The sequence below is a fragment of the Gossypium hirsutum genome, chromosome A09 (assembly GCF_007990345.1).
Source record: "Gossypium hirsutum isolate 1008001.06 chromosome A09, Gossypium_hirsutum_v2.1, whole genome shotgun sequence".
Lineage (NCBI taxonomy): Eukaryota > Viridiplantae > Streptophyta > Magnoliopsida > Malvales > Malvaceae > Gossypium > Gossypium hirsutum.
In genome coordinates this window covers 7,492,962-7,565,050 of record NC_053432.1, presented here as the reverse complement: position 1 = coordinate 7,565,050, position 72,089 = coordinate 7,492,962, and the positions used below count along the sequence as shown (strand labels likewise).

The 72,089-nt window shown below is 32.6% G+C and overlaps 3 protein-coding genes and 1 long non-coding RNA gene across 8 annotated transcripts; 1 reads left to right on the top strand and 3 right to left on the bottom strand.

Moving 5' to 3' along the window:
* The first annotated feature begins 31,592 nt into the window (after nucleotides 1-31,592).
* Nucleotides 31,593-32,472, top strand: LOC107892321 (uncharacterized). Its single transcript, XR_001682573.2, has 2 exons — nucleotides 31,593-31,820; nucleotides 32,255-32,472. It is a non-coding gene; the product is annotated as an uncharacterized lncRNA (long non-coding RNA).
* A 411-nt stretch (nucleotides 32,473-32,883) lies between these two features.
* Nucleotides 32,884-35,833, bottom strand: LOC107892320 (type IV inositol polyphosphate 5-phosphatase 7). Of its 4 annotated transcripts, none has more exons than XM_016817373.2 (7): nucleotides 35,237-35,833; nucleotides 35,089-35,164; nucleotides 34,895-35,005; nucleotides 34,167-34,790; nucleotides 33,669-33,935; nucleotides 33,389-33,578; nucleotides 32,884-33,293 (listed from the first exon to the last, which is right to left on the bottom strand). In XM_016817373.2, the coding sequence occupies exons 1-7, from the start codon at nucleotides 35,343-35,345 to the stop codon at nucleotides 33,198-33,200; spliced, it is 1,473 nt and encodes a 490-aa protein (XP_016672862.2). In that variant the 5' UTR covers nucleotides 35,346-35,833; the 3' UTR covers nucleotides 32,884-33,197. The 4 variants fall into 4 exon arrangements, with proteins under 4 accessions (XP_016672862.2, XP_016672861.2, XP_040933417.1 ...); XM_016817372.2 differs by having other exon boundaries at nucleotides 32,884-33,308; nucleotides 35,237-35,791; XM_041077483.1 differs by lacking the exon at nucleotides 35,089-35,164 and having other exon boundaries at nucleotides 32,884-33,308; nucleotides 34,895-34,994; nucleotides 35,237-35,725.
* Nucleotides 35,834-42,493: 6,660 nt separating this feature from the next.
* Nucleotides 42,494-43,302, bottom strand: LOC121206513 (uncharacterized). Its single transcript, XM_041077482.1, has one exon. It carries the CDS (start codon nucleotides 43,120-43,122, stop codon nucleotides 42,556-42,558), a length of 567 nt encoding a protein of 188 aa, XP_040933416.1. The 5' UTR covers nucleotides 43,123-43,302; the 3' UTR covers nucleotides 42,494-42,555.
* An 8,117-nt stretch (nucleotides 43,303-51,419) lies between these two features.
* On the bottom strand, nucleotides 51,420-55,562 carry LOC107889894 (uncharacterized). 2 transcript variants are annotated; one of them, XR_005901555.1, is made up of 5 exons: nucleotides 55,416-55,562; nucleotides 55,127-55,303; nucleotides 53,204-54,259; nucleotides 52,748-52,865; nucleotides 51,420-51,601 (listed from the first exon to the last, which is right to left on the bottom strand). XR_005901555.1 is itself a non-coding variant. In XM_041077481.1 (4 exons), exons 1-4 carry the CDS (start codon nucleotides 55,428-55,430, stop codon nucleotides 52,836-52,838), a joined length of 1,278 nt encoding a protein of 425 aa, XP_040933415.1. In that variant the 5' UTR covers nucleotides 55,431-55,562; the 3' UTR covers nucleotides 52,626-52,835. The 2 variants fall into 2 exon arrangements, 1 of the variants encoding a protein (XP_040933415.1); XM_041077481.1 differs by lacking the exon at nucleotides 51,420-51,601 and having other exon boundaries at nucleotides 52,626-52,865.
* Nucleotides 55,563-72,089: the final 16,527 nt, after the last annotated feature.

Sequence of the window (72,089 nt, the reverse complement as noted above, 5' to 3'; positions counted from 1 at the left end):
CCTCCCTCGCGCAGGGATTCGAACACAAGACTCCCAACACACCAACACCAACTCGAACCAGTAGGCTCATTCTGATATGGTTCTACAAATAATTTAATATAAGCCCACTAAACAAGTATAAGGCTTATACCAGATAAATACCAAAATTTACCAAAGGTAAGGCTTGAACCCAAGACCTCTCAGATACTCCTAGAACAGTTAACCACTGAATTAGATACATTTGTGTCAAGATCTCACAAAAATAAAAATAGAAATTTTGGGGTGTTACAGTATTATAGTTCTGGAGTAAAAAATCAATTGAGTGAGTGAAGAATAGCAAGGTACGGAAACACTAAGGAGGTCAGAAGAAGCATTCGTGAAAATAACTAGGAATGGGGGTTTATTAGGTTTATTTTGAAAACTTAGTTTAATTGCTTCATAAAGACTCACAGCTTTGACCTTTTTACAAATCAATCCCCTTTTTTAAAATTAAAGACATTTAAAAATCGTTTCCAAAAATTGACTTAACTTTACAAAATACATTGTCGAAAACATTATCAAGTACAAACCTTAGGAAATTTCGAGCTTATATAGGCCAAAATTCTTTCTTGATCATCTTATAGAAAACTCCAATGTTGTTTTCTCATGCAACTTCTTCAAAAATTGTATGCTTCAATACTGCTAAGTCACATCTGTGATAAGTTTCAACAATAGGCTTGATGCTTTTAATAGAAAGATCATCAAACCTTGATCTTTATTGTAACACCCCCACGCCCGAAACCGTCACTGGAGTCAAGCTTGAGGTGATACTAAACTTATCTTACCTTTTATACAACTCTAAACCACTTATTTTAATTTTCGGAATAAATTGTTTTTCTGCGTCATGGTTGTTTAAAAATTCATTTCTCGAGTTTCAAAACTCAAAATTAAGATCCATAAATTTTTCCTGAAACTACACTCATATATCTATCTAATAATTTTTTTCTAGAATTTTTGACTTGGCCAATTAGTACAGTTTATTAGTTAAAGTTTCCCCTGTTTCAAAACTCGACTGCACTGACCTCTTCTTACAACGAACCATGTTTGTTCCTGTAAAAAATTCATATGACTAAGCCGTTTATTTCTCTTAAAACTAGATTCAACAAGGATTCTAACCATATAAAGTACACCTTCTAATTAGTTTTTTACAATTTATGATGAGTTTCAAATTTGAAACAGGGGATCCATAAATCGCTCTGACCCTATTTCACTAAAACTCAGATATCTCATAAAATATAATACCTTTACTTGTTTTGATTATTCCATAAGAAAATATATATAATAAGATTTAATTTCATATATTATTCATCTTCAAACTATGTTTCTACAATTTTTAGTGATTTTTCAAAGTTACGTCATTTCTATTACTTGAATCTGTTTTTAGGTTACTTTCACATTTTTCATAATTTTCATGTGATAATCACCATTCAATCATACATATTAATAAACATGTATATCATCGGCTATTTTATTAGCTAATCACTAGCAAGTATTTACACATCCTTCATTGTTCATATTATACCAAAAGTAGCTAAGTTTCTATACATGCCATACCCAAAACAAAACGTCTAATTATACCGAGTTATTTCTTTGATAGTGTGATCGGCCTTCGACGTTTACTTCGATCCCCGAGTGACTAGATAACTACTATAAGAAGAAGAAAATAAAGAGATTAAGCACTAGGCTTAGTAAGCTTACAAGCAAATAAATCACAACATTCAACATAATGGATAATTATGCATAATATCATCTAACATCATAAATTTCTTTGCTTCTCAATTTCTATCTTCTTCTTTATTCCCTTACCTTCTTTCTTACCTGACCTTTCCTTTTTCATAAGTATAATCTACTTTTCATTTGTTGTTAATTCATTGTAATTTAACTCGTATCCTGACCCGTTGAACCACTCGGAATACTAAGGATACTAGGGTCGTTCCTGTCTATCAATATCCTGCCAATGCCATGTCTTTGACATAGACTTACATGAATTATTCCTGTCTCCAATGCCATATATAATATGGACTTACATAGCTAAATCCTTTCTCCAAAGCCATATTTCTAATATGGACTTACATGGCTCATTTCTGTTCTGTCCTGTCAACCCTAATATCCTAACATTCCTAGGGTTCAACCGGGCTTTCTAACACTTTTCCTCTGTCACTTCACCTTAAATTCGACTTTAAATATTTTCATAACATAAATATATAAATGCTGGAAATTGACAATAATAATGTAAAATAAAAGAATATTGCATTTATTTACTGTAACTTACCCTGATACAAAATGTGACTAAACTTTACAATTTAGTCCTTTACTTTTTCTTTTCCCCGATCTACTCCCGAATTTTGTTCTTCTTGATCTATAATAGCAAATTTAACTTATTTAATATTCACATTTATTAAAACATCCCTTGACCCAAACTTTGAAAAATTATATTTTTACCCCTAAACTTTCACATATTTGCACTTTTGCCCCAAGGCTCGTAAATTAAACTTCATCCTATTTTCTTATGTTTTATGACATGCTGATCATTTTTCCCTTCTATGGCAATATCAAAATCACACTCTAACATATACTTATGACTATTGGTATTTTTTCTAATTTAAGCCCTTTTACTCGTTTTCACTTAAAACCGAGTAGCATAAGTTGTTTAACATAATTTAAAACCTCATATTCTATCATAAAACACTAAAATACACAAATTTCAGCCATGGGTATTTTTCCAAATATGAACCCTAGGTTGAATTATTGCTAGAATAAGCTTAATCAAGTTACTGGGACTCCAAAAACGTAAAGATCATTAAAAACGGGGCTTGGAATCACTTACTACGAAGCTTGAAAGTTGAAGAAACCCCAGCTATGGAGGAGAGCAAAAATCGGCAGAAACTAATTGAGAAGATGACCAATTTTTGGTTTCCCTTTTTAATTCATTTAATATCCAAATGACCAAATTACCCCTCCTTACTAAACTTTCAAAAATTCCTTCCATGTCCTAATTTTTGTCCATGAACTTAAAATTGGTCAAATTGTTATTTAAACCCTCCTAATTAATATTCCAAAGTAATTTCATACTAAAAACTTCTAGAATGCAAGTTTTGCAAATTATTCGATTTAGTCCCTAACCTCAACTTAAGCACTTTATGCATAGAATTTCATCACGAAATTTTCACACAATCATGCAATCATACCATGAACCTCAAAATAATAATAAAATAATTTTTTATACCTTGAATTTGTGGTTTCGCAACCACTATTCCATTTAGGCCCTATTTCGGGATGTTACATTTATCTTCAACTTTAATCATATTCTCAATCGATTTAGATTTGCACACTTGACTAAGGGAATTATAGTTCACATGTCCGTGTCTTTTGTATCAACTATATGTTTTATCCACTGAACTGGTATAGTCTCTTAAAGCCTCTAAGTTCCAATTTAGCATAAAGCTTTTATTATTCATTGAGATTGTGACCACTTCTTGTCCCAATGAATCAAATATAGTGAAACATTTATCTTTGGAAACAAATATGTATTTCTTCTCCATCAATTGACTAATGCTAAAGAGATTATGATCTATTTCAGAAACTAAAAGCACATTTGTAATTACTTTAGTACTTATTGGAGTGTTGATCAGCATATCCCCTTTTCCCTTAACTTTTAAGAGTTTGCCATTACCAATCCTCACCTTAACATTGCATCTTCTGTCAATCTTTCTGAAGATGCTTTCATCTGATGTCATGTGGTTGGTACATCCACTATCGATAAACCAACCTTTAACGACTCTATTTTTTTATACAAAACTTGTGGCTGTGAACACCTGCTCCTTCTAAATGTGATCTCCTTTAGCTAACTGAGCCTGCACATTTTATTGAGGGGTTCATCCTTTGTTCCTGCGTACTTTCTCCATCTGGCCAAATTATTTACAGCTTCTGCATTGAATATCTGGCTTGAACTAGTAATTCCTTTCCCAGTGATTTGTCTTTTTGTAATGAGAGCATGGTGGCATCTCTCCATCTATACTCTTTCTTCTCTGTCCAACCTTTCTTACCATTATGTTTCTGGGGTTCGCATCATCAATACTCAGGGCTCGCAGTGCCTCTTCTTTTGTGCGCTCCCAATGCCTTGTTTCTTCTTCTGCGTGCTTCCAATGCCTTGATGCTCTTCTTTGCTCTTGAGCATACAGAGCATTTATTAATTCTAAAAGGCATATCGCCAAGAGGTCTCTTGAGTCTTCGAGTGAGGAAATATTAGATTCATACCTCTCAAGAAGTGTTGTTATGACCTTTTCAATGAACCTGCTATCTATGAACTATTCCCTAAGTTTCCTAATGTTATTCACTACCGCCATAATTCTATCTGCATATTGCTTTACTGTTTCAGCCTCCTTCATCTTTAAATTCTCAAAATCTCCTCTAAGATTAATGAGTTGTTGCTGTCTAGTCTTGTCTGAACCTTAAAACTCTTTCTTTAGCTTATCCCAAGCTTTTTTTGAGGTTTTACAGGCCATAATACGGTGAATATGACATCTAAGATGCCATTCTGAATATAGGATGTTGCCTTTTATGTTTTAGCTCACTCGTCACTATGGTGTTTGATTTGAGCAACTGTAGCATTGTCCCTCAATGGTGCTAGGTCGACAATAGTATTCACAACCTCCCATAAGTCATAAGCTTGTAGGTAGGTCTTCATCTTAACAACCCATATATGATAGTTTTCTCCATTGAAAACGAACGGTAGAGGTGGTAAGAAGCTTGCGGAAGCCACGCATAACTCAGAAAGAATAGTAATGACCTGTAAGAAGATAGCTTTGATAACAGTTGTTGGAATTTTGATATTAAGAAAGAAAGAATTGCAAAGAAAAAATAAAAAATTTAGCGACAAAATTGTCTGCTAAGTTTTTTATTATTTTTCACTCATCTATTTTGAACAATGTAACAAGGGTATTTATAACAAGAAAAACTCCTAAATATGGAAAGAAATAACAAATATTTTTATACTAATAAATGTCAAATATAAATGCTAAATATATTATACTAATAAATACTAAATCTTTTAGAAAGAAAATATATTTTGTTTAACTTGACTTGCAAGCATTCTCTTTAAATTATGTTCATATTTTTTAGTTCACTACAGTTTAAGTGTTCGCCAACTTTACACGAATGATCATATTGCAACAAAAGTCTTGTTTGATTCCTAAACCCCTTCCATTGCCCACAATAAAGTTTCCTTAAAAGAAATGTCCTTATTAGATGGTGGATCCAGGATAATATCCCTATCATCGTGTAGGTATGCTTCTCTTAAGTGAACTTTCTTTATCACCCTTCTAACCATGGACGATGATGTATTCCCTGGCCACTAGAGTAAGCATATAGTGAGATCATGATTTTAACCAATTCCAAGCTTTTAACCAAGCAATTTTTCTTAAAAGAAATAACCAAGGAATTAATGCAATGGAAAGGTGCTATAAAATTATATTTTATCTAATTTATTAATATAAAATGTTAGAGTAAAGTTCCTTCTATTTTACTTTTAATTTGACACCAAAAAAATTCTCGTTTTACTTTCAAGACGTCAATAATTAAAAAGAAAATAATTTCTCTAAACTTCCCTCATTATACAGTTAAATGAATTTATTAAGGTAGTATTTGGAAAGTTATCTAGTAATTGGATTTGAGTGTAAATTGTTTGTAATTGGACAAGTGTGGTATGGTTAGGTAACTATTGTAATTAGTGGGTCCCACTAAATTGGGTGTAGGCCTGACCATGGGTCGGGCTACTCGCTCAGGCCTGAAGACCTGCCTGAAAAGTGGGAGGATTTGGGCAAAAATATGTACTCGAGATATGAGTTTGGACAAAAAAAAGGTTCATTTTCTAGATGGGTCGTGCCTCAGATAAGATTTTTTTGCTTGGGTCTGGCCCAACCCGAATAAGTTGTTTTGCTACCATTTCGCTATTATATTGCTACTATTTTGTTGTTATTATTTGGATATTATATAACTCTTGCTCTATTATTAATTTTGCTACAATTTAAGAGGCATTTGTTGGGTGAATTTATGAAAAATGCCATTTTTTTTTAAAATTACTGGAGTAGATTTATTTTTGAAAAATTACGAGACTAGGTCGAAATAACAAAAACGCTTCTACCTGGAAGCATTTTCAATGTATTGACAGAAAAATGCTTTTAGCTGGAAGCACTTTCTACCACATCAACAGAAAATGCCTCCAACTGAAAGCTTTTTCAACTGATGTGGCAGAAAGAGCTTCCAAGTGGAAGCTTTTTCAGTTAATGTGGTAAAAGAGCTTCCAGCTGGAAATGTTTTTTGCTAATTTGCTAAAAATTCTTCCAAGTGGAAGTGTGTTCGTTATTTTGGCCTAGTCCCATAATTTTTAGAAAATACAGCCTAATCCAGTAATTTTTTTTCAAAAACAGCATTTTTGGGAAATTTGCTCGGCATTTTCTTGCTAAGTTACAACTATCTTAGTATTATTTAAGTATAAAGACATTTTTTTATGTATTTTTAATTTGTAGGGAAACATTTATTTTAATTTTTTTAATATATGACGTATTATATTTTTATTTTTATTTTTATATAAAATCTAAAAAAATTATTACAGGCGGGCCAAGTCAGGCTCGGGTTTAACATTTTTAATATTGGTCAGGTTTTGGCAAAATTTTAGACTCATTTTTTGGGTTGGGCCTCGGACCTAGAAAATGGGTTTAAAATTTTGTACCGTCCCTGCCCATGATCAGGTCTAAATGGGGTCAATTGAAGCACTCCAACTACACTTTCCAATTCTTAGGGGGAGAGTGAGAATTGAAGTAATTACGCAGGTAATTACATTCAAATCTAATTTTTTTAAAAATTATTTTTATACAAGTTATAAAATTAGATTATAAGCAAGAACACTCATGAGAAGAAATTTTTGTATTATAAATCCTAAAAAGTTAAGTTTTAAAAAGAAATTTTTTATTTTATAAAGCTATAAAAAAATAGATTATTTAAATATTAAAAAATTTCTAAAGTTATAGCCATAAAATTTATTAGAAAATCATTTGCATGTTATAAAAGTGTTATAATATATTTATTTATAAAAAGTTATGGCTAGGTATGAACATAATTTATATATGTGTCTATACTATATATTATAAAAATAATATACTTATTCATAAAAAAGTTATAGTTTTTTTTATCATAAGTTATTTATTAAAAATAATTTTTTAAAGTTATGACAAAAAATGTAATATTTATAAGAAATGTTATGAAAATTTTGGACAATTTACAAAACATTTTCTTATAAAGGTTATGTATTATAAATTTTATATTGATTTTGACTTAATTTAACTATTATTAAAAGGGATATAACCTAGTATAAATTTATTAATTTTTTTCCAAAATAAATTTATATAAGTTTTTATACTTAAAGTTATAGATTATTTGGACTGTGAACTCAAATATTAGAAAGTCGATACTAATTATGTAAATAGGAAATGTTTTCTTACACCATATCGTGGGGCATAATACCATTTGAGAGAATAGTGCCAAACACAAACACCGTAGCCAGCTTGTAGATTCTTTAATTTGAGACATTTAAGACTTCGAAATGTAGTTGAGAAGACATTTATTATTCTAAAAAAATATTTCTTATAATTAACAATATCACCTTAGTATAGCATAAGAAAAACAAGGTTGGATTGTACTAGCATGTTACCTATTTCATAACTTTAATCATAGATAGAATTGAGATGATCCATACTTCGTAGAGTACATGGAAGAAGGAGATCTTGATAGTTTTGATGATACAAATTCAAATTTAGATGATAATGATTATCTCAGTAAAGAACCAACAGTGGGTGATACTAAGTATATGCTAAATATTAAAAAGTGGCTAATCCAACAAATATGCACTAGAACAATTAGATAAAATTGCAAATGATGTTTATTTTTCTTGCTATTTTTATTATTAATCGTATTATAAACTACTTTTTTAGACTAACATAATCCATATGATGATTTGATTTTAACTTTTGCTACTTGTTTAGAAATTATTTTTATTGTAACGCCCCAAAATTTAAATTTTTGTTTTTGCGAATGTGTAACACAATTGAGTATCTGCTTCAGTGGTTAAGTGTTCTAGTTGTGTGTGGGAGGTCCTAAGTTCAAGCCATGACTTGGGGAAATTTTGATATTTTTATGAATAAATCTCAATCTTTGGTCAATAGGCAAATTTTGGTAGTGGAAGTTTGATGGAGTGAATTAAGGGATTTTGGGGTTATCGAGATTCTTATCGAATTATTCTATTCATATTTTTTCCCCAAAAAATAAAATTTTTGGTTTTCTCTTCTCCTCTTCTCCCTTTTTGCTGTCGTTTTCCTTTTCTATTGTTTTTCCTTACTGCCAAAATTCTTGTGCTCTCCCATTATTTTTCTCCTCAAGTTCTTTCCACTCGGTCTCGTGTTGTTCCACAATTAACTGCGATCGTTCGATAAGTACTCATCTTTTTTACATTTGTTTCTCTCCAAAAACTCTATTGATTTTTCCATTGGGATTTCCTCTCTCTTTTTGTCGAAACCTACCATTCTCTTTCCATTTTCTTTTGATTTTGCTCCCATCTTGACTGCAATCACACTTTTGTTCCTCATTTTGGCGTTTCGTGGACAACTTCGCATCATTTTGCTAAGATCGAGACTCTTCTGATACTACTTTGTAAGTAAATCGATTTGAAGCGTTGAGGGTTCGGGATTGCTTGGAGTTTCTTTTGCGTTAAAAATGATACAGGTGTGTACCCGAAACGTAGAAAATAGGGTTTTGGCGAAAGCCAAAAACCCCACTATCGACACCATACGGACGTGTGGTTGCCCGCGTGGTAGGCCGTGTGCGACCACACGGTCATGCGATTAATGAGGCTAGGCCGTGCGCGCAAGACATGGCCATGTGACGGACATGGCCATGTGACGGCCAAGGCCAAATGGGGCCGTACTGGCCACACAGGCGTGTAGGCCCACACAGGCAGGCCACATGGGCGTGTGAGCCCACTTTCACTGAATCGATTGCTAAGGTTGCACAGGTCGCCCAAGTTGACTGTGAACCTACTGTAAGGTCGGTAAGCATCACTTAGACCCCTAATTGTGTGAATTAGCTAGTTGATTTATATATATTGAGCATGATAATAGTATGCATGTATACTGAACTGGTTATATGTACTGATATGAGATAGCATGTCATGATTTGTATGTTGCATTGCATGGGGTTGGGTTGATTATATTTGGAGGAAGTGTACTGAAAGGTTCTTAAGCCTAATATACTGGTAGCTCAGCTGCAAATTACTGTTTTATGCCGCATTCGATACTACCTCGAGTGTAGGGATGGATGGGTTGATTTAATCCCCATATAGAGTATAGGGTTGGACAGAGATAGTGTGTAGAGGCTGGTTGGGTAGGACTTTGTTACTGAATACTGCATGACTACTACTGATACTGTGATGGGCTAAGGCCCTAATGCATATTGATACTATACTAAGATGGGCTAAAACCCAAACTGTTACTGATACTGAAAGGGGCTTAGGCCCAAAACTGTATTTGACTGTGCACTGTGTCTACTATTGTCTGTTTTCTGTGGTATTACATACTGAGTTTACGTAAACTCACCCCTTTCTATTTAATGTGCATAGTTAATCCCCAGACCTAGACGGATCGGTACGGTGGAGGACTCGACGGTGACTACAGTTTTTAGACTTTATGTTTTTTTTTAATTTAAGTTTTATGGTTTTATTATTATTGGGATGTAATTTGAGGACTCTTAGGACTTTTTCTTAAATTTGGTTTTTATTTATTTTTTGTGGAATTATAACTGCTAGTCGTAAGAAGTTCGGTTTTCAAAAAGCTAACATATTTTCTTAACTCACGATTACTTAAACTGCTTTATTTTAAAAGCTTCCACAACAAGAAATATTTTAAAGTAAATGTTTTAAATAAGTAAAACGATTCCCTTTGAAACTAATAAGAGATAAAGATAGGTAATAACATGGAAATGATTTTAATGTAATAATTTAGTTTTCAAACATACTATCATGTGACATCACCAAATTCAGCTATAACGTCTAGGCCGGGTTTGGGGTGTTACATTTAGTGGTATCAGAGCCAGGTTACAAAACTCGGTTGTGGATTATGGGTTTTAAATTTGGTCTTTGAAGAATTAGTTTTCAAATGGTTTGAAATGTTTCTACTGAGTATGTGGCACACCGAGTCTCTAGCACCAACCCTGTAAGTATTCCAAAACTGATATATGCTTTAATTGAAAATGATATGCTATTCTGAAACTACTATAGGTAGTATACTGTGAAAATACTCTAGTTAGTATATACTGAAAACTGTAGTTAAACTGAAACTATAGTAAACTACTAGAGACTGTAACAAACGAAAACAAACTCTGAACTTCTAGTATTATTTTACATAAAATATTTGTTAATAAAAATTGGAACTGTAACTGATTCATAAAACTTTTAATACAAATAAATTTGATTAGATATGAGTACACGAGGTATCCGCGATGGGGTACTAGAGGTCGAGGTAGAGGCCGTAGAGGGGCTCGAGCTGAGTCCTCGTCATCGAGTAGCCTTCCAAATTTGGATACGAGTGAGACACCAGTGTCGCCTACTACTGAGACTGGGTCTCAAGATCGCATGACTGGAGACGACGCATTGTCCCAGGCTATGCTCAGGATTTTGGAGAGGGTCGCTGGGCCCAATACTAGATCTAGGGGCTGAGGGTCGGTTATAGAGCGACTCTGGTCCAATAGAGCTGAGTTATTCAGGAGTGTCACTAGAGTTGCCCCTAATGTAGCCGAGTACTGGATTGAAGCCACAGAGAGGATCATGGATGACCTGGATTGCACCCCTGAGCAAAAATTTAAGGTTGAAGTCTCACTGTTGAGGGATGAGGCTTATCTGTGGTGGCTTACTGTTAAGGAGGGCACTCAGCCCGACGTCTGACCTGGGAGTTCTTTAATACCGCCTTCTAGGAGAAATATGTGAGAGCCAGTAATGTGGATGCCCGTAGAAGGAATTTCTAAATCTGACACAGGGAGATCATGTAACACCCCTTACCCGTATCCGTCGCCGGAACAGGGTACAAGGTATTAACAAATTATAGTATATACTATTAAACAAAACCCAACAAAAATATAGCGTGCAATTTGATCATTATAACAAATGCCATTAACAATACAAACGAACTTCAAAGGCTTCGTACAAAATGATCAGTAGGTCATTAAACATAAGAATAAGGGCTGAAATTAAATTTCTGAGCCTTGGGGCAAAATCGTAATTTTGTAAAAGTTAGAGGGCAAAAATGTAATTTTTGTATAATGTGATTTTTGGATTAAAATAAATAGTTTGAGTGTTAAATGAGCTAAATATGTTGTTATAGATCAAGAAAGGCGTGGAATCGACCTCGAACGGGGAAAGGAGAAAGTTTTGGACTAAATTGCAAAATTCCCATATTTTGCACCGAGGTAAGTTTGTATGTAAATAATACATTAATTTCATTTACATTTTTATATTTCAGCCTATTATATATATATTGGCTGATGTTGAAGTATAAATCGACTATTGAAAGAATGGAAATAAATAATAGAGAGAGAGATCCTGGTCGAACATTCAGAAAAATCGAATAAAATAGAGGGAGCGTAGCTAGGTCACATGTATGGTGCCGAGTGCACATCATGTGTACAAGAAGGCTACGAGATACTATATAGTAGCTAGGTCACATGTGTGATACGGGATGTATCCCATGTAGACAAGAGAGCTACGTGAGAGATAAATGTAGCTAGGTCGCATGAGTGATTCCAAGTGAAGGACACCATGGAGACAAGAGAGCTATGAGATAAATCGGCTAGGTCGCATGAGTGGTACTAAGTGTTCACCATGTGTACAAGAGAGCCGAATTAAATGAGATATGATGGTGGGGCTGTGTGCTGAAACTATCAAGTATCGAGGATTATTCCGAATTGTTCAACGGGATGGTTTTGTGGTGACATTGTAGTCATAGACCTACACTTTTGATGTATGAAATGTGATGAAAATGATTTGTAGTATATATATATGTAAGTTAAAATGAGGTTAGTATAAAGAATGTGTGAAAGAATGAAATTAGCATTAAAACTGTTTTGGACAGTAGCAGTGACGTGATTTTGAAAATTCACCAAAAATATAAGGAATTTAATTAGAGGTTTAATGAGATTTGAAATTAAATATTAATGAGTCTATTTTCATATAAAAGAAATAGAGCAAGAAAAGGAATTCTATATTTTGAGATATTTACAATTGTGTGAGACTTGCTCAGGATGACTATGAAATCCCCTGTTTCAACTTTGAAAAATCATTAAAAATTGTACAAAACAAATTAATAAATATAGTTTATATTACTAAATTCCTTATTGAGTCTAGTTTTAAATGAAATGGGTTTCATGGTTATTTGAATTTTGTACTGAGAGAAATTCAATTCGTAATGAACAGAGGTCAGATCAGTTGAGCTGTGTAACAAGGGAAACTTTAACTAATAAACTGTACTAATTGGCTGAACCAAAAAATTCTAGAAAAAAATTAGTAAGAATTTTTATGAGTCTAGATTCAGGGAAATTTTACGGATTTGAATTTCAAGTTTTGTAACTCGAGTTATGATTTATTTAGTGATAATGACGCAGGAGGGACAGCTTGATCAAATTGGAGTAAACAATAAAATTAAAAATATGATATAATTGAGTTATGTTGTAAACATATTAGATTTCTTATTTGTTATTTATATACTTACTTACTAAGCTATAAGCTTACTTTCTTTTCTCTCCTTTGTCTTATAGTGTCGTCCAACTAGCACAGGAGTCAGGGATCGTAGAAGATCCGCCCGCACTATCAATACTCTTGGTATCTGAACTCAACATTTTGAAATATGGCATGTATAGTAGACTTAGTTATTTTGTTACGTGTCATGATTGTCTAGGTTCAAATTACTACTTATAGTATCAAACTAATCATTTTGTACGAAGCCTTTGAAGTTGGTTTGTATTGTTAATGGCATATGTTATAATGATCAAATTGCACGCCATATTTTTGTTGGGTTTTGTTTAATAGTATATACTATAATTTGTTAATACCTCGTACCCTGTTCCGGCGACGGATACGGGTAAGGGGTGTTACAAATCTAACAGTTGCCGAGTGTGAGGCCGAGTTTCTGATGCTGAGCCGCTATATACGAGGTATGGTAGCATCTAACTATGAGCTATGTGTCCACTTTGAGGATGGCCTCAAAGATAACTTGAGGGTTCTGATAGCTCTACAGAGGGAGTGAGATTCTTCTGCCTTAGTCGAAAAGGCGAAGATTGCCGATGAAGTCAATCGCACTGAGCGTCAAAACCGCGATAGAGAGAGAGGTAGGAACAAGAGGGATTCGGAGCCCTCGGATTCTGTACAGAGGCCTATGAAAAAGGCCAGAGCTGATGGGCTACTTAGAGCTGGGCCCCCTGTTACTGCTACTGGACAGCAGCCGTGTGTTGATTATGGTAGAAACCACTAGGGTGAGTGTTTGAGGAGGACTGGGGCGTGTCTGAGGTGTGGATTATTGGATCACCGCATCAGGGAGTGTCTACTGAGGGCTGATCAAATGCAAGCTCAGGGTACTGGTAATGCACAGCCACAGAGGGTAGTACAACAGCCACCGAGAGGTCGTTGTCAAGCTAGAGGTAGTAATGGCATGGGTCATTGGCAGAGAGCACCGGGCAGAGGTGCTACACAGACTAAGGAGAGGTAGCTGACTCTAGTATATACTACACGTCACCGAGAAGATAGAGATGCTCCGGACGTCATCACGGTTATGTTCCTTATTCATGATGTACCTTATATTGCATTGATAGATATAGGATCCACTCACTCCTATATAGCCTGTACTGTGTCTAAAAACTTGCCGATATTGGTTGAGAGCACTACGAGTGAAGTTACTGTACTGAGTCCATTGGGGCAGTCTATAAGGGTTAACAAGTTATTTAAAGACGTCCCTTTAGAGGTTCAATGGGCAACCTTTTTGGTTGATCTGATGGAGCTTCTGTTTGAGGAGTTCGACTTAATATTGGGAATGGATTGGTTGGTTAAGCACCATGTCAGTTTGGATTGTGTGACCAAGCGGGTCGTATTGAGAACTGAAGAGGATAATGAGGTGGTCATGATAGGAGAACACCGAAATTATTTGGCTAACGTGATCTCTGCACTAGTGGCTAAAAAATTGGTTCGTAAGAGATGTGAGGCGTACTTGGCTGATGTAAGTGTCTTAGATTCTGGAGATTCTACAGTTAAAGATATCAGAACGGTAAAAGATTTTCCGGACATCTTTCTTGAGAAGCTACCGAGTTTACCTCCAGATCGTAAAGTAGAGTTTGGAATAGAGCTCCTTCCTGGTATAGCTCTGGTGTCCACCGTTCCCTATCGAATGGTACCAAAAGAGCTTACAGAGCTTAAGGCTTAGATTCAAGAGTTGTTAGACCGTGGGTTCATCCACCTTAGTGTGTCTCCGTAAGGAGCACTGGTACTGTTTGTTAAGAAGAAAGATGGATCCATGAGGATATGCATCGACTACCGTTAGCTGAACAAGTTGACCATTAAGAACAAGTATCCACTTTCGAGGATAGATGATTTGTTTAACCAATTTCGAGAGGTGTCTGGATTTTCCAAGATTGATCTACTTTCTGGATATCATCAGCTGAGGATTCAGGAAGCTGATGTATTTAAGACGGCATTTAGGACTCGTTATGGACACTACGAGTTCCTAGTGATGCCATTTGGACTGATGAATGCACCGGTAGCTTTCATGGATCTAATGAATCGAGTATTTTAGCCTCATCTAGATCGGTTTGTGCTGGCGTTGATCGATGACATACTGGTTTATTCGAGGACTGAGGATGAGCATGACAAGCATATTAAATTTGTTCTTCAAACGTTGAGGGAAAAACAGCTCTATGCTAAATTTAGCATGTGTGAGTTCTGGTTGTGTGAAGTAACATTTCATGTGGTTTCTACTGTGCCTCGAAAGATTGAGGCTATGTTGGATTAGAAGTAGCCTAGGAATGTGTCTGAGATCCACAGTTTTCTGGGACTTGCGAGTTATTATCGGTGGTTTGTAGAACGCTTCTCATTGATTGCAGCACCTTAACTAAGCTGCTACATAAGGGGGTACCGCTTAACTGGACTAATATGCAGCAAGAGAGTTTTGAGAAGCTCAAGACTATACTGACTAAGGCTCCTGTTCTGATACAGCCTGAATCTGGAAAGAAGTTTACAATTTATAGTGATGCATTACATGTCGGTTTGGGATGTGTGTTGATGCAGGATGGTAAGGTTGTAGCATATGGGTATTGTCAGCTTAAAACACATGAGGCAAACTATCCGACGCATGATTTGGAGCTGGCCACGTAGTATTTCCACTAAAAATCTGGAGGCATTATCTGTACGGTTAGAAATGTATTATCTACACTGATCACAAAAGCTTAGATGGATCGAGCTGCTTAAGGACTACGACCGCACCATTGAGTACCATCCTAGCAAGGCCAATGTGGTAGCCGATGTTTTGAGCCAGAGGGCTATGACTGATCTGAGGGCGATGTTTGCTTGCTTTAGTTTATTTGATGATAGTAGTCTGTTAGCCGAGCTTCAGGTTAAACCGACATGGATTGAGCAGATTAAGGGTAAGAAGTTGGAGGATGAGTCTTTGGGTCTTCGGTTCTGAAAGGTTGAGAGTGGTAGCAATACGGATTTTAGGCTAAATAGTGATAAGGTACTCTACTTCCGTGAGAAAATCTATGTGTCAAATAATACTGATTTGAGGCAGCCTATACTGAGAGAGGCGCATAGAAGCGTTTATACTATGCATCCTAGCGAAAATAAGATGTACCGAGACCTTCGTGAGTTATATTGATGGCCAGGGTTGAAACGTGAGGTTACTGATTTTCTGGCGAGATGTCTGATGTGCTAGCAGGTTAAGGCTGAGCATCAGTTACCTTCGAGTTTGCTACAGTCGGTTAAGATTCCTCTATGGAAGTGAGAGCCTGTAACTATGGATTTCGTTAGTGGGTTGCCTCTAACACCTACTAAGAAGGATTCAGTATGGGTCATTGTGGATCGGTTGACCAAGTCTACTCACTTTATACCGGTTCATACTGATTAGTCCCTGTAGAAGTTGGTGAAGCTTTATATTTCTGAGATAGTAAGAGTCCATAAGGTACCGATTTCGATCATCTCTGATAAGGATCCACATTTCACGTATCAGTTTTGGAGAAAGTTTCATGACGCTCTACGTTCCATCCTCAAACCGATGGTCAGTTTGAGAGGGTGATTTAGATACCGAAGGACATGTTAAGGAGCTGTGTTATTGATTTCCGAGGCAATTGGGAGGATAATCTGCCGTTAGCGGAGTTTGTCTATAATAATAGTTACCAGTCCGGCATCCAGGTGGCACCTTACGAGGCACTATATGGTCGTAAGTATTGTACTTCCTTATGTTTGACTAAGTTGGACGAGCGACGAGTTCTGGGTCCTGAATTGGTTTCTGAGATAGAAGATAAGGTTAGATTGATTCGAGATCATTTGGAAGCGACTTCTGATAGACATAAGTCTTATGCGGACCTGAAGAGACGTGAGATTGAGTATTCTATGGGGGACTTTGTATTTCTCAAGGTCTCGCTAGGGAAAAAGGTTTTGAGGTCTGGTTATAAGGGCAAGTTGAGCCCTAGATTTATTGGACCTTACCGTATTCTGAAACGAGTCGGACTGGTTGCTTATCAGTTGGAGCTATCTCCAAAGTTGGATCGTATTTATGACGTGTTCCACATCTCTATGTTAAAGCGTTACCATTCTAATCCTACTCATATTTTCCCTGTTAAAGAGATTGAGGGTAGGCCAGACTTAACCTTTGAGGAGGAGCCTGTCCAGATTTTGGATCGTGACGTAAAGGTTCTGAGGAGGAAGTTTATCTCTTTGGTGATGGTTCTATGGCGTAATCATAGCACTGAAGAGGCCACGTGGGAGCCTGAGAATGCAATGTTTTAGCAGTATCCTTACCATTCTAACCAGGTAAATTTCGAGGACGAAATCTTCTTTTAAGGGGTAGAGTTGTAACGCCCCAAAATTTATATTTTTGTTTTTGAAAATGTTTGACACAATTGAGTATCTGCTTCAGTGGTTAAGTGTTCTAGGTGTATGTGAGAGGTCCCAAGTTCAAGTCATGACTTGGGAGAATTTTGGTATTTTTATGAATAAAGCCCAATCTTTGGTCAATAGGCTTTTATTTAATTTTTGATAAGCTTATATTAGAATGGGTCTGCTGGTCTGGTGGTTAAGCAGTATGTTAGCTTGCTAATGGTCCTATGTTTGAATCCTTGTGTGAGTAAATGAGATTATTTTTACTTAGTTTCGTGGCTGAGAGTTTGAGTTGTATTGGAAATCTGAGTAGTGGAAGTTTGATGGAGAGAATTTATGAGAGAATTAAGGGATTTTGGGGTTATCGGGATTCTTATCGAATTATTCTGTTTATATTTTTTCTTTTTTCCCAAAAATAAAATTTTCAATTTTCTCTTCTCCTCTTCTTCCTTTTTGCTGTCGTTTTTCTTTTCCATTATTTTTCCATGCTATCGAAATTCTTGTGCTCTCCCATCCTTTTTCTCCTCAACTTCTTTCCACTCGGTCTCGTGTTGTTCTACGATTAACTGCAATCGTTCGATAAGTACTCATATTTTTTACGTTTGTTTCTCTCCAAAAACTCTTTCAATTTTTCCATGGGGATTTCCTCTCTCTTTTGTCGAAACCAACCCTTCTCTTTCCATTTTCTTTCTATTTTGCTCCTATATTGACTGCAATCGCACTTTTTTTTTCCTTATTTTGGCATTTCATGGACAACTTCATATTATTTTGCTAGGATCGAGACTCTTCTGGTACTACTTCGTAAATAAAGTGATTTGAAACGTTGGGGGTTTGAGATTGTTTAGAGTTGCTTTTACATCAAAAATGATACAGGAGTGTACTCGAAACATAGAAAATGGGGTTTTGGCGAAAGGCGAAAACCCCATGTTGACGTCACATGGGTGTGTGGTTGCCCGTATGGTAGGCCGTGTATGACCACACAGTCGTACGATTGACGAGGCCAGGCCGTGCGCGCAAGACATGGCCATGTGATGGCCAAGGCCAAATTGGGTTGTGCGGGCCACACGGGTAGGCCAAATGGGCGTGTGAGCCTATTTTCACTAAATTGATTCTAAGGTTGCACGGGTCACCCAAGTCAAATGTGAACCTATCGTAAGGTCGGTAAGCATCACTTAGACCCCTAATTGTGTGAACTGACTGTTTGATTTATATAAATATTAAGCATGATGATAGTATGCATGTATATTGAACTGGTTATATGTAGCGATATCATGAGATAGCATGTCATGATTTGTATGTTACATTCTTTGGGGTTGGGTTGATTATATTTGGAGGAAGTGTACTGAAAGGCTCTCAAGCCTAATATACTAGCAACTCAGCTGCAAATTACTATTTTGTGCTACATTCGGTACTACCTGGAGTGTAGAAATGTGTGGGTTGATTTAATCCTCACATGGAGTGTAGGGTTGGACGGAGATGGTGTGTAAAGGCTGGTTGGGTAAGACTTTGTTACTGAATACTGCATGACTGCTACTGATACTGTGATGGGCTAAGGCCCTAATGCATATTAATACTATATTAAAATGGGCTAAGGCCCAAACCGTTACTGATACTAAAAGGGGCTTAGGCCCAAAACTGTATTTGACTATGCACTGTGTCTACTATTGTTTGTTTTCTGTGGGATTACACACTGAGTTTACGTAAACTCACCCCTCTCTATTTAATGTGCACAGGTAATCCCCAGACCTAGACGGATCGGTTTGGCAGAGGACTCGACGGTGACCAAAATTTTTAGACTTTACGTTTTTTTTTAATTTATGTTTTATGGTTTTATTATTATTAGGATGTAATTTGAGGACTCTTGGGACTTTTTCTTAAATTTGATTTTTATTTATTGTGGAATTATAACTACTAGTCGTAGAAAGTTCAGTTTTCAAAAAGCTAATGTATTTTATAAACTCACGATTACTTAAACTGCTTTGTTTTAAAAGCTTCCACAACGAGAAACGTTTTAAAGTAAATATTTTAAATAAGTAAAACGATTTCCTTTAGGACTAATAAGATATAAAGATAGGTAACAACATGGAAATAATTTTAATGTAATAATTTAGTTTTCAAACATAATATCATGTGACATCGCCAAATTCAGCTATAACCTCTAGGCCGAGTTTGGGGTGTTACATTTAGTGATATCAGAGCCAGGTTGCAAAACGCGGCTGTGGATTATGGGTTTTAAATTTGGTTTTTGAAGAATTAGTTTTCAAATGGTTTGAAATGTTTCTACTGAGTATGTGGCACACCGAGTCTCCGGTACTGATCCTGTAAGTATTTCGAAACTGATATATGCTTTAATTGAAAATAATATGCTATTCTGAAACTACTATAGGTAGTATACTGTGAAAATACTCTAGTTAGTATATGCTAAAAACTGTAGTTAAAGTGAAACTATAGTAAACTACTAGAGACTGCGACAAACGAAAACAAACTCTGAACTTCTAGTACTGTTTTACATAAAATATTTGTTAATAAACACTGGAACTATAACTGATTTATAAAACTTTTAATACAAATAAATGCGATTAGATATGAGCATACGAGATATCCACAATGGGGTACTAAAGGCCGAGGTAGAGACCGTAGAGGGGCTCGAGCTGAGTCCTCATCATCGAGCAGCCGGCCAAATTTGGATACGAGTGAGATGCAGTGTCGCCCGCTACTGAGACTAGGTCTCAAGATCGCATGGCTAAGGACGACGCATTGTCCCAGGCTATACTCGGGGTTTTATTATTTTTTATGGAATTATAACTGCTAGTCGTAGGAAGTTCGATTTTCAAAAAGCTAACGTATTTTTTAAATTCACGATTCCTTAAACTTCTTTGTTTTAAAAGCTTCCGCAACGAGAAACATTTTAAAGCAATGTTTTAAATAAGTAAAACAATTCCCTTTAGAGCTAATAAGATATAAAGATAGGTAATAACATGGAAATAATTTTAATGTAATAATTTAGTTTTCGAACACACTATCATGTGACATCACCAAATTCGTCTATAATGTCTAAGCCGGGTTTGGGGTGTTACATTTATCATAATAATACTTTTTAAAAAAGTGTAAATTATGTAACTATGTGATTACAATTTGTACTATCGAACATGACATAGGGAATTACAATATGATTACACTCTATCAACCAAATACATCTAGGGAATTACAATTCTTGATAATTCCAGGAAAGTCTAGTAATTACACTTTCATCCAATTACTTTATGTTTTCCAAACAAGCCCTAAATCTTTTAATAAATCTAACTATTTGAGTAAAAAAGTGTTTGTTTCTGTGGAATTTATATTTTATAACTTGCACGGGTTAACAATATATACAACAGGTGATTGATCTGTTGAATCATGGGAGACGATATGCAACAAAATCCTTTTGCACTAGTTATTACAATTAAGAAAACGTATATTGTCTCTAGAGAATGACTTGATCTACATCTTAATCTCCGTCACTTTATTTTAATTTATCAGAGTTGTAATAGTTTGAAAGTAATAAATTGATCCTAAAAGAATCATTGTGCATCATTCTAACATTCTTTAACAAAGCATCTATTCTAATCCTGCCCAACCAACGATGGATAATGCAATGCCAAACGAATGTGCAACATTTACTCTAATGGTATCCAACCGAAAATGTGACAATAAAGTTCACATAATAATGTCTATACTATTATTTAAGTGTTTGATTGTATTAGTGTCACATGTAACGCCCCAAAATTTTAGAATTTAATTCTGAGAATTTACAGTAATTCAATTTCTATATCTTTGGTTCTATGCTCTACTTTTTTGTTCAGGGTCTGAAGTTCGAGTTGCATTATTAAAAGTTTTGTTTTTTTTAAACAACCCTTATCCATGTGTTACGTAGTTATGTGCAATTTTGTGTAAATTTGTATCAAGAATGAGCCTACTGATTCACTATTAAAGCATTTGTCTGTATTCTATCTAGTTCTGAGTTCGAATCCCATTGTACGCTTTAGGAGAAATTTTTGCTTGTTGCCGAAAAACTGGATGGTGGTTAAGACAAAAACTTAAACGTTTATTCTTTGGCTTTCCTGACATGCTCTTCTCCCTCTTCTTTCATTTATTTTTCCTTTTCATTTTTGTTTCTTTGTGCTTCTTCAATTCCTCTTATTGATTGTGTTTGGCAAGTGAATAGTGGAATTAGTAACAGCCTTAATTGATTGGAAGATTTCTGTGTAAGTTCTGTCGAAATCCTTCAATCTCTACGAAGTTTTGTTAGTTTCTTTTGCATTGCCAATTGGGGATTTCTGATTTGTTCTTCGTAAACTCTTTGATAATTAGTTGTTTTGCTTCATTAGACGTGAGTACGGAAGGAAGTGATCATTCGCGAGTGCTGCAAATTTACTATTACCAAATTATCGGTAAGCGCTCGTCGTTGAAAGTTAACGTCGAAGTTTCAACATGTGTGCTTGAGTGTTAATGTACGTTGATTCAAGGTTATAGTTGTTAATTGGTTGTGGAATGGTTAAATTAGGTTTCAAGATCTCTCTGTGTTATCTCTACTTCAAAATCTCTTCAAGTGCATGCTGAAAACCTCATTTTTCGTTAATTTCGGTCGCCAAAAAATATTATTGTTGACGCCACACGGCCGGGCACACGGGCGTGTGTCTCGGCTGTATGAGCTACATTGCCCTGTGACAAGCCATGTGGGTGGCCGTGTAACTCACTGTTCATCAAATTGATGCCACATGGGCAAAGCACACGGGCATGTGTCCAAGCCGTGTGTGGCCATATTAGTGCAGGTTCGCACGAGCAACAAACAGAGGCATGTGTCTAGGCCGTGTAACTCACTGTTCATTGTCTTGGTGCCACACGGGCATGTGTCCAGGCTATGTAACTCTCTGTTTGTGATTTAGGACCACACGACCAAGGACATGGACGTGTGCCCAGGCCGTGTGAGGCACACAGGCAAGGACATGGGCGTGTTTCCAAGCTGTGTAACTCACTATTTATGTTCTGGAACCACACAAACAGAGGACACTAGCATGTGTCCAGGCCGTGTAAACCATACAGGCAAGGATATGGGCGTGTGTCTAAGCCGTCTAGCATATAAATCGGGTCCGAATCTCATTCCTCTAAGGCCATGTGTGTGGCCGACATTGATTCTGACCTCCTCAAAGTATGAATGATCTGAATTCGATTGTATTAGGGCTCTCTAATTCTCTATGATTGACATATGTATAGCACAACCGTATCTGTACTGTGATAGCTATTTTTGATATTGAACTGCACTCTGTAAATATGAATATTGTATACTGCATATGTATGCGTTGGGATATTTTGAAGAAAGAAGTTCTCTACTCTAAACTAGTAGCTAAGCCACAATGTGGATAACTCTGAATCTGACGCTTTGATGCATTCTGAATTGGCAGCGAAGCTACAACTCTGTAAACGTGTCAGACAAACACTATATAGTGTGTAGAGCTGGATGGGCATTGAACACCCTTAATAGTGTGTTGGGATAGCTGAAGATGGAGTGTAAAGGTTGGCGATAGGAAAACTTGTATATGAAACTAATTTGTTATTGCTCCCTCTGTTATTTTTCGGTTCTTTCCCTAAATTTTGTTTTTTTTATTTCTTGTTTCTTTCATTTTACACTCACGTTACGTGTTGTCTGTCAAGACTGATCATCTTTGTGTATTTCGTTTTATCGGAAGTGAAGCGGGTAGGTTTTGTTCATGAGAGTTTATGATAGAATTGCTTCTGTTTCTATTATTTTTTAATTCAAATTTTTATAATTTAAGTTTATGTGTGAAACTGAGGTTTTCGAATAGTTTGGTGAGAGTGAATCGATTGGTCTTTGGTGTTTGATATCGGGTTCTAAAGTGTGTGTTCTGAAACGGGTTAACTTCGGTATCGAGTTGCAGTGGAATTCAATAATGTCTTATGTATTTCTGAAATTGGTTATTTGAAGTATCATATTGTTACTGAATTGAATGAAATTTTGTATGTTTTGGCATAATTCCAGGTTACCAAGTGTTGGGGATCATTTTTACATGAAAAACATGATCTTTAGGCTATTTCGATATGGTTTCGTGGCCACACAAGTGGTCACACGGACATATGTTGTACACGGGCAGTCCACACGGCAATGTGCAATTGGAAATTTAGTATTTTCGATGATTTTTGGTACCACACGGCCTGGCCACACGGACATGTGTCCCCACACGGGTGTGTGTGATCTCCACACGGCTGTGTTTGCTTTGCTCTTTATTTTTCACTTTTGGACAGTGAGTTACATGGGCCACTCACACCGGCGTGTGTTCCCTCCACACGGGCATGTGTAGCTTTCACATAAGTGTGTAGGCCTTCACACGGCCTAAACACTTCCACACAGTTGAGGCAAACGGCAATGTGGCCCTATTTTGTAGAATTTTTATTTTGACTCGTAAACTGTCTGTTTTATATTTTGGTGTAATCCAACCCTCGGTCAAGCCTCGGTAAGTGTGTTTAGGACTCAATTTAGTTTGGTTCGTGTATATATGTGCATTTATGGGCTTTAATTTTATTGCTCATTTATGTGATAAATAAGTATGAGTTTATTATTGTTATTATAACTGAATATTAGAATACAAGTGTAATCAAATCTGAATCTGTTCAACTAGAAATGTTAATGTTTGTTTCTGTATGTTGTCTGCATAACGTGTGCATTGTTACATAGCATGAAAATTTTCGAATCTGTCTATGAAGAAAAGGAAGACAGAATTAGCAGTTTTAACTGCGATACTTTTGTATAGCGATTTACCGCACTATCCTATACGTATATCAACTCAGTTGTATACAGTTACTCAAGTGGCATAGTTCCACGTTGTGGTGTGTAGGGTGGATGAACCTATTATAGTTCTATGTGGTGTGCATAGTGGACGGGCCTACCATAGCCCTTATGTGGTGTGCTGGATGGACGAAGTGGTGTTTGGTGGGTTGTGTGGGATTTTGACTTGTGCATCTGTTCGCATCTGAATATACGTTTGTTTGTCAGAACATTTTGTCTGTTTGCATGAACTTTTGGTCATCGACAATATAGTTAATGTCATGTAATATGTTCTAATTATTGTGTATGATTGGAATATCATTTTTGTGGTTTGATATTGTATTTGACATACTGATTGAGACTTTCGTAAGTGATATTTTTATATATATGCTTGTCTGAAGTATTTATTGTGTCACTCCGTCTTTTGTCATCTGTTCATGTTTCAGACTCACACTGAGCTCGCGTAGCTCATCTCTGTAGTGTTTATCCTTTCAGGTACATTCCGTGTTTTGGTGTTGGACTTGGCACACCGGAGGTCTCAAAAAGAGATGGTTTGATTCAGTTTAAGTAAAATCTCACAAGTTTTATACGGTTAATTTTAAGTCGGTTTGTAAAACAATTATATAAACTGTGGTAGAAGTTTTTATGTTCGACTTTCGTAAGGTGTTATTTGGACTGAACTTTAGAAACTGTGGATTTTATTTTTGAATGTTTGACGTCGGTTTAATATTGTTTCAGACATAATGAACAAAAAGGTTTTCTTGGTTTGAATTAAATTTTTTGTTTTCGCCACTTTTGGTGGCCAATGTAACCTCTGTGATTCGATCTAAACTTTTAGGCTGGGTTTTGGGGCGTTACATTTAGTGGTAGCAGAGTTAGGTTTACAAAAATTCGGCTTGTGTTTTTACGTATCTGTGTGCGCACATGTGTGTTTTAAAAAAAATCTAAAAAATTGTACGACAATGGTTCGAAAAAGTTTTTGAGAAAATAAAATGTCTGAGACTTTGATGCTAGTCCGTGTGAAACTCTGAACTTGTCAAATTAGTTCTATAAGATTAAAACTGTAATGTTTAGACAATTATTTTTATTTTCGGTTTTGGTATTGTAGATTCTTGAGATTAGTTCAAAGTTCGATATGGATTCTGGTGGTAAGCAAGATCGTGAGGGTCAATCTGGTGAGTCTTTCGAGGAGTTATTAGCTTCTCTGGGACATGTGTCTGTTTAGGAGTCGGAAGTTAATAAAGTTCTTCCAGCTTCGGGTAGTGATGACCTGGAGATTGGCACTGAGGCGTTAACTTAGGTTGTAAGAGGAGTGTTAGAGAAAGTCTTCGAGGCTAGTTTAGAGAGAACTAGAGAGATGGTTCAAGGTAAGTGGGCGAATTATGGAAGAAAAGAGACAGTAGTCCTTCGAGGTTAGAGCCTCGATCTATGAAGCATGTTAGGTCTTGGCGGGATGTCAGTAACAGTAATGTGGGAGGTTCTAGTAGTGGCACGAGTGTGTCAGTTTGTGGGCATTGTAAGAAGCGTCATCAAAGCGATTGTTAGAAAAAGTAGGGAGCGTGTCTCAGATACAGGTCCACAAGGCATCAGACTAGGGACTGTCCTCAGTGACACTAAGTCAGGTATGGTTGTGTGATATTGTTGACATTGTGTGCTATTATTTGTGAATGATTTGACTTTCTAAATATGGTATTGTGTTTGTATGTATAATAGAAAAGTAAATTGATCTGCTTCAGTAGTTAAATGTTCTGGGTATGTATGCGAAATTTTAAGGTTTAGTATGATATGGTAGTGTTTTGAGGTCAGAGTGTACAGCGGGAGCGTAGTGGTGATTTTTTTGTTTAAACGGTTGATATGTTAGTTGGAAACCTCGGGGATGAAATTTTTTTAAGGAGGGGTGATTTGTAATACCTTAGAATTTGAGGTTAGAAGTTTTGAGGTTGTGGTTAGGGTCATTGAATAGGTTGAGCAATTGAGTGAGTTTTCGCGTTTTAATGTCAGAATGAGCCTGCTAGTTCAGTGGTGATAAGTGTGTCAATTTACCTTTGGGTTCTGGGTTCGAGTCATCATGTATGTTTTGAGGAATTAATTTATTTTGGTTTTGCTTTTTAATTTTTAAAGATTTACTTTGAAAAATTGAAAGATGAGGTTTTTTCAGTTTCACGTTCTATTCCATTTCCTTTTCCCTTTTTTTTTTGTTGCTCTCCCTAAATGTAAAATGTAACACCCCTAACCCGTATTTATTGCCAAAATAGGGTTATGACGTATTACTGATCAAAACACAACATATAGCATTCATTTATTAACCTCAAGCATTTATTCTCATATATCATTCAAAACAATCACAATGTCCCTTATAAGGGCCTACGAGGCCTTAAATATACTTTAGAAGTGGTTCGGGACTACACCGATAACATACAAAAATTTCAAAGCACTTAGAAATTTTTCAATCATACAAGGGTCACACACCCATTTGAAAAGGTCGTGTGCCTCACACGGCCAATAGGCAAGCCCGTGTCTTAGGCCGCGTGGAAACAGGGCATACATACTGACTTGAATCACACAGCCGAGGACACGCCCGTGTGCCAGTCCGTGTGAAAACTGGAGAGTATACTGACTTGGGTCACACGGCCGACCACACGTTCGTGTGTCTAGCCTGTGTGCCCTTCAAAATGGCCACACTCGCCCGTGTGCTAGGCCGTATGCCATTTAGGAATGTATACTGACTTATACCACACGGCCAGTCACACGTCCGTGGATGAGATCGTGTGGAGCATACTGACTTTAATTCAATTTCAACACCAAGGGACACACGACCGTGTAACCTAACCGTGTGTCACACAAGGCTTAGACACACGTCCGTGTCTCTGCCCGTATGGACAAAAATAGGTCATTTGCAAAGTCAATTTGCCACCCTTTTTGCACATACCTAAGTAAACTCAATTGGTACCTTTTAAGTCACAAATATGTAGCCAAAGTTCATCAACCAATACATAATCATACTATATCCATTTCAACTAAATTTAATACTCAAATCCATAACATTTACCTATTTAAATACCAATCAATTTATCTTGCTTTACTAAGCATAATTCATATATATAATTCATCCAACTAAACCAATCCAAACATACATAACCACTTCAATTCCATTATTTCATTATAGGTCTTTTACCAAACATTAAAAGTAGAACTATTTGCACATTCATAAACATCAACAAGTTCATTATTTTATGCCAACTCAAATGGCCAAAATACATATCCATCAAACATACCAAAATAACTCAAGCCTATACATGCCATATACCATATATACATAGCTTCAAAAGTACCAAATAGATGATCGATAGTGCGATGAAGTCTCTAAATATTCTCGGATCTGAGCTAGCTTCGCAGAACTATAAAACATCAAAAATTAAACAAAGTAAGCTATAAAGCTTAGTAAGTTCGTATGTGAACATAAAATAATCACAACATTCATTAGCAAAGCAAAATAGATAATATCATTAACATTTAAAGCATCAATTCATGAGCTAACATCAAATTTATTCATATCATTATTCATGAGTTCTCAACTTCATCTAACTCGATACTTGAATAGTTTTTCGTACATACTTGTACCGATGCATTTCTATTTCTCATCAATACTCTTATCAAACCTCTCCGGTTTATAAGTGCTTACAATACAAATTCATCGATATTCTGATGCCATAGTCCAACTGTGGTCTTACTCACACATTGCCAAGGCCCTACCGTGGTCTTTCATTCACATGCCATAACCCAGTTATGGTCTTATTATTTGATTTTCATAGCCCGACTATGGTCTTATTTGGCAACTTGCCTTACTAAACTCGTACATTTCATGTAATATCTCAACATCTATCCAATAGAATAAATACTATCTCAATTTCATCCACTCAATAAATGTATACACATTTAAGTTCAATTATACGAGCTTACCTCGTATTCGAAATTATCGTACCGGGTCGACTATTCGATAACCTTGCTTTTCCCCCGATCTAAATCTGAATTCTTTCTTTCTTGATCTATATGAATTCAAAATTGACTTATTCAATTACATATTCTTTCAATTTAGTCCAAAAATACACATTTGGGCATATTTAAATATTAGCCCCGAAACTTTCACATTTTTATAATTTAGTCCTTATTTCAAAAATACACAAAATTCACATAATTTCATTAAACCCAAGCTTGGGCGAATTACATATAGGTCCCTAGCAGCCCAAAAATTTCATTTATTTCACTTTTCAATCCCTCAATTTACACATTTCACAATATAATCCCTATTTGACATTTTTGTCAAAAATCACTTTACAAAACATTAAAATCTATCATCAAGCTTTCATATTTCATCTTCAAACACCAAAGAACACATAAACTCATCAATGGAAACTCTTAAAATCTTTAACAGTTTCAAAATCTAAGGTACGGCCTAGCTAGAATACGAAACAACGATTATAAAAACATAGAAATCATTAAAAACCGATCAAAAATCGTACCTTAATTGCTTGAATTTTCCTAGCCAAATGTGAAACCCTATTTTAGCTTTTCTTCAAGCTTCATTCGGCCAAAAATGATGATAATCAAAATGGTTTTATGTTTTGTTTTATTTCATATATCATTTATTAACCATTTACCATTTTAACCTTAAAATTAATTCAAATTTTCATTTGTGCCAAACCATTAACATCCACTAACTTAATGATGGTATATTTTCTATTTAAGGACCTTAATTTTAATAAACATGGCTATTTAACTCCTTTTACAAATAGAATATAACTTTTGCATTTTACACGATTTAGTCTTTTTTTCTCAAATTAACTATTCAAACGATAAAATTAACTCACGAAAATTCCACACATACTTACTATCATGCTGTAAATACCAAAAATAATATTAAAATAATTTTCTGACCTCAGATTTGTGGTTTCGAAACTACTATTCTGATTTAGCTAAAACTGAGCAGTTACATAACACTCCAAACTTGGCCTAGATGTCCAGACCAAGTCCAGAGAATTACATCAATGATATTAAGAACACCACATTTATAACGCAGTCAGAATGAGCCATTTACTACATGACATCCAATTACAGCAATGAACTAAATATAAAATCTTTCCAAACTTCATAATATCTTAGAAAATGAAATTTCCTAATAGTAGTATTTAGAAAAATGATAAAAGCTTGATCGAGCTCCCGCAATGCTGACCTGTTCAAGTCTGAGAACCACCTGGAATCCAATCAATAACAGAGTGAGTTATGAACTCATTGCATAAAATAAATTCAATCAAATGAACTACAATTGAAAGATTATTCTCGAATCCCGAGATTCAAATAAGCAACAGAAGTCACTCCAGTTCAGATATAGAGCAGTTTTGTTATAAAAGCAGAAGCAGTTCAGTTTTATTTACAGAGCAAACCAGTTTCATATGCAAGTTTTCCTACCCCCAACCTCTACACACCATCTTCAGCCATTCCAACACACTATTAATGGAGTTCAATGCCCATCCAACCATACATACCATATAGTATCTATTTGACACGTTTACAGAGTCTCAGCTTGGTTGCCAATTCCAAATGTGTCAAAGTGCCAAATTTAGAGTTATCTACATTGTGGCTTAGCCACTAGTTCAGAGTAGAGTACTTCATTAAGTCAACTTAATACGAATATGATTATAAAAAGTAAAAAATTTCATATTTTAAACAATTAATAAATATTGTAAGGTGTTTTTGTTTTCTCATACATTTATATAAATTTTATAATAAAAAATTTTTCAAATCCCGAATAAATATAAAAATAACAAAGTTTGAACCTAAAGAATGAAGCATCTCAAATTCTTAACTTTATGATTTTAACGAAAGCTTTATTGTTATTTTATATAATTTTTTCACATAAGATTTATTTTCACGCTTGTCTTAGGTATGGTATAACTCAGTCAACTTGATGCCAAGCATAAATTATTCAATTTAGTTACCCTTATTCATAAGTTGAATCATTGTTTGATTTTAAAGTTGGAATCAGTGTTTGGTTTAAAAAAAAGGTAAATTACATTCTAGGTCACTAAACCATTAGTAGATTTAAATTTTGATCATATAATTTTAAAAATTTATAAAATGGTCATTGAATTATTCGAAAATTTTTATTTAAGACACTTGGACGATTTGACAATCGATATGATGGACTAGTACCCATCAACAAGTAGAAGAACATATTTCAGATCTAAGTCGATCTGATGGTCAGTGTTAGAGATTGGAGAAGAAAGTTGTTTGAATCTTGGTTCGCAGATTTGTAACATTCAAAGTTGTTTCCTAACAAAAATTAAATTGTAGCTGAGAAAAGGAATGAGTGTTTTTGATTAATGTAGGCGATGTGAACATAGAAGGTCATACAACAATGATTTTAACAGCCCAGTGACTTAAATAAAAAGTTTCGAATAGTTCAGTGATCATATTGTAACTTTCTGAAGTTGACTGACCAAAATATAAGCTTATTGATAGATTAGTAACTTTGAATGTAATTTACCTTTTTTTAAAAACAATTAAGCTTATATTTGAATTTGACTTGGCTTAGATTGTTGATCCATTTTAATTATTTATATATCGGTAATTATTTGGTATATAAGTGTGTAAAGTTTTTATTCCACAAGCGAGATTGAAATTTTATCATATATTTTATTTGTAGGTTAAAATTTTGTACATTGATAATGTACTTTTTTTTATTCCACAGACAGCTTCAAAAGATTGTATGTGTCTTTTATTTTTAAATATATATATTTTTTAATATTTTACTATACCTCTATAGGACACTTGTCAATCCTAACTCTGCTTGCAAATGTATCAAATATTCTCCCTTTATATATATTAATACAAATTAAGGACGCATGACAAAATTTCAATCTTAGTTGTGAAGTTTAAACTTTCCATCACCAATTTAGCAAATAATTATTTTACATATATTATAAAATATTAAAATATTTTTATAATAATATTTTATAATTAGATTTAAATAATTTTTTATTTTTAATTTAAATTTAAGTTGGATAAATTAACTTAAAGTTAAAAAAAACTAAAATTTTATAATTTTTTTATTAATATGAGGTGAATTATTACTTAAATTTAATTATAAAAATATAATTTATTTTTAATACATTTTAAAAAATAAATAGGTTTTGATAGAAAAAAAAATGTTTATTCAAGCTGAAATTTGACCTTACATAGACACTTACAGCAATGGCATCCACTAGTTGCAACTGAGTAGATATATTCAAAAACCAAGAAGTCTACTCGGCTTGGTGGGATCGACATGATTTAAACTGAGTTTAGATAAAAATAAATTGCACATTCTGAATTTAATTTAAATAATAAAAACTATATAATATATCTAAAAATATATTTTAAATATTTTTTGAATTTTTAAATAATAAAACCAATTTTTTGAATAAACCGACTTAAAAATAGAACTTCAACTTAAATTTTTTTTTAATCTTATTTCGACCCGTAAACATTTCTGTATTAAAGTATACAACGGATTTTTCCTAACAGAATACAATAGATTTAAGGCTTAGGCCCAACCTTCTACAGTGGGCTAAGTGTAATTTTCTCCCAACTTAGGCGTAAGAGATGCACACCACGATCTTAATTTTCAAAAAGCCTTCGTTTCGTTTGTTCAAATTTGAATTTTCTTTAGTAAGAAACAGGAAGTGAAAGCAAAGATGGCGGGAACAGGTCTACCACAAAATCTCCCTTTTCTTTTACATCGGCTTGCTTCAGATAAATCCAGAGAAGGTAATAATCTCTTTACAGTTGCATATATCTTTTTTTTTCTTGAGAAAATGTTGTAATTGAAGTGATAGGAAACTTACGAAATAGCTCATTGATTTATGGATAGAAACTTATATAAGATCAAAAGAAGAAATTTAAAATATAATTAAAAAAAAGATAAAACAATAATAGCGAAAGTTAAATAAATTTTTTTAAATATTTTTAAATCCAGAAATATCAGTATTTTTTTTGAATTTTTTTTTAAATCCTGTTAACATGAAAGAGAACTGGATTAGAATTTCAGCGAAGCAGTTTTTCCATCTTCCTTTTTTTGCTTCTCTACATTTATTCTCTGTAGAAAACAAAGGGAGATTTATTTTAAAATTTTCACTAATTTGTTTTAAAATTAAATCTTTTTTTTTTGCATATATTTTTAATAATTGTTCTATTGTTCGCAGGCCAGAATTGCTCTTATTCAAGATGAAACATCCACTGCTGGATCTGATGAAGGAGTTTAAGGTACTAAAATGGCACTGGTTCTATTATTTGCGTATCTGAATGAATCAAGGATTACTTTTTGTTTTTGTAATTAAATATATATTTAAAACTTTTGCATGGATTATTTGACGATTAAAGAAGCAAAAATAAGATAAAAACACCACCTATGTCTTTTTAATTTATGCAGAGATTAGTTTATTTGCCAAATGGTTGAGTTCAATTTTAAGATTAGGCTTGTTGTAAATTCTTCAATCCTTGGTGTTTTAGAGAGAGCGTTATCTAAATTGAAATAGTTATGGTCTAATTTCTTGATGAATGGATTATGGGAAGTCATCTTTTGCAAGTCTTTTACGTACTAACATTTCTGTAATGGTATTGACGTCCATAAATATAACTTGCATGAAAACTTTTGGGGCTATACATTTATGAAAGTTGATTCTATGGTATGGCCATAATTAGTGCCCTAAAGATAAGGTATATATAAATACCTAGTATCTTTGTTCATTAATGCTCAATGTGCAAAAGAATGTGTCATTATCTGAATGGATTTTTACAGCAAAATTTCATATATATATATATTAGCTTCTTATTGAAAAAAATTGAAATGATTTCTAATGCTCGAGCCTTTACTGCTCTCTTTTACAAATCTCTTACCATACTGTATAAGAGGTTTTATGTATCTCTGTTCTTGCTCATTGTTATAGTCTTGATAAATATTACTTACACTTATTGAATTATAGAAACTAGTTTTCATCTGTGGATCTAACCCATAACCAGTCATGGAACTCTGTCCAAAGAAACAAGAGGGAAAGGAGAAGAAAGAAGATTGTAAAATAATAATGCCTTCTTACAGACGGCCCCGCTGTTAAATAAATTAGCTGAATCCATTTTCATAAGGTTTATCTACAGCTTTTTCGTGTGTATTGAAGATGCTTCTGTATCCTTTTCAATCAAAGATAGCAACGTAGCTTTACCCTCTTCATAGTTTCCGCTTGTCCCCTGTAATGGAAAGATCTATCATCATATGCTTATATACAGACTTTAGGAAAAACATGCTAAAGTTAGGCTATAGTAATTACAATAAGCGAACTTACAATCTGTTCTGGAGGCATAATGTTTGGAACAATGGTATCCTTGGAAAAAATTCTTGGATTGCTAGACTTGTTGACTTCTATCTGTGTTGAGAATAGGGCAGAGACCGGCCGATGATCGGAAAACTTAATTTCACTTCGCAAGTAGGATAAAAGTTTCACTCCTTTTCCATACCACAGAATTCTATCACACCTGTGACAAGACACATGCATCATGTTCATAGAATCAGATCTGTGTCTAAGGAGTTTGATTCTGTGAAAGTTAATTGGTTGCACAATATACCATGCTGGAGTCCTTTGTTTCTCTCCTGATCTGCTGGGAACGCCACCTGAGTATCGATTAAAATTTGATGAAGAGTATTTATAAGTTGGTGCAAATTCAATGTTACCCTCTCTCCAACCTTGGAACACTCCTCCATCTTCTTGTTCCCTTCGAAGCTGATCGAACTCTTGCAGTGCTTTCCAGTCTTTCTTCTGTATCAAATGCCTAGCTAAATTGTCTTCCAAGTTGTATAACCTATAGTTGAGATCCCCAAACCAGAATATCCGACTGTTCCATAAAAATGATGAAGGTTTTATTTCATGAATTTGGATTGTTAATACAACTAATTTGCATAGATTTCGGTTATTCCTATCCTAATGATACTTCAAACATTAATGTTCAATTGTTGCGACTGGATAATGCTTTTTTGTTTGGAATTCAAGATAGTTGTGAGTGCTGGAGGGTTTAGATTTTATATTCTGCCTACAAATATGTCAATTTTGAAGAGGAATTACTTACTCATGTCCTAAGATGGTGAGAGGATGAAGATTATGTTCATCTTTGGCTGATCGAGGAAAGCTTGTTCGCTTAAAAATCTCTGAAACTTGATGATTCCTTCGGCCTTCATCTCCTTGTTTCTCTCCAGAAGCCAAATGAGCAGCAATGAAGCAGAAGCTGGTCCTTTCAATTGACATACTAACTGAAACTGAACCTTTGTTTCCCAAATAACCCATGATCCCACAAGCCACTGAACTAACTTTCACATTTGAAACACTGTATTTCGTCACCAACTCCTCCTTCATCCATACACTTATGAAAACACCAACCATTTTCTTGCTTGCCATTAGCTTGTATTTGCTGCCTCCAATGACTGCTTGCTGATGATGTCGATGTTGAGTTATTGGCTTACCTCTCATCCGCGTATTGTCACAAATTGCACTAAAACTAGCTCTTTTTTCTAAACCAGGATTTCTTACATAATGGTAGCTGTCACTTGAGATTGGATTCAACATGGGAGTCAACCAAGGGCAACCAGAACTTTCGTTTAGTGCTTTTCCTATTAGCAGGTTCCAATTTGTTGCTTTTCTTGGATCTTCTGCCCCTATCACCGTTCGAGTTTTCAAAGGTACAATCTCTTGAAATCTACAGGTTGAAACTTTTGTAATGTCAGTTCAACGATTTATTCTGTTCATTGCATGATTGCAGAGATTAAACAGCATTACATAATTTTTGGAATTATTTCATACCCGAGAACATAGATATCAACAGCATCCTGGGGTTTCAGCCATTCTTCTAAATCAACAGCTAAACTTCCTACAGGAGCTCTTCCAGCAACATTCCAAGTTCCTACAAAAATCCTGAGCCATGGAGGAAAGTTAGCTAAATTGAACTTTAACCCCCCCTTTTTTTTTCCTTTATTGTTTAAGCCTGTAAAACTCACCTTAACTCATTAGTTGAAGTGCATGGATCTATCTCTAACGAACTAACATAAATGTCTTCCATGAAATCATCTCCATCTGCAAGAAACATATCCAATAGTGAAAAAAAAACCCTCAAAAAAAAAAAACTAAAACAAGCATAAAAGTAACCTGAAAGTTCATCCTGCAAGTAATAAGGATCAGGTTGTTTCTTTTTGTGCTTCCTTTTGAACCATTTCCTAAATTTCCCAGAGCTTGACTTTGGGTTCTTGTCATTCATTGTAACTCCTAATGAAAAACAAGTCCATACCAAATTTCTTCTTCCATAAAACAAGGAGGACTGTAATAAACTTAGTCCAACTTCTGTTGCTTTCTTCCTGATTTCACCGATCTCAATCTATGATAAAACCAAAGAAGTATAGTTTTCCCTGTTGAATGTCTTAGTGTTCATCGCCTGGTAAACCTAATAGATAAGCTTGAAAAAAACAGTTTAAAACAATGAGACAAACCCCCGAAGTTTAGGCATATAATTTTATTTGATAATCCCAAGAGATTGAAGTATATGAGAGAGCGAGACTGGGAAAAACAGTTACAATGAAAAGTCAAGGCTTTGAAGGATGATGAGAACCTTCATCGTATATCTTGGGCATATGATTGAATTTCCTAAATCTCAAGGAACCAAAAAAAAATAAAATAAAATGAAATGAAAAAAATGGGACCTCACAATGTTCTATCAAGAAAATTTTTTTGTTTGATTATTAGAGCTGTTAGGTGGTAGTGCTGGTCACGTATGTCTTGCGTATTTGTAACGTGACAAGTTTATTTCATGTCCAACTCAAATTTTATATTATTAATAAATTTGGTTGGTTTCTTTTTTATAATTATGTTTAAGGGGTACTCATATTATATATATGATTTGTTGATATATTCATGTCGAATTATATTAATTTATCTTAATGTAGTATTTTCTTTAAACATTTTCAAAAATCTCAAGAAAAACGAAACCTGGTTTCGTAAAGATTTTACTAAAATGGAACTAAGTACTCAATGCACATTATTCTTTCTCAACTCATTTTTAGTTTTATTGATGTTTGCCATGAATAAATTATTTAAACTAACCTTTTGATATTTTTTTTTATAAATAGGGGTTCAGTTATTGACTGTACTAGTCCATGTTAGAGTACGAATTTTATTATGTTAAAGTTTCAGTAACATATAAGTTAATCATTTTTGTGATATATAAATCGTTTAAAGAAAATGACTATCACTTGTTACTAATATACCTTATAACTTATAGTTTCACTTAACAAAGATTTTGGAAAGTGCCAATTGGCCCATCATATCCAACTATATAAGCCCTCTCTCACTTCTGGAAGGGTAGAAACACTCTTTCTCTTACTTAACACATTTAACTCCTGTTTCTCTCATCATCTCCTTCATTCCTTCAAACCTCAACCTCTCATCATTGATAGAGTAAGACTCCCCGCGAATAGGATAAACTGTCTCCCACAGTCATCATGATCTCTTCCACACCATTTCTTGGTATCAACAATCTTAAATTTAAAATGCATCAATTTGTTTAGTTTTCATGTTAAAGCAAAAGTATCATATCATGTTAAAACTAAAAAATTGTATTTAGTATTAACATAAATAAAAACTTGTAAAAGAACTTATCAACTGGACCGATATCAACTTCCTGATGAGCAAATGCTTTATAGAATGATGATTGACATAAGCAATGTAATCTTGAAGGACTTTAACTTCTTTTAACTTGGTTTTCCCTTAGCTATTCATTTTCTAAGATTGACCCCCATGATTTCAAGAAAAAAAAAAGCATAAAAAAGATGGCATGATGTTTCATCAACTCTTATAATTGACTTTGATTAAACTGAGTTGATTCTCTTTACATTTATTTATTCAACTTAAACATTATATATTCTTTCTCAGATATTTTTTCTATTTCTCATCAGATTCATTCCTTTTCGTGCAGACCAATTATTCTTATGACTAAACTATAGCTGAATATATATAAATTCAATAATTGATTGCCAAAAATGAATGTATTTATTTGTTTCTAGGTATCTTGGTTTTACAATGGTCAATATATGGGAACATTTTGCAGTTCCCGACTCCAACCACAAATTAAACATCATGATTCTCGCTATGACAATAAATAAAAATATTATATCATATTATATTATATTAGAGATGAATAAAAATTAAATAAATAAGAATGTCAATTTCTTAATTTCACTTGTAGATTTAAAAAATATTACCTTTAATGTATCAAAAAATATTTTTATATTATATTTGAATTTAAGATTTTAATCTATCTTTCCTGAAAACGATAAAAACCTATCTAACAAATTGAGTCGTACTTATATTTATAGAATTAATATGGAAAAAATACAAAATATGCATATACGTACATATATAGATTATTGAATCTACCAAAAATCGAGTCTCAATCACAATCAGTCCAAAAGAGCAGCATTGGCCCATATCAGTTATGACTACACCTTCCACTTGTGTGGTTTGTTTTGGATATCATATCATCATCTTGTCAACAAAAATAAAAATCATGGTTACAGCTCTCTTTTTTTTTTTTTTTTTGTACATATGGTTATACTTTGTCATCTTTTTTTTTTCTGGATTTTTTAACTTAATTATAAAAAAATTTAAAATGTTCATTCACTCATTTTATTTGGGTTTGTTTTTCTTAAGTACAGATAAGTTTTTAACGGGAGGATAAGGTCACTTTTACATATGTTCTTAATTTAATTATTATTTTAAAAATTAACTTTTAATATTTACATATTATTTCAATTTGATCCTAATTTTAAAATTTTAAAATATAAAACATACATATATTTTTAAAAAAAATTAAAATCTGTAAATATAAAAACAAAAAATATAAAACTTTTTAGAAATCTAATTTAGTTCTAAACCCCAAAAAAATTCCTGATTGACTCTCATATCCCTAGTTTCCTGTTTTTCAAAAAAAAAAAAAAACTTTGGCATATGAATTGGCATCATCTAGTTTTTTCTCACCCAATTCTTTTGCTTTTCTTTATCACTTTTCGTTTTATATTTCCTTTTAAAAGTCGACTCGATTTCTTTACCAAGTTTTTCACCATTTGTTTCTTCAAAATCTCAATATCTTGTCACACTCCATCCTTTTGTCTCCCCCCATCGAAATTATTCTCGATTTCTTTTTTCTTCCCTAAACTCGATAACCCATTTGAATCTTTACTTTTCACTTTCGACTTTGAAAATCCATTTGCATTTTCAATTAAAAAACCATGATTTTCAGTCAATTCATCAACTTTATCAAAAATTGACCGTTTCTGGGAAGAAATTTTCCCCCTGGATTTAGGCTCCGAGTTAGACTCTTGATCGATGAGATCAAGGATGATGGGTCCAAAATCAACACGAATGTCACCTTTGGTGAGGGAAAGAGGGGCAAACAAAGTTCTAATAAGAAAACTCACATTCTTAGAAGAAGAAAAAAGAGAAATTTCTAAATCAATTTTTGAGTTTAAAATTTTGTGGGTTTTTTTTTTATTCATTTTAGAAAAATCCAAATCTATTTTTAAGAGTTGTGACGATGGGTGGAGGGTTGGGTTAAGTAAACTAGTCAAGGTGAAGGTTTTGGGGTTTAGAATTTATTAGAATTAAATTAAAGAAACAAAAATAACAAGATGAATAAGAAGAATATAATTATTAGAACTTAGATTTTTGGGGGTTTAGGAGTAGATTTTTTTTTTTTAATTTTTATATATTTAGATTTTCAGAAAATATTTATATTTTCTATATTTTTTTAAATTCTTTTAGAATTAGAAAGAGATAATATGATAATGTTAAATGTTAATTTTTTTAAAATTATAACTAAATTAATATAACATATAAAAATTAAAAATTAAATTTATTATTATACCAATTCTTTAACTATCACCTTATTTTTAAAAATTTAACCACACTTAACAGACAAAGGACTAAAAAAAAATTTAATTAACCATTTTAAAAAATTTTTATTAGATAATTAAAAAAGTTGAACATAATTGGGCCACCACTAATGTAATTCACTTTTTTTTGGATAATAGTCTTTTCACTCAATTTAATTTATAGCTAGTATCCATCAAGTTCAGTTTTTCGATTAAGGTCTGAAAGGTTAGATACAACTATAAATTTGATGTCAGCATACTAGATAAAATTATTATTTTTAAATAATTCATGTTTTTTGGAAAAAATATATTTTTATATCTAAATTCAAATATAAAAAAAAACAAATATTTATCAAAAATATTTTGCAAAAAAAAAATTCAAGCAACAAAACCGTCAAATATTTCATTGGAAATTATTTACATTAATCTTTCATATTTTTAGCTACTTTTCTAGTTAATTTCTTTGACGTTGAGATGTTTTACTTAAATGCCTATATTTTAATATATAAGTTTTAAGTTGTTAAGAGTTTTTCTGTTGTATGTCCTTTTATATGAATTACTTCTGTGTATTAATATAATACGGTCACTATTCATATATGTGACATGTTAAATAGGTTTTCATGCACGATGACACGTACTTTATTATAAGGTTAACACGCGTATACTCAAAGTGGGTTTGCATACACAATTTTTACACCACGTGTAAGTGAATTCATTTTATATATTATACATCCTCATATTAGGCTCGCTCATACTACAAATGTGCGAGCACTACGCATCTGTAAATCTATACAGAATATGAATCAAAACTTGACGAACTAGCGGGTCAGTAGATTGATAATAATTAATAATATAACACAAGTCTAAATTTTAAAATAAACCAATAAAGTTTATGAGACTATTTTTTTTTTTGTGTGTGTAATTCGAAATTAACCTAACAATCTTACTTTGTTTTGCTTATTAGGATTCAATGCCATCCATATGAATTTTCACAAAGACCCACCAAAAAAAAAAACTGATATTCAAAATAGAAAATATGACATATATAGTATTTTGTTACATAGAGTTTGTTTTTTTATGGATTGATGAAAATTTTTATAGATTATGTTTTTTTTTTATTTCTTTTACTACTTATTAATATTGAGAAGGGGAAGGGATATTGTCCATTGAGATGAGACAAAGAGGCATTAATGAGGTGCTTACATTCTAACAAGATGAAAATGATATATTCTGCTCTTTGTAGATATATGTCTTTCTCATTTTAATTATTTTGATGGATGAGTCTTTACCTGTCCTTATTCATTGGGACCAATCTAGGGATGACAAAATAATCTTCTTTTAGTGTGAAAAAAGAGACTAAGGATGAAATTAGAATTAGATTGATTTGGAATTAAGAATTTTTTTGAACCCTCATTATTTAGGTGTATGTAAAACATTTTTAAGTTTTTTATATATATTATATGAGTGTAGTATCACGATTCTTAGTGTTTGTTTTTTGATATAATGTTTAGAACTACTCATAGCTTTTTTCCAACCTTTAAATAAGAGGATACAGTGCTTTTGTACACTCAAAATCCTCTTGTACTAGCAACAATGTTAATGCTAACTAAACTAAAACTCAATTTACATTTTAAGTTTAATATTAGAATAATTACTTTCTATCAAAAATTTCTTTAAACGAGTTTAAAATGGTACAATTTTTTTGTATTAAAATAATAAAATAATTAAAACTAACATTTTACATCCTTTTAAGTCCACTAGCAGTGAACAAACTAAATTTATTTTATATTATTACATATCTATTATATCAATAAATTTATTTTTGTAAAGAAATCTACTTGTATTTAATATATTTTTGTCCAATTAATATTTGAACAGTTGAAAGTTTTAAAGATAAAGTAAATAGTTAGAAATTTATAATTTACGTTGAATTTAACATGCATAATTTTAATGAATGAAATTTAAAATATGACGGTTAGATCATAAAAATATTAATTATACAAAAATATATGAAAAGGTAAAAAATTAAAGTGGTGTAAATGGATTCCCTTCCCTTTATCATTTTATTAGATTGATAAAATTATTAATACAAAATGTTAAAATAATTAAGATATAATTTTTATTGTAAAAAAAACTTAATTTATATATAAATATAATTTTCAAGACTCACTATAAGGGGAAAAAATTATGGAAAGATCAACAAGTGTTGGTTATAATGGTAAGATACATTGCACTTTCAATGAAAAAATATAGATTTTAATTTTAAAGATAATATTGTTGAAATGAGTAATCATAAATCTTGAACTTGAATCGTCAAACTAAATTAAAAAAAATATCCTGAAAAGTTTCTCTAAGCTATAGTCGGTGAAATTTTTAAACTCCATGAACAAAAGTAATTTATTCTACCAAAATTTTCTTTCGAAGACAAAGTGGGTTCTATAAGACTAACTTTCACCAATTGAAGTTAGGGGTGTTCAAACAATTAACCATTCGGCAAACCGAATTGAACTAATATTAATCAAATTAATTAAGCTTTTTAATCTTTTAACCGTTAATCGAACTGAAATTTTTTCAAAAAAAAAAACAAATTGAAATATTTCGGCTAATTCGGTCGGTTAACTGAAATTTATATGTTTTTGTTTTTTTGGTTAAAAAAATAAAAAAAAATTGTAATAATGTTCATTTGACCGAATTATCCGAATTGAAATTATATGTAATTTGTATTATTAATTGTTAAGTTTGATTAATTACCTGATTTCGAATCGAATTAATCGGTAACTAAACTTCCAAAAAATTATTAACCGTCCTTCGACCAAATTAGATCAGATAACTGATTGATTAATTAAATTAGATTGATTTGATCGGTTAATTTAGTTTTAACCAAAATTTAAACGCTTCTCATCAAAGTGGAGTATTTTATTTTATTTTTGTCAAAGTTTGGGCTTGCCTTTCTTAGTTAATTTACTAATTCCAAAAATCAGCCTTGGGTTTATTGGTGGGCTAATTAAAGGGAAGAAAACTAAAAAAGAATCGACCCCAACCTTCTCCAAATAGCCCACCAGTCTTCTCATCCTATATCCAAATGCATTTTGGAATTTAAAATGTAGTACCAAAATATGTATTCATCTCAAAGTTACTAAGATTTTAGGAGTGGCTATTTCACAATTTAATGGAAAAGAGGGAAAATAATATAAATTAAATTTGTGAAGTATTTGTTATCAATTGTTCTATCTTGATATTGTAAATTTGATTTTACTTTTTCCTTGAAAAGAATGTAAGAAAAAATTGCAAATTTTGATGAGTTCATTAGTAGTATTTTGGCCATCATATAAGCTTCTTGTTCCTTGTAAATCAAGCAACAATTTAAATTTTAACATGGAATTAAAGTAAGCATGAAGATTTTTTATTTTTTATTTTTATGCAAAAAGAGGTTATAAGGAGAGAATTGAGTGTGTGTATATATATTAAAATTGGAATCCAAAAATTCACTGAATAATACCTCTTAAAATTGATTGAATAAATCAATTAAGTTAGACCCAAATTCAATTATCCCTCAACTTTCAAAACGAAACGATTTACTCTATCAGATGAAAGGTTGGTGTGTTTCTTCTTGCTGAAATCAGCTTGTTTTCTTCCTTTTCTTGCATCTAAAGCTAACTGCTGTCTAAACATGGCAATGAATGCTTCAACTCTCTCATTCAATTCCTCCTTTGACAGCTTTAATGTCTCAATATTTTCTTCTTCTTCTTCTTCTTCTTCTTCTTCAACCACCACTTCTTTCTCTACTAGATCTTCAACTTCTTTACTTTTGCTTATTTGCTTTGAATTGCTGACCTGATGGTCTTCTGTACATGCTTCAGCTTCACTGAAATTTCCTCTTTTCTTCTTCATTTCTTCCTCATTTTTATTCATTTCTTGCTGACTAATTTGACTTGAATTTGGGGTCATGGAAGTGAAAAAAATAGCCAAAAGCACAAGGTTTAACACAAGAAACACCCAAGCTCGCCATTGTTGAACTAGAGACAACAGTAGAGCACGTTTGAAACATACCAGTAAAACAGCTATTCCTGCTGTAAACAAAGCTGTATTCACATTTTCTTTCTTCTCCTCCATACTTTTTCTCTCTTGAAAATTTCTTGGGTTTTCTTTTTTCTTTTTACATGTTGGAGATGATCAAATTGACGATATATATATAAAATGGGAGATTACAATTTTACCTTGAAACTAGGGTTAAAATGGGAAGCCATGGGAATCATCTGGCACCACCAGCTGTGAAAATCAGAGACAAAACATAGCATGGGAAGGGAAAGGGAGACAAGAAAACATAGATATAAACTTTTCAGTAACAATAAAGTTACCTTATGATTGCTACATTTTAATTTTTAGTCATGTAAGTATGTGTGTGTTAGGGCTTGGCGTGCTGACCAGTGGGCCTAAAATCATGTTTCCAACAGCTTTTTGGTCTTTCGGTTTTTGAGCATATCAATGGAGTTGCGAAACATTCCACTATCCTATGTTTCAAATCTGTTTGTTTTCTTAAATAGATATAAAGCTTATGTGATATTTTATTGAATCAAAGAGGTACATTTATATTCTAACATTCTATATTTATTTCACATTGTATTTTAAGTTTGAATGACATCGGTAAAAATATTTTGAAAGTTCTTGTATTAAGAGTCGAATTATATTTTTTTTATTTTATTAAAAAAATAGGTAAATTAATCCCTATACATTAAATTAAAGAGTAAATTAATCCTTTCTATTAAAAATTTCATCTATTTGTATTGTTAAAATCTTACATAATTGACGGAATAACTAGACAGTGACATGTGACATGCTATGTGTAACTCATGCTAACGGTTAACGGCATAAATGGATGAAAGTTTTAACAAAAAGTATTAATTTGTTCTTTAATCTAATATAGAGGGACTAATTTATTCATTTTAAGTAGAAAAAGTAAAATGCAATTTAACTCTTAATATAAAGACTTCTAATTTACTTTTATCGAATAGCGTATGAGTATATATTTCAATTGCACATATACGTACAACATTTAGTAGCACATTATTTAAGTAATAAAATGACAAACAGAACATGTTGAATAACATTATCATTATTCTTTTCACTTTCATCGTGCATTTTTTACCATCATATTATGTTAGTAATGAAATGGGAAACATAGCATAATGGTTGATAGGTAGAAAACATGTAAAAGTGTTGTAATGTATGAATGGCAAAGATGGAATGCTTCAAGGAAAAGTCTGTTCTATTTTTATTTCTTTTATCATCATATCGATTTATTGAAAAAGTTTACATATTAAATAAACGTCTTACTTAATCATCAAAGGTTGAAATTGCATTATTTATAAAACTGAATTAAAATAAAAAAATAATTTTTTAAAAATATAATTTTTTAAATCAATTACTCATTTTATATGTTATATTGAAATTGGATTATATAAACTTTTGGTTAATGTGGGTAAGGTTAATGTTTTGGTATACTTAAGATTTCTAAGTTCGAATCTTATCTTGAATAATTATAGAGGTGAAGTTATAAAATTTTTTTTGAGGTCAGAATTAAATTATATATTTTTTACAATAGTAAAAATGTAATTTTATCATTTTAATAGCTTATATTTTTATAATTTTTAAATAATTAAATTAATTTTTTTTATCATTTTTAGAAACTAAAGTGTAATTTACCATTACTAATTTAAAACTTTATAAACTATAAAAGATTCTAAATGAAAATTTTTCCACTTTAAGGAGGGCTGAGCCCCTGTCAGCTCCCTCAAATTCGTCATTGAATGGATTCTCTTTTGATTTTCTTTTTGTTAAAATCTCATTATTTTGTGTTTTATAATAAATATTTTTTACAAGGGATAGAACTGGATAAGGGTATTAAGAAATTCAACTCAGAATTAATATCAGAAATACAATTTTTTTTCTACTCCACTTACTATTCAATTTATTCTAATGGAATGTACATTATTTGTAATTCTAATTATACATTCTCACAACAAATGGTAAACAAAAAATCAGAGATTAAACTCACATGCCTTTTTAAAACCAAAAACAGAGAGAGAGGATCAGATTTTTTCAGGTTTATGACAGCAACGAATGATCGGAAACGTGAAGGTTGATAGCACGCCTTGCTTTGTAAGACCGCACCATCATAGGAAAATGACCCTACATCTCCCATTTCTCCATGATTGTATTTTAAATGCAAAAAGCAACATATTCCTTATTCAAACATACCTTTTGTTTGTTTTTATGTAATAAACGAAAAGAATGTTTGGTAAGAAAAGGAGGTTATTGAAAAGGAAAACTCAAAAAGTTGTCACTTGTTTTCATATATATTAGGCCTGAACGTTCGCATTCTTGAATCCTCTTCCTCCTATCATTTTCCAAAATGACAAAATTTATATACAAATATTAAAAAATAATCAGCCTTTGGAACAAAATTTAATGTTGAAATTACATTATTTATAAAATAAATTAAAATTAAAATTAGATTTTTAATCAATTACTCATTTTTATACTTATATTCAACTGAGATTCTATAATATTTTGATCATCGTCGCCTTAACTTATTATTTGAGTTAAACTTTGGATGTAATGATTTTCTGATTATTATTTTGACTTTGAGACTTTAGTTTCAAATTGCATTTTTGAGTTTTTGTCTCGAGACAAAACAAATATATCTCAAAATAGGATGAATGAATTGCACTGAGCATGCATTTCTAAGTGCATGCTTCAAGACATAGCATGTATGTATCGAGACATAGTGGGTTAAGTCTCGAGACATTTGAAATTAATAGCTAAAGTTTGCTTTTAAGGGAGGCAAGTCTTGAGACATGACCTTTGTGTCTCGAGAGTATCGAGACATGGGTCCTTGTATTGATACATTGGCCTAGGTATCAAAATTTAGTTCCAAATTTCGTATTTTGAGCCCTCATTCGATATTTTAAAACCTGTTCAAGCTAAATTTATGTTAATAATGATCCATTAATGCTTGTAATGGTTAATTGCATGATATTATCTTGCATTTAAATAAGATTTAATTGTATAATTGATCATTTGAATCAATTCAATGAAGAATGTGACATTCTTTACATGATAGGGATAATTAGGCGTTGCATTTTTCACACCATTGCAAAAGATATATACAACATCAGTATAATAAAAGCTAGCAACAATGACATTTCATTTCCAAGTACTACAAATATATCCACCATTGGAGTCATTCGCTTTCTTCAATTTTAACAGTAATTTAGAAACTTCATTCTTTAATTGAACATTTTCTTCAATAATTTCAGCTTTAACATCAAACAACGCATTATCTTTGATACGAGTCACAAAAGCTCAAATTCTTGAAGGCGAGGCCCAATAAGCAAATTCCCAGCCCAATCAAGAAATCCATCCATACTTAGTTGAAAATCAGGCCAAATTGTCAAAGTGGCCCAAGTTGTAAAGTTTTATTTTTATTTATTTATTTATTTTACTTAGTTTAAATTTTTATATTCAGTCCAAGAGTCCCAAATAAAAGACCCTTGGCCGAATTTTTATATTAAAATAATTAGGAGTTTTTTTTTTAGTTTTAGTTTTAGTGTTCTAATTAAATTAGGAAAACATTTGAAAGGCCTATTTATATGGCTTGGCCAGCCACCCTACATTACATTACAATTACATTGAAAATTTCAGATTTGATTTGAGTGAAAATTCTCTTTGAGTTCTTCAAGGATTTTCTCTTGAGTTTTCTTTAGAAGTTGTTTTAACAATCTTTTTGATTGTGGGAGCCATCTTCAACCTTCTTCTTGCCATTGATATTCTTTGGAGGGGAGATTAAAGCCGTTTGAAGGGAGTTGTGAGATCTTTCAAGATTTCAAGGCTTCTTAGGACTTATCTTTTAATTTCTTACTGTCAATTCTTTCTTTATTTCTACTTATGCTGAATCATTATCTAATCTATTTTCTGTTCTTATTGTGTTTTCATCATTTTTCTATCTTAAGGAATCAGCCCAAAAATCCCCAATTTCTAGGGTTTTTCCATACTCTTTTTGGGTGAAATTAGATTGTCGAAATTTGGGGAAAACTATCTTGGTGTTCAATTGGGCAGAATCACAATCTCCTTGAGGGTTTTAAGAACCTTAACCTTATTTCTATTCTCAATTTGATTCTTTGCTGATTTGGGGATTTTATTTCAGATCTGAAAATTCAAAAATCTAATCTTTTAATTTTCTGTTTCGTTTCAGATCTAATTGTTTAGGGTTTTCGTAGGAGTTTCTCGTGACTTGGCAACTCGATCTTGGTCCGCGCGCAACCCCGTATCATTTGGTATCAGATTTTGGGCGTTTTGGGTGTTCTTGGTTGATTTCTAAACTGATCTCTATTTTTTAAAGCATAAACGGCAGTTTTACTCAGAAAAATTGTTCAAAAAAATTCATTTGAGTGGGTAAACGTTGTCCGATTGATCTGAAATTTTACATACATGTTTTTGGCACTGTGATTGAATATAAAAAATTATTCCCGCAAAAAAATCAGTCAAAAAAGTCAAAAAAATAAAAAAAATACGAAATTCAATAAAAATTTAAAAAAAGATTTAGCGGGTTGAATTTGGTGCCCAAAATTTCCAGATAAAAAATTCAATATATAAGGACACTCCAGATTTAATTTCGTGATTTTTGGAGATCGGGAACACCTCAAACGAATTTGTCAAGTTACTCCGCAGTTTTTCGGGTTTTCTGTTTTCAGCAATTTTTATTGATTCTTAGCTGTAGGTTTTCATTTGTTTCCCTTTATTCTTCCTTTACGTTATCTAACACCTTTTTGTTTCTTGTGTTAGTAGGATTTAAACATGTGCACAACTTCTTCCTAGGTGCAACACGAATCAATTGGTGTCTCGTCAGTTTTTGGCATCCTAGTGCAAATTAGGATTCTTTGGTAGTTTGGTTCACACTCTCTAATTGGTTGATATAAACTCTGATAAAGAACTCACAAGATTGAATTCGACCTCATTGAGAATTTGATTTTTTCTTTTTGAGTGATTAACGGTGAGGTTTGATAACTTTTATTTTTGAGTGTTGAGTGTTTTGCAGGTTTTTAAAAAAAATGTCTACAGGTGATAATAATAGTGACATATTTAAAAAATTCGAACAACAGTTGGATGAACAGGCTGCTGCTCTTCGAGCTTTGACTGCTACCATCAATGAGGTGCAATTGAATCAAGAACCTCAATATCGAAATCCAATCAAAGAAGATAGGGATAACCAACCCCAGAGGCGCGGCCCTCGACGTGTCACTAGAATGGATGATGATTTTCATGATCGTGGACAATCATCTTTGGCAAAACCAAAGAGCGAGCAGCAACGAGAACATCTCTTTCATACTCGCTGCCATGTACAAGGTAAGCTTTGTAGAGTTATTATTGATGGTGAAAGTTGCTCGAACATAGCCAGCACGACGATGGTGGAAAAGCTTTGCTTAACCACTACCAAGCATCCACAACCTTATCAACTACAAGGGCTTAGCAACGAAGGCCAATTTAGGGTCACTCAACAAGTGCGCATCGCATTTTCTATCGGTAAGTATCAAGACGAAGTTGTGTGCGACGTAATGCCTATTCAAGCCTGCCATTTGTTGCTAGGAGAACCGTGGCAACTGGATCGAAAAGTCACTCACGATGGTCGTACCAATAGGTATTCTTTCAAGCATCAAGGAAAGAAACTCACCTTAGTGCCGCTCACTCTGGAACAAGTCCATGAGGACCAAATCAAACTGAAAAATTCTGTTAAAACAAGTGAGGAAAAAGAAAAAGAGAATGAAAAAGAGCAAAAAGAGATTGAGAGTGAAAAGGAATGTGAAACAGAAAAGAAAATTGAAAAAGAAGTTGAAGAAAGAAGAGAAAATGAGTTAGAAAAAGAAACAAAAGAAAAAGACGAGGAAAAGCTAGTGAGGAATGTTTCCACTAACCAAGATATGAATTTTTCTTGTGTTGCTACTTTTCAGGTTCCTGAAAGATCGAAAGATAACTTTCAACTTCAATACCTCTCAAATGAAAGACGCTTTCATACGATCAACTTAGGCAAAGATGAAATCACACTACATGATCCCGAAGGTAAGTGAGGTAAGGAAATTTTAGAAACCGAGTCCAGTGCAGATTTGAAAATTATTAATAAAACTTTTGGTGACTTAGTTCTTAAAAGATCCCCTCATTTTGATCCGATTAATTGTTACTCTTCGATTGTGGTTGATAAAGTCATTACGAAAAGAAGCGTGATTTGTTATTCTCTTGATTTACCTTGTGTAAAATCCTCGAATTTGTCCAAATCTGTTTTGGAGAATAAGGTAACGAAATTTTCCAAATTTGTTTTCAATCTATATTCGTGCCTTAAACAGTTTATGTGGTTGTACATGAAGTTTGAGTTCCATTTGACAAAGGTTAACTCAACAACGGAGATTCGACTACACTATGCCCCCGATGAGCGAAGGTTTGTTTTAAATGAAAAAGGTAAAATCGACCCTTATTCTTCTGCTTATCGAGGTAAGATGCTTGAAACCTTTGAAACACTTTTGTACTCCTCGGATAGTGATAAAGATCGTGTTGATGAACACTTAGATCGAAACGTGCTTGACTGTCCTATTTTATTTATTGATGAACTATCTGTTTTGATGGTTGATAAAAAGATTCTTGTTTTTGATAATGCATGTGTGAGTGAATCTATAGACCGTCGATTAATGCATGGTATGATTATGCAACTCTGTGAACCATGTGAATCTTTTCAAATACCTACTTGTGACGATTATGTTTACCATTTGATTTATTACTCGCAATTTATTCATGGTTTGTGGGAACAATGTGAGACGACTGAATGCCTTAAAACATGTCCATCTTTGTTTCAAATATTTGACGAGGCAGTGGTGAGTAAATTAGATTGTTTGCATTGTAATCTGAATCTGTCCATTCACATGCGTTATACCTGTTCTATTATGCTTATAATTGGACTACAAGCTTGTTTGTGTTGCTATTTACTATTTCATGGCTATTCTTTTCAGTGGACTCAATTGCCATTACTCCCGTTCGATAGAGGAAAGTCGAGTTCATTTGATTTTTCAGATTCGAGGACGAATCTTTTTGAGGAAGGGGGGAATGATACGAGTCACAAAAGCCCAAATTCTTGAAGGCGAGGCCCAATAAGCAAATTCCCAGCCCAATCAAGAAATCCATCCATACTTAGTTGAAAATCAGGCCAAATTGTCAAAGTGGCCCAAGTTGTAAAGTTTTATTTTTATTTATTTATTTATTTTACTTAGTTTAAATTTTTATATTCAGTCCAAGAGTCCCAAATAAAAGACCCTTGGCCGAATTTTCATATTAAAATAATTAGGAGTTTTTTTTTAGTTTTAGTTTTAGTGTTCTAATTAAATTAGGAAAACATTTGAAAGGCCTATTTATATGGCTTGGCCAGCCACCCTACATTACATTACAATTACATTGAAAATTTCAGATTTGATTTGAGTGAAAATTCTCTTTGAGTTCTTCAGGGATTTTCTCTTGAGTTTTCTTTAGAAGTTGTTTTAACAATCTTTTTGATTGTGGGAGCCATCTTCAACCTTCTTCTTGCCATTGATATTCTTTGGAGGGGAGATTAAAGCCGTTTGAAGGGAGTTGTGAGATCTTTCAAGATTTCAAGGCTTCTTAGGACTTATCTTTTAATTTCTTACTGTCAATTCTTTCTTTATTTCTACTTATGCTGAATCATTATCTAATCTATTTTCTGTTCTTATTGTGTTTTCAGCATTTTTCTATCTTAAGGAATCAGCCCAAAAATCCCCAATTTCTAGGGTTTTTCCATACTCTTTTTGGGTGAAATTAGATTGTCGAAATTTGGGGAAAACTATCTTGGTGTTCAATTGGGCAGAATCACAATCTCCTTGAGGGTTTTAAGAACCCTAACACTTATTTCTATTCTCAATTTGATTCTTTGCTGATTTGGGGATTTTATTTCAGATCTGAAAATTCAAAAATCTAATCTTTTAATTTTCTGTTTCGTTTCAGATCTAATTGTTTAGGGTTTTCGTAGGAGTTTCCCGTGACTTGGCAACTCGATCTTGGTCCGCGCGCAACCCCGTATCAATCTTTCAAATACGATACCTTGTTACTTAACTTATTAAATTTATCATATTTTCAACTCCAAAATAATTTCTGCCATGCATAAAATCCACATATTTAATCCCACAAATAAATGAAGTGTTACACTATATTAAAATTATTTTTACATTAATAAGTATTGGGTGTAATGATAAGATACATTGTACAAGAGAAAATGTAAGTTTAAATCTTGAAGATGACATTGTTAAGAAGGACAACCATGAATCCTATATATGTACTGTAAAAAAATGAACAATATAAAAAAAAATCATAATCTGATAAGCATTCAATTTTATTAACAACATATGTTTTAAAATACAATTTTATTAAAATATATAAATTTTATCTGGTATAATGGACACCCATAAACCTTCTCCTGGATTTGCTTTTGTCCAAGAAGTCCACCTTGGTGTTTTTTCATTGCAAGAACAACAAACACCTCCTGCGTCATCCCACTCTATCGAGTCATTTGATATCAAATTATACCCATTCGATTTTTGTTTTGCAAATGTAAAATAAACTTAAACAAAACTAGCACTTGTAAATATAATGAGTAAAAGAATTCTCAACATCACACTTTATTAACATGAAGATATTATATTTTTGTTTAAAATTTCGTTTTGTTTAAATCAACTTTCTTTTATCTGTTTTTAATTTTATAAATTCCATGTTGGAATTAATTAACTTTTTAAAAAATTACATATAACAATCACTAAATGCCATATTAATGTGTTTTTGCAAAAACCACAAAAGTCTCTTGCATATATATGGTAATTACTCAAATAAGCACTTATTCAAATAAGTCTAAAAAGGCTAAAATTTTAAAAAGTTTGATTTTTATAAGGATAAATATCAAAATTGAATATGAATTTTTGTATAACATTAATTTGATGCATTTTATTAACTTGTTATCCGTGTAGCACATTTTTTAGTTAAGTTATCTGTAAATTATTGACATGACATTTTATTATATTAAAAAACAAACAAAAAAATTTAAATTATTTCCACCTATATTAAAAATATAGATTTCTTGGAGGAAATAAGAAACCCTTTTTAGATTTGTTTTTTTCTTTTAATCTAAGTGGAAAGAATTTAAATTTATTTGTTTGTTTTTTAACCTTATAAAATACTATGTCAACACTTTTCACATGGCTTAATGAAAAATTGTACCACATAAATAACGGGGTTAGCAAAATGTGAAAATAAAACAAAAATTAAAATTTGATATATACAAATATACTAAATTAAAATTGATTTATTACATTACAAATTATATCAAAGTTAATGTATATTTTTAATATTTATCCAATTTTTATATGGATAACTATTAAAATGTTATTTAACAATATAATTTTTATATCTATATAATCTTTTTCAAATTATTGTATACTAATGTTAAAAGATTAAACAAAAGCTCACATATTTGGGGTCCTATTTTATCTAATTTAATTAACTATACAACAAACTCAAAACAAAAATTCTGATTTCAACTAGTATTTGAGAAATCGAAAGAAACAAATCAGGTATGAATAAAAGTTTTGGCCAAATAGACAAACTATGGAATATAATATATCAAGCATTTACTCACCTTTCATTGAAAAGGAATTCCTCAGGAAACACCTACCGTTTCAAACATTCCTTTGTTTGGTTAGATTAATGTTAAACTAATCCACCAATTACCATCTTTTGCCTGATAAAGAAATGAACTGCAGCAAATAAGTGAAAGGTGATCATCAGGGCTGTATAATAGCATATGGAATTCTTTGACACAGTCTCAAAGCCATTTAACACTTTTGAAAGTAACACTTATGAAAATATAGTATATGTTATTTGGATTTTGCATTATTTAAGTACTTATATTCTATGTATAGTTAAATATGGATATATATATAACGATATAATCTTTCAGAAAACCACAAAAATACATAAAGAAACTTAAATAAAATTAAACCATGTATCCAACACTTATGCATAACTCCAATTAACATAAATCACAGCAGCAACACAATGAATAAGAGAGTTAGATGGAGAAAAGGAAACCAACCTGGTGAGCAACCTGAGCCAGTCGTCGACTCTCCTTAGAGCATTCATTAACCAATTTAGACTTGGAAATTTCTTGTAAACTGTTCTCTTTCTCCCCAGCCCCAGCCCTCCTTTTTAAACTTCTCCCTTTACAAGTCTTTTCATCTGTGTTCCCAAGGGATTCCTTCTTGCGCTTCCTGATGTGGATGCTGTCGTTGGTTCTATCCACCATAGCCGAAGACTCATCAGTTGCGTTTGATGCAGGATCCACTTTACATTTAATAAGTGTTGGTCCAGGACCCAAACGGGTCAACGGCTTCATCTTGATCTCGGTTTCACCTGTTTTCAAGTCACTTTCATTTGAATCAACATTAAAGCAGACTGCAGAAGAGCTAGGAACTAATGATGACTGATAAGGCTCAGTGAGCTGATTGTATATGTTCACTTTTCCATTATAGACGGTCATAATATCTTCATGACTGCTGCTTTTATGCTTGAATTCTTCTTCTGATTTTGTATAGCTTTCTGCTCGATCAACATTACCAACCCTGATGGAGGATACAGTGTGAGAATCTTCATATGGTTTAACATTTCCATTGATTGTGTGTTTCATCTCCAAGTTTCTTTGAGGAGCACAAGTTCTCTGTGTATACAGCACTTGCTTCTTGCTTGCCATAGATATGGTGGTCAAGTCAGAGCTATGATGATAATAACTCTCAACATGAGACACATTAGGTTGACCAGTTTGCTTTGTAGCATTGCAGCATCTATGAAGATATCCATGATTGAATACATTCTCCCTCATGTCAGATTCTGCAACAGTCACATATCCTGAATTCAACGGAGATTGTACAGTGGGCTTAGTTATTGGATATTTTAAAGAAGCTGTTGCATCCCCACTAATGATTTCTCCACTAAAAGGCTTCGCTTGAGTTTTCTTTGCAATTTTAAGCTTATCCCGTAGACAATTTAATTCCACTCTAAGATCTGTTATAATATCCTCTGCTTCATGCAGCTGCGCTTCTAGCTCATCAATCTTTCTCTTTTGGTTCAAGGATGTTGTCTCTGCTTCAATTGTCTGTGAGGAAGAATTTGAGACTGCTATATTTATTGCCAAAACAAATTAGAAAAAAACAAAAAGGGAGAAAAGCTATTATGATTGCTTTCTGGGCCCAACTTAGGAAAGACCATTACTCCAATTAAGGTTTGTATTTTTTTTTTTGGCTTTTTTAAAGCTTAATTGAACAGAAAGTAATAAACTATTAGATTTGTTTGAGTTAGGAGAAATTATTTTATTAATCCTTTTTACTATATTATTTATGGCTCTTTCCTAATTATTTGATGGTGCTCATAAATGAGAAAAAAGTTGAAGGTCCATGACAATATTGGTTTCAACTATTAGTAATGAGAAATAGAGCTGAGAAATAGGCGGGTTCAGGTGGATTTGGATTAGATTTCCTTTTAACTCGGATCAGTTTAAGTTTGAATTTTTTTGAATTTAGTTTTTCGAGTTTGAATTTTCTTAAGTTTAGATATGTTACGAATTAAAATATTTTAGGCTCAGATTCTTTTAGACTTTTTTTTTAATTTTCATATTCAAACTCGAATTTAATACGATCCAATTTTTGAGTTCGGAACTATTTTCCCAGCTACAGTGAGGAGTAATGGTATGATAGTCGTCGGTTAATCTAATATAATTGCCTATGATTCAATTACAATGATGATTGATGGATGTGTAAACACAGGAAACATGCCAAATATTCTTGAAGAAGATACTTTTCGCCAAAATTATCTCAAGTTCGAGCTTGAGGATAAGCTCTTTTTTCAAAAAGTGGAGTAATATTATAAATGTTTTTGTGGGCTAAAACTATGTAATTAAAGGAATTCAAAGTTCTTTCCAAAAGCTAATTGTTTTGATTTCATTCTCTGTTCTTTCTAAATGTACCTTGTCGTCGATCATGTGTTTCAACCGAAGAAGCAAACGAAGCGACTCCTTGTTGGAACAATCCAGTTGCTGCTGAAACAACGCCGCTCTTTTCTCCGAAATTATCACTCTCGCCGCTGCTTCCTTTGCCGTGTTCAGTATTACCTCTGCATACGCCACCTTCAATGCGGCCATTTTCTACACCAAAACAAAAACAACAAAATCACATTCCAAAAAAACAAAAAGAAAGGTAGAATAACAGAAGAAAAGAAAAAGAAAATCGGAATGAAAGTGTAGTTTCGTAACGTACATCTAAAGCTCCCATTGCGATTTGAGAGCTGATGCCCTTCGTAGTTCCCAGATTTGAGATTGCTCGTTTGGGCGGGCGTTTTACGGGGCTGAAAGAAGTTAATTGAAAGGGAATTCAATAGGACGGTATTGACCTTAGCTTTGAATTTGAATTACGAAAAAAGGAAAAAGAAAAAGAACTTTCTGCCAAGGCGCGTAATAATAGATTGGGTTGTTGCTCGTTAGGGAACGTGGACCCCACATTTTGAATTTTTTGAGAACAAAATGAAAGGACTAAAACGCTGCGTTTTGTATTGTAATTAAAGTGGCTGGAAAAAGTGTTTTTTTAATCCAAAAATAAAATCAATAAAGTACTTTTGGAGCCAACATGATATTTTTAACCTTTATTCATAATTTAATATATTATATATATTAGGTATATAATTATTTTTTATTAAAATTTATTTTAAATATATAACATTATATATCTAAATTTATAATGGTTATATTTTAATGAAATTTAAAATATAGATTATATATTCAAATTAATTTTGTAAATAATTAATATTATTTACTTACAAATATTTAAAATTTATATTTCATATATTAAAATATTATTAATGAGTTACAATAAATTATTTTTTATATTTTTACTAAAATATCATAATATTAACTAATTTGAACATTATTTGAATACATATTTTTACTTTACAATATCATGTCTAAAATTAATATTATTTGAATAGCTTGGAGTTTTCGGTATGTATTTCTATAGTCTAATGCTTATTTAAAACTTGTATCTTTGTGTTACTTTACATCGTAGATTGTTTTAATGAACAATCGAGGATAAAGTTAATTATATTGAGGTACATTGAGGTTTAATGTTGATACAATGACTAAAGTGAATAAAGTAGAAATTGTAGTTATAATTTGAAATCAATAATCTGTATAAGAAATTAGTTGAAGCTTATTGAAGCATTTGTTAATTGATGAACTTTGTTTTATGAATTATAAACTGATTTGTATGAAACGAAGGAAAGGACAAATGATAGATTTGAATTTATAAGCCATCGTTACTAGGCAATTCGGGTTGACAGTACTATATTGATAAACCATAGTTTCTAGGTAATTTGGTGTGGTAAGCCATCATCATCGGACAATCTGAGGTGGCAAGTCATCGTTGCCGAGCAATCTAGGATAATAGTTCTATAACTATAAACCATCGTTGTTGGCTAATCCGAGGTGGTAGGCCATCGTCGCTAAGCAATTCGGTGTGGCAGCTCACCGTTGCCAGGCAAATCAGGGATGACAGACTAAAGTAAGTTAAACATGAGCATGTGAACTTGGAATATTGACTGAAGGGTACCATGGTTTGAGATTTTACGAATTAGAAATGTATATAGAATGATGTTTCATGCTTAAGTTATAAGTAACCAAATTTTTAGATGACGATTCTATGTATTGCGAATTATACCATCTCTTTATAATGTTTCTGACTTATAGGAATACTACTGAGTGATATACCCATCATACAGCTTTATTTCCCGTGTGCAGGATAGGTTCAAATCCATGTTCTTGGAACCCATTTCAGCATCATGTCAAGATTTCTAACTCTATAGAGTTTGTGCCTCTTATTCTAGTTAGGTTTGGCATGTACCTAATGTGTCTTGTAAGGGTTTTGTTTGGCAAAAGATGTCAACTAATGGTGTTGGTAGGTAAAGTCATTTTGGGTATATTATGTATATGTTTGTGATATGTATAGGTAAAATAAGCATAGTCAAGTTATAATGTCTATAGTTTATTAATATGTAATGTATGATGTTATGTATATTAGTCAAAGTTATGGAATTGATTTTTAGAAGGTGTTATAGATATGTTTGGACATGTTGCAATTGCATAAAAACAGTTTATTTGGTCATTTTTAAGGTTGTATTGTTGTTGGCATTGGTTGGTATGAAATGGTAGGTTTTGATTTTTTTTTTTGCAAAAATAGTGGGTGACGTCGCAACGTCGTAAAGTTTTCACTGGGATAAGGTTGGACTATTTGTCACGTTGTGACGAGGAACCCCGTCATCACGACGAGGCTAAACAGATTGTCATGTTGCGACAAGAGACACCCTCACGTCGCAACGTCGGTCCTGCAAGTTGAAACCCTCACATTTTGATCCTTATTCATTCTCGGGTTGGTTTTTGAGCTTTCGTAAGCTCGTATAAGATTTGGTAACTATTAAATGTTGTTTTTAATGCTTGTAATTATTTGAATTTAGTTGTATTTTGTATTAAACTAATAGTTGTGAATATAATTGCTCCAGCAACGAATGTCACACTCTGTAGCTTAGACCTGATGGTCAGGTCGGGTTTAAGGGTGTTATAAATATGAAATCATGTTCATATATTGGTAATAATATATGTATACAGAAATGGTGCCCATGTGAACATAGTAAAATGTTAGGATACATATGGCATGCCATTAGGGTTATATACGTATTTGATTAGGCATGGGATTTACATGTTATTACGAGGTCTAGCATTTATTTCAGATTCTCGAGTTATACTAGTTATAGGTTTAGCCTAGACAGGTAACCTCGATATAATGTCAACTTGTGTGAGAAACTTATTCCCGTGTATCCAAGTCTATTTTACTATAGTTCCATCGAGCAATATTCAATTGATTGGAAATGGAAACATAAATGTGAATTGGAAATGAAATGATCTTTGTTGATGTTAGATATGTGAATTGTTATGTGATTCCATTAAAGAATTGATATTATTTATGACTTGGGAATATGACTAACCTATTTGATTGGCAATGTTGTTATATGTTTAGTTATACCATCATGTGCCAAAAAATAGCTTTGTGAATGCCAAATTGATTAGTTTAAATTATGCCTTTAATGGTCGAGGTAAGTTTAGTAATTCCATTTGAACTTACTAAGTATTCTTAATGCTTACTCTGGTTGTTTTTCCTTTCCTGTAGATTTTCACATTACGGAACTGCTGAATCGGATCAGCGGAAGAGCACACACTATCATAAGACATTAGTTATATGTTCATTTTGAGTTTAGACCATGTGGCATGTACTTAAGGGTTCCTAGTGTGTAAATGACTATTTTGAGAATTGGTAGTTTTATGTTAGTGGTGGTAATGATTGATTTTGAATATAACTTTTGTATGGAACCTAATCATGCATATTTTGGTTAAGTTTGATGTTATATGAATGATGATTTTTCTTTTGAATGGTTTGGCATGTTAAAGCTATCAATTAGACTATTTGAGTTAGTTAAATTGATTAATAATTTGGGAACGGTGAGGTAAATGTTAAGCATGACATATAACTTAGTATGTGTTTTAATTAATTCATGTCATTCTCTTGAATGGGTAGTTTTCAATTGGTGTAATATCAACATGCTTGAGTTGGTGATGACAACATTTTGGCTTGGATAGATAGAATGGATATAATTGTACCTAAATGTTGAACGATAGATTGTATGGTATAGAATGGTTATATACTTGAAATGGTTGACATTGGCTTGGTTAAATGGTTTTATTCTTGTGAAAGGTTGAATGAAATACTTTGGAAATGATTTAAAGTTAATTGAATTAGGTACCAGATATTTATTTTTCCAAATAGAGGGTCAACATCGCGACCACGAGTCTCTGACGTTGCAATGTCATGACATGGATATACATGTCGTCACAAGGTGACTCATTGAGTTGGTGACGTCGCAACATCAACCTAAGACTTTTAAAAAAACTTTATATTTTGGTCCTGATTCATGTTTGGGTTAGCAAAAGAGCTTTTGTAAGCTCGTATGAGACCCAAAAATGACTATGTGATATGTTATGAATGTGATTAAATCTTTTTTATATGTTTAAATGATCGAATGATGTATGATTGTCTATAAATGTTTCGACAATGAATGTAGCATCCTGTAACTCGAACTTGATGATTGGGTCGGGTAAAGGGTGTTACTAGAGTTATATACCAATTAAAATTTAACTTTAGTTTTATAAATGGCATTTAGTAGTTAGGTATATTTAATCAAGTAGTATCTAAGAAAAAATACTGGTAAAAAATGAAGATTATTAGCAATAATATGTTAGGGTTATATAGAAAAGAAAGAAGCATTAAAGCAATGGTTCTTCGATGAAGCAATATCAAATCATATTTTACATCAAACTTTTTTTTCACTAATAATTGTAATTTAAATTATAATTGTAATTTAAATTATAATTATCACAACTTTTTTTCCTATATTTTATGTTTACAGTTCTATTCAAGTAATAACTCTATTTTAAAATTAACATATTTTTTAACTAATATTTTTAAATGTGTAACAATTATCACAACTTCTATTAAATTATAATTACTTTAAAATGTAAATTTAATTTCTGTTATGAATATCTTATTAAGTGGATGTTCATCATGATCAAGATAAAGTTTTAATATACTTTAAATTCTAATAGTTATTAGAATTAGATCTCTACTTCTTTTATACTTTTTATGCCTATAAATAGAGACTCTGATGAAGCATTGTAATCACCCATTTTGATCAATAAAGTACATTCTCTATTGCTTTCATATTTTCTTTGTTCTTTATTCTCTCCATCTCTCCTTATTTTATAACACGTTATCAGCATAATCTTGCTCAAAGTGATAGCTCCTTTTATAGATGATCAAATTTATCCTTCATGATTTTCAATATCTTTGATGGCAAGATGCAATATTTTTACAAGAAGTTTCTTTTTTTTTTCAATGTTTCATATTTGATTATTATTTTTCATTCTTCTTTCATTACACGTTATCATTGTTTTGATTAACTTATTTTACTTTTTTTTCTTAAAGATGGTGAAAGATTTGATACCGTTATCTATATGAAATCGAGAAGTAAAATTCACTCTCAAAGTTTTCTTTTTTATATTTGCTTGGGGATAATTTGTTTATCTTCATTACAAAGGATGTTTATAATCACTACTTCTCATCCATGGTAACATAAGTCAATCTAATCAACTTCTTTTGAAAATTGATTTGATTTCTATTAAAAAGTTCAATTTATATAATTTACTATTCATATCTCTATGTATTTATAAAACCCTTCACGCATTTAGTTATTGAGATTTTTATGTGAAGATAAATATTTTTTCATTTTTAATAGAATTGATTGGTTTAATTTTGATTTTGATAAAGATATATGATTATTGCGGAATGTGAGTAAAGATATTTACCGTCATGAACTTTGGGATATTCATCATGTCTGTGATAATTTCATATCATTGTAAAATTTGAGATAAAATTATGTCATAAGAGGTGGAGGTTAGAAAATGTTTATGTTTAAACTTTTATAGTTGTAAAATTATTTTAATTTGACATTATAATATTCTGTATGTTGTTGTGGTATGATATATAAAAAATATATATTATCTAACCACAATGATTTATTAGTAACATGAATTTATTATTTGTTGCGTTTAATATATGTTTTATTTATACCTATTCATTTTTTATATGAATAAATAAAATTTTATTTAAAATAAATTAAGTATTCATTAAGGTTATACTTAAATGATTATATGCTCCTAAAAAGTTAATATTGCATCAAACTGTAAAAAGCTCTTTAAGAGCTTATATTTTAGCTCCTTGTGATGTAAAATTTTGTAAAATATAATATTGTTTTTCATATCAAGAAGATATATTTGAATTTACATTAAAACTATATATATAAATAACATGAGATACTCATGTATTTGTATTATATATATTCTCCGAATGAATACATTACACTATATGATTGAAATATTTAATGTGCTCTTGTAGTAGCAATATTGTGAAAATGACTTTAACAATATTTTCGAACGATCTCATACCTTTTAGTGGCTAAGCAAAATAATAAGTTACTAATGACAAACTATGAAATTATTTCCATTAGTTTTGCTTCATTCCCTGAAGTGAATGTAGCAGTATATAACAATTATGAAAAATGAAAATATAGAGATCATGATTATTGTTGTAATTGAGGATGTGATTGGAGACTAATCATGGCAACATGAATAGATAGATTTTGATTTGAAATCCATGCATGTTTTGCGATGGTAATGATGAAATAAATAATCAATAGAGGCATTTAGAAGTCTATCCTACTAGATTTATTGCATTCCCTGAAGTGAATGCAAACATAAAGAAAATAAAAGATATAATCATGGACCACTAAAAGTGATAACATAGTAATAAATAAGAGAACAATGAGAGTTTTCAAAATAACAATTTAAAGGGTAAATATAACTTATGTTATCAATGTGATATGAAAGATTATTGGCCACATGTGGTACATGCCTAAATATTTTGTTTTTGTTAATATTCTTTGAGGAAGGATATGAGAATGTAGTAATAAATTCTATCATTATAGATAGAAAATATTTATCTTATTTATTAAAAAACAAATATTATTCCAATATTTGATAGTACAAACTTAGTTAAAAGCTCTCGAATAGCTAATATATTAATATCTTGTGATCATTAATCCATTGGTTTTAAAAAATATTTATAATGGATCTTATATTAAGATTGTGAATGAGGAAAATATTATATTTCATACGAATCACTATTGCTATAAATATTTATTTTGAAAGAATGAAAAAGAGAGGATTGGGTTATTAATTTATATTTATTTTATAATCTTTGTGATCTTTTGTCATCATCCCCATTAAGGGGTTGGAAGGAAAATATTTGATTGTAAAAGATCTATTTATGAGTAATAAAATATGAAAATTCTATCTAAAGCTCATTATGGTTGGATGCACCTAAAGTTGCAAATTTTTTTTAGATATTTGAAGATTTTGGCATATTCCCTGAAGCGAATATTGCATATAATTGTTTGAAAATTATATTTATTTTGTTGACTTAGTGGCATTATTAAAAGTTTTTTCAGTAGTAAATGTCACAATAGCACATATGTTGATACAAATTAAAAAGAATAATAGTAAAATTATTAATTTGTTACAATTTAGTACAATTGAAACACATGTTAAAGTAAACTAGAAGTTTATTGATACAAATGCATTTACTGCTTGACGTAACTAATTAGACCATCCTGGATCATATATGATGTGAAAATTAACTAAGAATTCATATGGACATTCATTAAAGAACCAGGAGATTCTTTAGTTTAAAAGAATTCTCATATGTTACTTGTTCTCAATGAAAATTGATTATTAGAAACTCACTAACTAAAGTTGAGATTTAATATCTTGCATTTCTTAAACGAATATGGGCCCCATTCATCCACCATGTGGATGGTTTTGATATTATGCGATTTTGGTAGATGCATCTATTAAATAATCACATATGTTTTATCAATTTGCAACCTGTCGTTTGCAAGATTGTTTGTTTAAATAATTAATTCCAAATCATGCAATTAAGACAATTCATCTTGCTAATACTAATGAGTTTATATTTCAATCTTTTATTGATTGAGTTTGAAAAACTTTTGTAAAAGTTTGCGCATAATGGTTTAAAGAAATTATTGATTGAACACCTCTGATTAATATCTAAACCATTACTTATGAGCACTGAACTTCCTATTTCAACATGAGATTATGTTGATTTACGTGTTTTATGCATCAAATCAATAAGTTATAAATACTCCCCATTACAATTGGTTTTTGATCAAAAGCTAAATATTTCTCATCTTAAAATTTTTTTTATATGCGTATATGTTTCAATTGCTCTACCACAACGCACAATGATGAGTGAATCCTCAAAAAAAGTTGAGAATATATATTAATTACAAGTTTCTTTATGTTATTAGATGTTTTGAATGTATTTGAGATTCAATTATGACATGATTTGTGATTTCAATTTTGATTCCATAGTTTTCTCGACATTAGGGGGGGAGAAATAATAACTTGTAATGAGTTAGGGGGAGAGTAATTTGAACCAGAAGTTCAATAAGAATAATTCATTATAAGTTAACTGTTAGATGTATTTACAAACTTAACGAGAATAACCAACTGTAACGCCCCAATTTTCGGGAATTCTGTGAATGTTGGCAAAATTTCATGCTTTAATTTTGTCATTTGTGAGTGAAATTATGAAATAGGACCTATGAGAAAATGTTTGAAAATGCTATAGGCTAAATTGAAGTGACCAAATAAATAGGAGTGCAAAATAGGAGGATTTGCATGACAAACCTCCCATTTTACATGAAGTGGCCAGCCATCATGTTGTTGTAGACAAAATGTGCACTTGATATCCATAATTTATGGTACAAATTGATACAAATTGATAATAGGTTAGGTAAATGTTCCATGATAATAGGTTAGGTAAATGTTCCATGATAATGGGTTAGGTAAATGTTTCATGATAATGGGTTAGGTAAATGTTTCATGATAAGAATTTCATGTCTTTTGTATTAAAGAATTAAATGGATGAAATATGAAGTTTTATTAAAAGAAAAAGGGGTGAAAAGAACAAAGTTTTTTCCATTTTGTTCATCATAGCTGAAAGTTAGAGAAGAGAAAGGAGAGGAAAAAGCTCTTGAGTATTCGGTCATTAGGAGGAGGAAAATTGAAGGTAAGTTCTTGGTACCTTGCTTCTATTTTGAGGTTCATGAGTTCTTCTTGATTCCACCTTAACTCTTGAAGTATATTTTGATTTTTGGTTGTGTTGTGAGCATTTGGTCATGAATTAAAATGAAGGAAATGGTTGTTGTTTCATGTTCTTTTGATGAAAAATGGAAGATATGTGAAGTTGAGCCAAACAAATGAGCATGCATGTGCCTTAAATGCTAAAGGGAAAAATCGGCTAACATGTTGTGCTTTAAAATGATGAAATGTAGATTATGCTTAAGTAAAAATCATAGATATGTGATGATTGATTGGTGATATACATGTTTAAATAACATGCATGCAAGATAGGTGTGAAAAAGTGATTTGGTAATAAATCTGCTTGGGACAGCAGCAGTAACGTGACTTTGGAAAATCACCATAAATTGTGGGAGATGAATTAGAAGCTGAATAAATTATGTAATTAAATATTATTGAGTCTAGTTTCTAATGAAATAAACAAGAACATATTTTGAATTCTGTACAATGAGAAATTTGATTCGTAATGAAGAGTGGTCAGATTAGTCAAACAGTGAAACATGGGAAACTTTGAGAAAAATCTGGTATTGATTGGATAAACCAAAAATTCTGAAAATTTTATGGATAGAAGATATATGAGTCTATTTTCAGGGAAAATTAACGGAACTTGATTTGGAGTTTCGTAGCTCCAGTTATAAATGATTTAGTGACTGTTGCTCAGGAAGACAGCTTGCAGTGAAATTATGATTATGTGGTAAACATTGACAAAAATTTGTTAACGAGTTGCTTATTGATTTCTTATAAGCTTACTATGATCTGTAGGTGTGGTTGGCCGAATATTGTAAGGGGTTAATACGTAGTTTGTATTTGAATAGTTAGATTAACGTGTTAGTAATCCAATTGTAGGCGGTTCGTGTGTGGATCTCGTCAGCATATCGTCACAAACAGGTGTGTAACTGACACCCTCTCATAGACTAGATTGGCAAAAGCCGAAAAGCCGAAATTGCGAAAAGTCGGTATTTTGGGAATTTGCGAGTGTGCGAATGCTCGTAAAATAGTTGGGTTTGTATATTTGGTAATCTAAAGTAATAAACTGCAGTACGCGCGATTTCGTACATTTTGATAATTTGGGCTTAATGGGCCAAAGATCGGGTTCATGGGCCAACGGGCCCAATTCGGTAAGTATGTGCGGTAAGTGTTCTGATAGTACGTAAATAGTTAGGATATGCATGAAAACGCTAAAAGTAGCTAAATTACTATAATACCCCTATGTATGGAAAATTACTGTTATACCCCTAGGTGTAAAATTACCGTTATACCCCTAGGGTTAATTTTGACTGAAAAGCATGACGATCTGATTCTGTATGATGTATGCCATGATTATATATCTGTTGCATGGGGACATGGGTTATATTATGGAGGAAGCGTTCTGGTGGCTATGCCACAAATATCTGATCTGGTGGCTCTGCCACAAATATCTGATCTGGTGGCTCTGCCACATATATCTGTTCTGGTGGCTCTGCCACGATTATCTATATCTGGTGACTCTGTCACATTATCTGTTCTGGCAGCCATGCTGCAAATTCTGTGGTGTGTAGCGGTTGGGTGGGTCGAGTTGTCTCCCCACACGGTGTAAGGTTGGTACGGGGGTGTATACGGTTGGATATGGTTGGGTTTCTGCATAAACATGTAATATCTGTTCTGTTCTGTTATGGGCCTATGGGCTTTATTCTGAATTCTGTTCTAGGCTAAGGCCAACTTATTCTATTTCTGTGGTTTGAGCTGATATAGACTATGGTTGGGTTAATTTACACACTGAGTTTCCCCAAACTCACCCCTTTTATTTTCATTCACGCAGGTAATCCCCAACCATAGTGGGCTTGGAGCTGTGAGGGAATTCGGAGTGGCCACCCGTTCTGAAAGTTTGATTTTCTTCTGGTGAACTGGACATCCTTTTATTTACGTTTGAAGTTTTGGGTTTTTAAATGTAATAAGGCCGCTTAATTATTTTTGATGGTTTTAATATGTATTACTAAGATAGGTAATACTTATTTTAACTGTTGAAATTGGATAGCTTTAGGGCACGTTTTCAAAAACAACAGTTGATTTCAAAATAACACGACAACAAGCAAAGCTTCTGCAATGAAAGTATTTTCCAAAATTAATCACTTTTCCTAAAAATGACTTAATCAAATCGGTTTCTTAGAAATATCCATGACGTTAAGGTGTGGCAATGGCGATATGCATGTCTAGGATTGGATCCGAAGGGAGCTTGGTACTTAAGCAGTCCGATGGACTCACCACCTCTTTTCCGGTTTCCTACCTGGTGCACAGCTTCCATTCGCTTTAACCCTTAATGAATTAATCTTTTGATCATCAAGTACAATTTTCTGGACTTAGAATGGAAATTTTTTTTTACGTTTTTGATATGGCATGCCGGATCCGGCCATAACTTCTGGGCCGGGTTTGGGGTGCTACACCAACTGTTATATGCCATCTAATATTTTAATTTGAATCAAAGTCCTAGTAGGATAATCAATTAGAATAAATAATAGATTGATTGGTTCCAAAAATGAAAATTCTTCTAAATGGTCATATAGTGGAGGCAGGTGCTCTAGAAGAGACCCAAGACATAACTAATATGTAAAACTCTAGAAGAGATTCAAGTACCTGAAACTGAATTTTAAAATAATGAAAATAAGAGATCTCAATAAGTTATGTCAATTCAAGAAAATGTAAAATCTAATAATAAAAATGGTCGACAATGATTTTGCATGCAATATTATTATTGAAATAATGAAATAAAAGGAAGATCTTGAATAAATCTATTGAGAAATATAGATATGGAACAATTTATCAAAATAGAAAGACGTAACTCAAGTAAAATTAAATTCGTGGAGTTTTTGGACTAGTAGTCTAAATATCTAAAGGTATAAAGCCAGTGACGATGCAATTGAAGTAGTTTTACAAAAGCGGAATAAAAAATTGAAGTTTTTCTCTAAGTCTTGGCATTTATTGTGAAAAGATATAATATTCTTTTATGGTGGATGTAATAACCTTTAGATATATTATTAAATTGACAATTTATAAAAGATTTAACTTGCCTCTAATGGTTATTGTTACAACCTTTTATGAATCACCATATAGTAATATTTATATTAAAATCCTTGAAGGATTTAGGATGCTAGAAGCATATTGAAATTCTCGAGAAATTTTCATTTATATGAATTGAAATAATTTGAACATATGTGGTAAATTTGACTTAGTGAATAGTAGTTGAAGGAGGATTATAATATTATCCAAAATACCTATTTGTGTTTTTATAAAAGAATCATAATTAAAGTTTGTTATGATTATTGTTGAATCTCCTGAAGAGATCAAAATATATTTCCCCCAAATTTCTCTCACTCATGACTTTTAAAAGAATGATAATATAAATGCTTATCAAATACATTCAAATAGTCATTTGAAAAACTAGTATTTAAGATTGAATACGTAGAACATGAGGTGGAGTAAATACGCGTTGCACTCTTTTTCCCTTAACCGAAGTTTTATCCCATTGGGTTTTCCTGGTAAGGTTTTTAATAAGGCAGCATATTATGTGTATTATAAATTGTGTACTATTTTTATTCATTAGGTTTTTATCCTACAGGGTTTTTTCTAATAAGGTTTTAATGAGGCACATTATCTACCAATGGACATCCAATGGGGAGTGTTATGAATATCTTATTAAATGGATGTCCATCATTATCAAGATAAAATTTTAATATACTTTAAATTCTAATAGTTATTAGAATTAGATCTGTACTTCTTTTATATTTTTTATGCCTATAAATAAAGACTTTGATAAAGCATTGTAATCACTCCTTTTGATCAATAAAATCAATAAAGTACATTCTCTATTGGTTTCATATTTTTTTTGTTCTTTATTCTCTCCATCTCTCTTTATTTTATAATAGTTTCATTATTTTAAAAACATTATTTTATTCTCTCAATTATTTTTCAAAACTAATTGACATTTAGTATAAATTAAACTAATCATCATTTAATTAGCACAAATATATATATTTGAAATTACAAAATATATTATTTAATGAATTAAAAAATGTATAAAACCATGTGCAACACACGTGACATTAAAAGCTAATTTTGGAAAAGTGTTAAGTTTAGGATAAGTGACACTATAAGATCATGACACATAGTATTGGTAATGTCACAATAGCTCCATTATCATATGAAAATGGTTAATTTACCTAAATAATTTAAAAAAATTAAATACGGAAATAGGTTGTCAGCTGGATTATATATAAAATTGGTATGTTTTTTTGGATCACGCTTATCTGACAGGCGCAACCACATTTTTTTATATTAAAATATTTTTTTTGTTTTTTTTTAAATATTATTTTATTGGTGGCGCCTTTCTCATAGGCGCCACAGCTTGTATTTTTTTCCCGGTATGGGGTAGGTAGTGCCTATCTGGTAGGCGCAACTAGTGGAGTCTATCTAGTAGGTGCGACTGGTGGAGTCTATCTAGTAGGCGCGACTGGTGGAGCCTATCTAACAGGCGCCACTGGTTACGCCTATCTGATAGGCACCACTGGTGCTTAATTTTTCCCCTATATATACTCCCCCGAAAAGGAAATGGGCAAAAGATATACACAAAATTTAGTAGAAAAAAAGTCGACATAATACATACTTATCTAGCTAGGTATCTGAGAGTAAACCCTCTCTTTATTTATTTTATTTTGTATTTTTTTCTCTTTTTAAAATGAGCAAAGAGTCTATTCTAATGTGTCTATTATAATGTAGTAAAAGACAAAATTTGCTTATCTTTCCTCTTCTTTTTTATTTGTTCACACTGCGGCTTCTCACATTCAAAAAGAATGGTAATACTTCATACATATTTAATTAAAAGATTAAAATAAAAATAGTTGGTTGAAAGGCCCAACAAAAAGTCGGGTCTAGAGGAGTTCAAGGATAGAAATAACCAAGACTCATCTCAGCTACAGTACAAATAGAAGCCGATCCCCTTTCATTTATTTCTTTGTATTCTCTTTCATATTCCATTTCTTCATTCCCTTCTATGCGACTCTCTAGAGTTCATCTAAGTGATGTGCGCGATACAAAGTTCACGGTACAGAACCCTTGTTGTTCATCCTATTGTCTCGGCTCGTCCGAAATAAAATAAATATAAATAAAAAAGTCTCTTCAAAAATCGAGAATCTCAATAATGTATTGTCTTTTATTTCTTTTTATTTATTAGCCTAAGAAGATAGGGAGAAGAAAAAAAAAGGAAAACAAAAAGAAGGATAAGATATTTTAGTTTATTTCTTTTTAAATAGAATGTAGAGTTTGTTAGTAATTTTATTATTTGAAAGTTATTTTGTTAGGTTATTAATTTTGTTAACTCCTGAATGAAAAAATTTACATTAAAAACTTTATGTAACTTTAGAGTTTGTTAGTAATTTTATTATTTGAAAGTTATTTTGTTAGGTTATTAATTTTGTTAACTCCTGAATGAAAAAAATTACATTAAAAACTTTATGTAACTTTTTTTCTATTCGAAAATGTTTTGAGAATTTTGAATTTTTTTTAACAGATCTAGTATTGAAGATGGAGAATCAGTTTTTCGTATACGTTTATTTTGATGGAGAAATTTTGACAACAACCATGAGATGTATATTTGAATGTCGCAAACAAGTAGCAATAATATTTAATAGAAATATCTTGTTTGATGATATGAAAGAAAGAATTAGTGAAAAATTATAAACGTTGTGGGAAAAGGATCTCGAAACTTTTCTACAAGTTTTCAGTTTCGACGGATCCCATAAAATTCACAGAAATGGAACTTGTAGATGATGAAGATGTAGAGACAATGGTCGCTCTTTATTGTGGGACTCGAAGCAACCAAAATGCACCGATTTAGTTGTTTGCTGAGTTAGCTGGTGTGAAGCCAACTGAAGACCCCACTCCATTAGGTGAAGAACATGGAGTTCAAGACATGGAGTTCAAGAGCTGTGTATGGTGGTTTCGATATCGTACGTTGATAGTCAATCACCTATACACGGGATCGACATTGATCTTAATGTTGCACCCGAGACTGATGTGGTTGGTGATGATATATACTATAGTAGTGATCCTTCTAATCACGAGGTCAATAGTGATAGTGATCCCGACGTGGATGAGGTCCCAGATGATATTGACGATGAAGGCATGAATGATGATGGAAACGTTAACGCGTCTTTAGTTGGGAACCAGATTCATTGTATTATGATACATAATAATCCTGGGGCACACATGTCTCGGATAGACCCCCGATATGGTACATGCAGTCAAATTCTCGGAGTACCCTGAAATACTACCTGCTCACCGGCTGGCTGTAGATTTCGATCCTGAAGAGTTGTTCATGGGCCAGAGATTCGAAAGAAAGGAAGAGTGCATAACGCCCCAATATTATTATTTTGGTTTTGTGAAATTGGGACACAAATTGTGTATCTACTTCAGTGGTTAAGTGTTTTTGGTGTGAATGAGAGGTCTCAAGTTCAAGCCTTATCTTGGGTAAAATTTTGTCTTTTTTTTAAATGAATAAAGTCATATCTTTGGTTAGCAGACTTTTATTTAATTGTTTGTAAAATATTATCAAAATGGGCTTGCTGGTCTAATGGTTAAGTAGAGTATTGGAGTGTTGGAGGTTCTGTGTTTGAGTCCTTGTGTGAGTGAGGGAATTAATTTTGCTGCCAGCTTTGGGTAAGAATTTAAGATAACAAGGAGTCTGAGTAGTGGTATATAGTGGGGAGTCAAGTGAAGAGATTTTAGGAGCGCTTTAGGGAATGTTTGGGGATATATCCAAAATTTGATCATATTTTCCTTTTTGGAATAAAAGAAAAGAGAACTGTTCTCTCCAGCTTTTGACGTCCCTTTCTCCTTTTTCTGTCGAATTTGATTTTGATTCTCTTTTGGTCCTTCTTTCGTTTTTGTGTTTGTCTCGTCCATTCCTATGTAACGTAAGTCGCATGTGACGTAAGTGAAATAACGTTGGAATTATTTTTAGATGCTGTCATCTTTTTTGTTGGACTAATTTTCGGGTTTTGACAGCAGCAAATCGTGAGGTTTAAGGCTCTCTTCGTGCTATTTCATAGCAAATCAATCCGAAGCTTTGCTATAAATGTTCATCGCTTTATGGTTGAGTAATGTGGTTTCGGGATTTTGATTAATCACAAAATAAGATTGATTGTAGTGTTGGAATGGACAATATTTAGGTTCTGGAGTGCTCAGAGTTTGATTTAGCTTCAAACGAAACCATGTGTGTACTTGATAACGCGAAAAATGAGATTCAGTAAAAGCTGAAAAAACGTTCTGTCGATGCCACACGGGCGGGTGGTCGCCTGTGTGGTAGGCTGTGTGGAGGGACACGACCGTGTGATCAACGAGCCAGGTCGTACGCGCATGACACGACCGTGTAATGGCCAAATAGGCCGTGTGCGACACACGAGCTTGACTGAATTGGGTTGTGTGAGCCACAAGGGCATGTGAGTCCACACGGGTAGTCACAGGGTGTATGGGATTCTGGGCCACGCCGTGTGATCTACATGGCCAAGGCCAATTTGAGCCGCGTGGGCCATACGGGCGTGTGAGCCCATTTTTCTGAAAAGTTCTCTAAGGTTACACAGGTCGCCCAAATCAGCTGTGGACCTACTGTAGGGTCTGTAAGCACTACTTAGACTCCTATATGTGTAATCTGTCTGTCTGATTTCTATACTGAGCTTGACTATTTATTCGAATGTATGGACTACTAATTACATAATAGCATGACACTTATTGCATGTTGCATTGCATCGGGGTGGGATAATGATATTTGGAAGAAGTGTTCTGAAAAGCTCTTAAGCCTGTTATCTAGTGGCTCAGCTACAATATTCTGATTATGTCTCGCATTTCGGTACAGCATGGTGTGTAAGGGTGGGTGAGTGTTTTTAACCCCACATGGTGTGTAAAGACGGACGAAGATAGTGTGTAGAGGCTGGTGGGTAGGATTTTGATTTTTGTTTCCGCATACTGTATCTGAGATGGGCCAGGGCCCTAATTTATAACTGAGACTGTATCTGAATGGGTTTAGGCC

What these genes read in the sequence shown, in the direction of transcription:
- LOC107892320 (XM_016817372.2), bottom strand. Translation starts at nt 35,345, where the DNA reads ATGAATGACAAGAACCCAAAGTCAAGCTCTGGGAAATTTAGGAAATGG. An exon ending in GTTGATATCTATGTTCTCGG is followed by an intron (nt 34,791 to 34,894) that starts GTATGAAATAAT and finishes TTCAACCTGTAG; the next exon opens with ATTTCAAGAGATTGTACCTT. An exon ending in AAACAAAGGACTCCAGCATG is followed by an intron (nt 33,579 to 33,668) that starts GTATATTGTGCA and finishes GTCTTGTCACAG; the next exon opens with GTGTGATAGAATTCTGTGGT.
- LOC121206513 (XM_041077482.1), bottom strand. Translation starts at nt 43,122, where the DNA reads ATGGAGGAGAAGAAAGAAAATGTGAATACAGCTTTGTTTACAGCAGGA.
- LOC107889894 (XM_041077481.1), bottom strand. An exon ending in AACACATGATCGACGACAAG is followed by an intron (nt 54,260 to 55,126) that starts GTACATTTAGAA and finishes TCTTCCTCACAG; the next exon opens with ACAATTGAAGCAGAGACAAC. An exon ending in TGGCTCAGGTTGCTCACCAG is followed by an intron (nt 52,866 to 53,203) that starts GTTGGTTTCCTT and finishes TATTTGCTGCAG; the next exon opens with TTCATTTCTTTATCAGGCAA.